The sequence below is a fragment of the Crotalus tigris genome, unplaced genomic scaffold, assembly GCF_016545835.1.
Source record: "Crotalus tigris isolate CLP2741 ecotype Arizona unplaced genomic scaffold, ASM1654583v1 scf7180000017611.44802233496:7321179, whole genome shotgun sequence".
NCBI classification, from domain to species: Eukaryota; Metazoa; Chordata; class Lepidosauria; order Squamata; family Viperidae; genus Crotalus; species Crotalus tigris.
Window position 1 is genome coordinate 3797156 of NW_024096511.1, and position 72089 is coordinate 3869244.

The following is a 72089-nucleotide window of genomic DNA, read 5'->3' on the forward strand; positions in this document are numbered from 1 at the left end:
GCCCCCCCCCCAAAGTCCAACTTTCACAGGCAAATTTTAAAGCCGAAGATATTGGCTCAGGGCAGAAGAAGCAAAGAAGGCTTATTAACATCTAAACAGGAGGTCCAAATTAACTTTTTTCCAGCTATCCACCCTGAAATGAACTCTGACTAGGTGCTCAATCCTAAGATTGTATTCAAGCAGACAGTACCAAGTTAAATTAGGCTGGCTGTATTGATTTTATCTGGAACTCTGAATTGTGTGGTTTTTGGTTTTTTTTCTAGATTTTCCTATAGTCCTATTTCCTTAATGAACTTTTTATAACTGGAGACTTAACTACATTGGTTTTAAAAAAAGAAGCGCCTCGTTTAATTTTACATGACTTGTAGAGCTATCCCTGGAACTTCAGAACTGGCAGAAGAGTTGTTAAATTCTGTATTTCTGGACAAGAAGATCCAAAGCATTTTTTTCTTTCCATTTTTTCCAGAGCTGGCCTGAAGGGAAAGATGTCTGGTAGAAGAACTATTCAGCTGGATAAATTATAATAATAATAGTAAAGTTGGAAGGGACCTTGGAGGTCATTTAGACCAACCCCCTGCTTAGGCAGGAAACCCTATACCATTTCAGACAAATGGCTGTCCAGTCTCTTCTTGAAAACTTCCAGTGTTGGCGCATTCACTGCTTCTGGAGGCAGGTTGTTCCACTGGTTAATTGTTCTTTCAGGAAGATTCTCCTTAGTTCTAGGTTGCTTCTCTCCTTGATTAGTTTCCACCCGTTGCTTCTTCTCCTGCCTTCAGGTGCCTTGGAAAATAGCTTGATTCCCTCTTCTTTATGGCAGCCCCTGAGACACTGGAATACTGCTATCATGTCCCCCCTTGTCCTTCTCTTCATTAAACTAGATATACCCAATTCCAGCAGCCGTTCCTTATATGCTTTAGCCTCCAGTCCCCTAATCATCTTTGTTGCTCTTCTCTGTACTCTTTCTAGAGTCTCAGCATCTTTTTTGCATCACGGTGACCAAAACTGGATGCAGTATTCCAAGTGTGGCCTTACCAAGGCATTGTAAAGTGGTATTAACACTTCATGTGATCTTGATTCTATCCCTCTGTTAATGCAGCCTAGCACTGTGTTGGCCTTTTTGGCAGCTGCAGCACACTGCTGGCTCATATTTAGGTAATTGTCACTAGGACTCCGAGGTCCCTCTCACAGTTATTGCTATTGAGCAAGGTACCCCCTATACTATACCTGTGCATTTGGTTTTTCTTGCCTAAATGTAGAACCATGCTTTTTTTTCACCATTGAATTTCATTTTGTTAGATAGCGCTCAGTGTTCAAATCTGTCCAGATCCTTCTGTATCTTAAGCTGTCTTCTGGAGTGTTGGCTATTCCTGCCAGCTTGGCGTCGTCTGCAAATTTGATGAGTTCCCCATCTATCCCCTCGTCCAAATCGTTGATATAGATGTTGAAGAGCACTGGGCCCATAACAGAGCCCTGGGGTACCCCACAACACACTTCCCTCCATGTAGATGCGGTTCCATTGAGGACCACACACTGTTTGGGATTTTCCAGCCAAGTCCACACTATTTAAGTTGCCAATGTTTGCTGTGGAATTCATAATTCAGATCTCAAACTTGGCAACTTTAAGGTGTCTGGACTTTCTCGGGTCCACACATCTTAAAAGCTGCCAAGTTTGAGAAATGCAGGATTAGAGAGAGTCAGGAGGTTCAGCCTGGCTAGCGGCAGTCTATCAAGAACCTTCTTCTGGAGCCCTTAAAGAATAGGTCTTTCAGGAAAGTTCTCCCATCTTTCCAGTTAGCTGGCGATTAGGATGCAATGTACAATTCAAAGCTTAAGCGCTTGAATACTTTTTGGTTACTTTAGATTTATGATACCATTGGGACTAAGAGCTAGAGTAAGAATTAGGATAGCTATCTGTACTAAGGGTCAAGTTTCAGTAAAGGATTGATTGATTGAAACATATGGTTAAATCTTTTCTTCTTTATGTCTTTCCTATTTGTTAAGCTTACTACAGTGTAAAGTTCTTTTCATCCTGGGAAAATGACCTTGAGAAATATTTTGACTACAAGAAAGTATGGTATTCAAAGTAGTCAGTTGGAGTGTAAAGCCACTTAGATTAATAAAAAAGGGGACAAATATATAACAACCAGATGTTATGTTTGGAAAAAAAATATATGTTCTAACTAATGAAACCTTTTTAAAGCCTAGATGCGGGATTAGATATCCAATTAAAGCATATGGGGTAACTATTATGTCTAACAGCAGTCTTAATGAACTTTGTGATAGTGACGGACACTTTATGTTTTCATAGTAATGATAGTTACTATTTATCTGATTTTTATGGCCCCATTAAAAACATTCCTGAAACTGTATATATGTTTCTCTCTCTCTCTCTCTCTCTCTCTCTCTCTCTCTCTCTCTCTCTCTCTCTCTCTCTCTCTCTCTGTGTGTGTGTGTGTGTGTGTATATGTATCTAATTAAATTTAGAGGCTCTGGGTAGTTTGTACTTTTCTCCCTCTCCCCCCTCCCCCCAAAAAACCAACCCACAACAACAACAGAGTTTCAACAACCATTTTGTTCCCAGGCACGGAAGCAGCAATAAGTTTTCAAACATCATTAGAATTGGAACCATATAGATTTATGGTTTCAGACATTCTGTCGCTGTTTTTTTAAACTATATTCTGTGAACTGTCAACATGTAATGTCTGCTAGACATTATAATGTCATTCAAGATTTTCAATTATGTAGAAGTGCTTAAAAATTAAGTTCCCTCCCTCAAACATATGTCGCATTCTTATCCTCCAAGAAATTATTAAAAACATAGCTGTTGTCTGAAATCTTGGAATAGGATGGATATGGAAGCTCCTTCAACTAACTTTGGTTTTGTGACTGGTTGTACTGTGCTTTCAGTTGGTTGTGATTTCTTTTTATATGGACAATTTTTGTTTTATTTGTAAGCAGCCCAGAGTTATTCAGGAATCAAGCAGCCTCAAAACTGGAAAATAAATAAATTGGAAGCTATCCCAAGCGTCTATATTAGAATTCAACTTAATATTATTATTCTGAGCTAAAATAAAGATGCTGTGACACCAGGTGCAAGGAAAGCAATCTGAATAGAGATCAAAATAAGAGTAGTGTATTATATATCTGTGGGTCGGCCAAATAATAAGTAAAGTGACATTCTGCATTCTTGTATGCAGAGAGTTGCTCTGTGCAATGAACTTGAGATTCCAGATGTTTAATTTGCTTCTACCAACAATATTGACTTAGTAATAGTAATAGTAGTAAAGTTGGAAGGGACCTTGGAGGTCATCTAGTCCAACCCCCTGCTCAGGCAGGAAACCCTACACCATTTCGGACAAATGGCTGTCCAGTCTCTTCTTAAAAACTTCCAGTGTTGGAGCATTTACTGCTTCTGGAGGCAGGCTGTTCCACTGATTAATTGTTCTCACTGTCAGGAAGTTTCTCCTTAGTTCTAGGTTGCTTCTCTCCTTGATTAGTTTCCACCCGTTGCTTCTTGTCCTGCCTTCAGGCGCTTTGGAAAATAGCTTGACTCCCTCTTCTTTGTGGCAGCCCCTGAGATATTGGAACACTGCTTTCATGTCCCCCCTCGTCCTTCTCTTCGTTAAACTATACATACCCAATTCTAGCAACCGTTCCTTATATGCTTTAGCCTCCAGTCCCATAATCATCTTTGTTGCTCTTCTCTGTACTCTTTCTAGAGTCTCAACATCTTTTTTACATCGTGGTGACCAAAACTAAATCGTAGTGATCAAAGCCCATTTCTAGGATGGGGAAGAGGGTTTGAGGTAATCCTGCAGTTTGTGCTCTGCCCATCTCATCACAACAGATTTCATAGTGGCTGAGCACAACTACCTTTTCTTAAACTTTCAAAGGGCAATATAAAAGGAAAATGTGGTTAAGGTTGGAATAATATTTGGGGGGGCCCAGTGACTCAAGAGGGCTTCATTTAAATATGTTGGAGTCTGTCTCTTGACTGAAGCTGAAACCAAAACCCTTAAACCAGGAGTCTTCAAACTTGGCCCTTTTATGACTTGTGGACTTCAACTCCCAGAAATCCTCAGCCAGGGGCTGAGGAATTCTGGGAGTTGAAGTCCACAAGTCATAAAAGGGCCAAGTTTGAAGACCCCTGCCTTAAACCTTTGAAATTCTTTCTAGGTCCAAGATTGCTATTTATGAATGCCGTAGACTTACTGTAGTTCACCCAATTGTTAGCCATGACGAATTAAATACCTTATGTCACTTACCAATTGCAGGTGTATTGCAAAAAGAAATAATAAATGGCATTTGGCATTCATCGTGGCATGCCATTCATTTCTTGTAAATGTTAATTTAATTTATCACATTTTCCCCTTCAGTACTATAGTTCTGCATCACAATGAGGCTCAGTTGTCTTCCTTGTTCATAATCTTTTCCCAACAGGAAAGCTCTATTTTAAGCTTCATCTTATTTTTCATCCTCAGAGTTTCACTATAACCTGATAATAAATGATAAACTTCAGTCTTGGTTTCTTTTGGAACCCCATTTGGATTGGGAGCTTAAGCTGAGTAAAACAGTAAATACTATGGGAAGACTTTTGCGCATCCTGTTATTTGCCAAAACATTATAAATAACAAAAGTAACAGAATAACAGGGACCTTGGAGATCTTCTAGTCCAGTGGTTCTCAACCTTTTTAATACTGCGACCCCCAACCGGTCGTACGTCGAGGACTACCCCACCGGTCATAAGTCGAAGACTACCCCCTGGTCATAAGTTGAGGACTTTCCCTGCCCGGGAGCGCCGCACATGTGTGGTGCCGCCCCCTGCACCGGCCGAGACGTAGTTGGCAAGGGGCAGTGATGGCGCAGGGCGACCACCGGCTGGGCCATCAGCTGGCCCAGCCCAAGGGAGGTAAGGCACCCGCCGGGCCCCATGTGTGCCAGCAACCCTCCCTGCGCCCGCCGGCCTCCCACCTCCCACCCCTGGCCCTCTTTTACTTACATTTTTAGTAGTTGCTCAGCAGCGAGGGTGGAAACTTCCAGACAGCTCGCCTTCGCTGCAGACAACTTGCAGCACCGTTTGCAGAATGGAACTTTTGGCGGGCTCAGCAGGGCAGAGACAGCCTGGACAATTCCTATTGGCTTTCAAAAGCCAATAGAATAAAAGGGAATAGCACAGCTAAGGGAAAAGGGAAAAAATGGCGGACTGCGTTGTTTGGCAACCCCCGTGAAATGGTCGTTCGACCCCAAATGGGGTCGCAACCCACAGGTTGAGAACCGCTGTTCTAGTCCAATCCTCTGCTCAAGCACATATCATCTCAGACAAGCCTCTTCTTAAAAGTCCCCAGTGAGGGAGCATCCACTTCCTCTGAAGGCAAGCCATTACGCTGGTTAAGTGTTCTCACTGTTAGGAAATTTCTCTTTAGTTCTAGGTTGCTTCTCTCCTTGATTAGTTTCCATCCATTGTTTCTTGTCTTGCCTTCTGGTGCTTTGGAAAATAGGTTGACCTCCTCTTCTTTGTGGCAGCCTCTCAAATATTGGAACACTGCTATCATGTCACCCCTGTCCTTCTTTTCATTAGATTAGACAAACCCAATTTCTGCAACCCGTCTTCAGATGTTTTAGCTTCCAGCCCCCTAACCATCTTTGTGGCTCTTTTCTGCACTCTTTCCAGAATCTCTACATCTTTTTTATATAATATGGTTACCAAAACTGGATGCAATATTCCAAGTGTGGTCTTATCATGGCATTGTAAAGCAGTATTAATGATCTTGATTCTGTCCCTCTGTTAATACAACCTAGGATTGCATTGGCTTTTTTGGCTGTTGCCACACACTGCTATCTCATATTTAAGTGATTGTCAGTTGGATTCAGATGAATGCATAGACATATTCGTAGGTACTATTCTAGCTTCCCAAATTGCTACTGTACTCAAGATCAGGAATCCTGCTGGGGAGCAGATAATAGTAACAGTGGATGGGGATTCTTGAAGATGGTCCTTCATCTAGTGGACTTCTTCTATGGTACATTTATAAGTCTCCAAATATTTTTATTACGACTGTTTTATTCACTTTTTATGCTTTATAATTTTAACTATATTTCAATCTACCACCATCATGACATATGTTAATTCATTCTATTTAATTATTAGTCAAATTCATATAACTACCCATCTCAGCAAAAGTAACTGGGAGGTGCACTATGCCACCAATTCCCAATCCTCTGAGAGGATCCAGAAGCATACCATGATCAATGGATCCAAAATATGGCAATTGGTATTGGATTGGATTTAAAAAACATTTGGTATACCCACAAACCAGTACAAGCAAAGAAGAAAAATTATGGAATAGATCAGTGTTTCCCAAACTTGACAATTTTAAGGCATGTGGACTTCAACTCCCAGAATTCCACAGCCAGCAATGCTGGCTGTGGAATTCTGGGAGTTGAAGTCCTCATGCCTTAAAATTGTCAAGTTTGGGAAACACTGGAATAGATCAGTTTTCCCAACAAGGTGTTCTTGGATGACAACTCCCATGTTTGTCTGTCATTGTGATCTTTGGCTAGAAATGAGGCAGGGAGGAAAGATGAGAGAAATATCCTCTTTGTCAAATTTTCTCTCATCCTCTTTCATTTGGCACCAAGTCAGAAGAGATGAGGGTAATTAATGCTGCCAGATCACATTTGCCTGAGCTCAGTTTCTCTGGGATTTTCCTCAGGGCTCTCCCACTCAGCCCTCACAATGCATGATCAAACTGCAGCCAACGTTTCTTCCACCCTCTCCCCACCCCCTGTGGCTACACCTTACCACTGGATCCCTCTTTAGGGCTTCTTCCCACATTATCTCACCACCCTCCATGGCAGCGTTAAATGTTACTAAACTAACTATTTCCACAAAGGGTTCGGAGAACACTTTCAAGTTAACAAGGGGCTCCAGCAAGTTTCTTTCCCATCCTTTTTGTCACGTTCTTGGAAGGAGGTAGTCGAAGTCCCGGATTGATAAAGGCTACACACAGAACAAGGCCAAGTTGGTCATTAAAAAAAAAAAAGGTTTTTAAATACTCCAGGAAATAGCAACAGCATTTCGTCTTATATTATGCTTCACAGTGCCTTACAGCCCTCTCTAAGCAGTTTACAGAGTCAGCATTTTGCCCCCAACAATCTGGGTCCTCATTTTACTGACCTCGGAAGGATGGAAGGTTGAGTCAACCTTGAGGCGGTGAGAATCGAACTGCAAACTGCTGGCAGCTGGCAGTCAGTAGAAGTAACCTGCAGTGCTGCATTCTAACCACTGGACCACCATGGCTCTTGCATTTTGAAATGGAATCAAAATGTAATTAAACGGGTAATGTTAATAATTATCTTCCAAAAGAGGGGCATTCTAAGAAGGGTGCTGGCAGATGTATTGGATTTAAACAAAAGCACAAGTGCCAACTGGTCATGCAACAAGGGATCAAACTGAAAACTGGTGATAAACATTTACTGCTAATAAAACAAGCTGGCTGTTGCTGCTACTGCTGCTACTATATAGGTCAGTGTCTGTCCTTCCTTGACCATGTGCTTTCAGATTTGCCCAGACAGTCAACATGCAGGCAGGTAGTGAAATAAGTTTAAATAAGCAAAGGTAGATAATGCTGGTACAGAAGGCACAAGGCAAGACGTGTCAAAGTCCAAATAGGGCCAGAGTCCAAAAAAGCTAGGCAGCAGTCCAAGACAGAATTAAGAACTAGGTAGTACAGGAATGTGTAAAGTACAGAGATTGCTTCTAATCAAAAATGGAAAGTTTTATACAAAGCCTTCAAGGATTTGCCTCCAGCTTAACCAGTGGTGAGATTCACCCAGTTTATATCACTTCGACAGAACTGGTAGCTAATTTTTTGTTGCCCAGGCCCAGAATAGACTTCCAGAAGCAGCATCCACACAGAGAACTGGTTACTCACATATTTGAATCCCACCACTGAGCACAACTGGTATGACTAGAACTTCACCCAGCATACAGGTGGGAGCAAGGGATCCCAAATAGACCATTACTTCCAAAAATATTTTTCTTTTATGAATTCACGCTTCTATGCTTCTCTTATTTTTGGCTACCCTGTGGCATTGCTGCCCTTATGGACGTGGAGGTCATTCTGAGGAACCCAAACCAATCTGGGGCTTTAGGCCCCCACTCTTAGAGGGACAAGTGTCACTGTTACCGTATGTTGGGCCTGATTCAGGGCATTCATTGGTTTCTCAGGTCTCCTTGGTCTTCTTTGTTTTCAGCTGTTATTTTCCTTTTAATGCAATGACCCATTTCATCTCTCATCTCTTTTGACCCTTGGTCCACCTACCATTAGTGTCAGCAGTTTAAAGAGCCCTGGACTAATATAAGGGCAGCTACAGATGCAATCAGTTCAGTTCTCCTATGAGTTATCTCAATATATGTTTGACTAACTTTAAAGGGTCACATTTAGCTCTCCTTTTTTATTTTTGCTGAACTTCCTAACATAGTTAAACTGATACGGCTGGGTAAAAATCCCTGTTTACTTCCACAGGCTTTGTGGCTAACCTCAGCTACAGCTGCTAAACAAATAGTATTTCCCTTAAGGCATCCCTAACAAGCCCTAGAATTCTGAAATGTCAAAATCTGGCACAAACAAGATATGACCAGGAACAAAAATAAATTAAGGAAGCCGGCACAGTCTGTCAAGATGAAGACAACATCCTGAGCATCTGTAAACAGCAGAGAAAGCAAAACTGTAAAAGCTTCAATGGCATTACTTTTCTATAAAGCAGTGGTTCTCAACATGTGGGTCGGGACCCCATTTGGGGTCAAACGACCATTTCACGGGGGTCACCAAACAACGCAGTCCGCCATTTTTTCCCCTTTTCTTTAGCTGTGCTACTCCCTTTTATTCTATTGGCTTTTGAAAGCCAATAGAATAGACTCTCTTGAATAGAGTCTAATTCTATTGGCTTTCAAAAGCCAATAGGAATTGTCCAGGCTGTCTCTGCCCTGCTGAGCCCGCCAAAAGTCCCATTCTGCAAACGGTGCTGCAAGTTGTCTGCAGCGAAGGCGAGCTGTCTGGAAGTTTCCACCCCTCCCTGCTGAGCAACTACTAAAAATGTAAGTAAAAGAGGGCCAGGGGTGGGAGGTGGGAGGCCAGCGGGCGCAGGGAGGGTTGCTGGCGCACGTGGGGCCCGGCGGGTGCCTTACCTCCCTTGGGCTGGGCCAGCTGGTGGCCCAGCCGGTGGTTGGCCTGCGCCATCTCTGCCGCTTGCTAGCTATGCCTTGGCCAGCGCAGAGGGAGGCACCACGCATGCATGGCACTCCCGGGCAGGGAAAGTTCTCGACTTACGACCGGTTGGGTAGTCCTCAACTTACGACCAGTTGAGTAGTCCTCGACTTATGACCGGTTGGGGTCGCGGCATTAAAAAGGTTGAGAACCACTGCTACAAAGAAAGGCGGGAGGGGGGATTGCAAATGACTTCCTTCCTCCTGAAGAAAAAGAGCAATAAAAAAGATCAGAATACAAATAGTCCTTGATTTAATAACCATTCCTTTAGCAACCATTCAAAGATACAAGGGACCTGATGGAGTCAGCAGGATGCGAGGAAGAAATTTGCCAAAGATGGACAAGATATTCCCCTACCAAGCTGTTTTATTACCTTGTGATTATATTTATATACCGCTTTGGGAAGCCAAAGACCAATTCCTGGCCATTTACACAGTATGCAATGTCAGATACACTATTTTGGCACGAAATATAAACTGAGCCATTTGCTGTATTTTCAAAATGTATCAAAACACAATTCTGAGTCAGATACTTCCCTATGCAAAAGACTGAACCAGATCTAATAGAGCACATCAAGAGCTTCATTCCAACATGGGGGAAATCCCTATTTTTAGAAGGAGAAGGTTTTTGGGGGGAAATTTGAAGAGATACAAGTTGTACCTTAGGCATTTATAAACCAAGGCATTATTTTTTATTCCCTTAAAGTCCCCAATTCTCAACTTTACACCAGACCACATATTTTGGCCCCCCTCACACTAAAGTATTCATAAAATTCATGCTCGTAGATGTCCGTTGAACTTTGACTTAATCCAAGGCTGGCCTACAATAGATAAATGTTGTTTCTGGGAATAATAGTGCATCACGAGTCAGCTGCAAGATGGGTTTTTTTTTTCAAGTCAAAATTCCTTAAGAGAGTTGCAAAATTACAATAAAAGTCTCCGGGCATATTCCCAGAGGTTCCACCGAGAACCTTCTTATGAGTCATCAGAACTCGGTAACAGGTGTGGTTTCTGGCAAAATTATGCTTTGGCTCTCTATTATAATAATAAATCACTAGAAGGAGTGCCAAAATCTGGTTCATTTTTCTATTGATTTTTAGTTTGCCCACAAATGCTGCTCCAATGTCATGACAAGAATGTGGAAGCCAGAGAATTCCTGGCTGCAGTCACACAAAAGAGAAAACCTTTGAAGAAAACACTTGTGTTTTCCAAAGCAAAGAGTCATTGCCACGGTCAGTGCAGTCTCAGCACACTTTATAAAGAGGAGTTCTAAATTAAGCCTCACAGCATTGCCCTTTCTGAGCTAATTAAGTTGCAATCTCCCCTGAGCAATATCTTCAACTTTTTAGTCTTTCTAATGAAGAATAAAAGATGCTCCATCAAAGGTCACACAGCTTTTGTCCTCCTCCTTCCAGTCAGCTCCTTGCATTAAAAGTGAGCTCAAAGAGTCCTCTTGAGATATTTTCCCAGTCCAGGTTGGCAAAGTAAGCGACCTGAAAACAGGCCAGAGGCTCACCAGTATTTCCTAAAGATTAACAATGCTGGGACGAGTGATATTTTTTTCTTGAAAGAAATACTGGAGTTTTTCAGCCATTCTGATAGGTGATAGGTGATAGATGGGTAGAAACACACTTGTTCTGTCTGAAAAACAAAACAAAAAAAGGTTGTTAGACAAAGGTGCAGTTCCACTTTAGCACAATATGAGTTTCCTGGTATTCAAATATTATGGCTAGAGGCTTACAATTGTATGAAATCCCAATATGTGCTCCTTGTTTAGAAGCACAAAGAACTGTTTTTCCCTTTGAAGCTAACAAGCCAATAAATAATAAGCAAAATGCACTGGCTCATCTCTTGGTGAAATTAAACAGAATTTTTTCTCTCTGTAGCAGAGAGAAAAAAACAGAAAACAGGCAGAGGCATCTGGCCAGTTGCTAACAAACTCTAGTCACTTCTATCCATGATCACTTGCAATTTCTGACACAGCCATTTTGTTTCACTGCAGAGATGGCTAGAAGCAGTTTCCAAAGCCGCTTGTGAGCCTTGTCAAAACATGGCTACTTTCACAATGAGAAAAGAGGAGCTTCCTTTTTATGCTTCCACTCAAAGGCAGCTACAAGTGTGACATCTGACAAAAGTAGCACCCCACTATCACAGCATAACCTCTACAACGTTTATACTGTATATGTGTTATAGCATCTCATCTACATACTACTAAAACTCTCGCCATGTCCTTTAAGTGGGCAAAATGGTGAATAATAGGGCAACAATTTTTCAACCATGTTTATGGACTAATTTACAAAATACATCCAAAATCCAGGACCCATGACTCTCGAGGAGATTTGGGGAAATTGTGGCTGCTTCAGTGCTATTGACCGCCGCTGCTGTGTTGGTCACACTATTTTTATTTTCAATGTTCCATGGTAGTTTCCCAGCCAGTTTCACAATCCCTTGCTCTCTCCCCTATTCAGCAGCAGCAACTTACCTTCCTGTTGGAATGGGAAGGGGAGGGAAGAAGAAAAGAAGGGAGGAAGGAAGATGGAGGAAGGTATCTATATGAACTCTTCCTGACCCATGTCACCCCAACATACTCCTCAGCCTTCCCAACCTTCATCACCTCCCCAACCCATGCAACACTTCTTGTGCACCCACACACACCATCCTCAACCTGCACTCCTCCTATACCCCCTCCATGCAGCACCCGTTGAGCAATCCCCCACATCCTTCCTGGCCTGTATTGCCATTCCACACACCACCAAGGCTTGCTTGATGCTTCTTGTGTATTCCCAAGCACCCCCAGGCATACTTTCCAAACCGTGCTATTCCCCTTGTGCCACAGGCTCCTTCTCAGCTCTGTGGCCCCATGTATTTGGAGGAGAAAGAAGGGGAGGAGAGGAGTGAGAGAAGAGGAGAGGAGAGGAAAGGAAAGGAAAGGAAAGGAAAGGAAAGGAAAGGAAAGGAAAGGAAGGGAAAGGAAAGGAAAAAAATTCTGATGCTTCTTGCCAAATTCCCAGAAGGAAACTGAATGGGGAAGCTGGCAGGAAATCAGAAGTTGCTCCCCACTGTTTTTTTTTTCCAGTGATGGTCATTCTATTTGTCTGTTTAGGTAAGGAAATATTTCTGAAATGATGAGCCAATAGAGCCTGGATTGTCTAGTACAGGGCTTTTCAACCAGTGGTATGGGTACCACCTGTGGTACATTGGCACCTGGCAGGTGGTACGTGACCATCCTAGAAAAGTAGTGGGGGAGGGGAATGAGCTGAACCGGTGGCAGCACTGGACAAGCCTGAGCGAGAGATGGCTGGAGCTGCAGGGCTGCCAGGGCTCAGCAGAAATGCCAGAATCAGCGCCAGGCTCCAGCTGGCGCTGGAGAGAACCAGAAGGGAAGCTCTTCGGCTCCGCTCAAGTGCATCGGCTGTGGAGGTCGCCACAGGAGAACCGACTGCAAGTTCCGCTCCGCTACCTGCCAGGCATGCGGCAAACAAGGGCACATTGCAGCTGTGTGTCTGGGCCGACGAAAGGCACAACCCCAGGAAGAACGCCTGAAGGGTACCAGATTCCCCAGCCAGAATAGGGTAGGTTTTTGCGCTTCGCGAAGAAGCATCTGTAGAACAGGCACACACAAGCCCATGAAGAAAAAGCTGTCACTCAACGTGAAGCTACAAGGGGTTCCATTATCTATGGAACTAGACACAGGGTCTGCCCTTTCTATTATTTCATTGCATACATTTAGGAAGATTTGTTCCAGTAGTGGGACTAAGGCCAAGTTAAGGCCTTCTGATATTGTATTAACAGATTTTCAGAACTCAAGAGTGTGTGTTAAGGGGGAGGCCACCCTTAACGTGCAATACAAGAGTTTTGAAGGTCCACTAGACTTATTAGTAGTAGGGGGTGAACGAACGAGTATCATAGGACTCGATTGGTTTGAGGCCCTGGGGATACACGTCACAGGACTCAACAGCTTACAAACACTCGACCTACAGGAAGTCTGCAAAGAATGTGCAGATGTTTTCAGCCCCCAGCTGGGCACATTCAAAGGACCACCTGTGTCCTTAAAGCTAGACCCCACTGTCACTCCCATTAGGATTAAAGCAAGAAGGGTCCCTTTTGCTTTAAAAAGTAAGATTGATACTGAATTAGACAAACTAATCCAACAGGGAATCCTAGAACCTGTTGATTCCAGCCCGTGGGAGACCCCCATTGTCAACGCCTCTAAAGGCAAATGGGGACATTCGCATTTGTGCTGATTACAAATGCACACTCAATAAGGCATTGCAGCAACATGCCTATCCTGTTCCTGTGGTCAGTCACATCCTGGCCTCTCTCAAGGGGGGGGCGTGTTTTTGCAAAGCTTGACCTAGCTCAAGCATATCAACAGCTGCCTGTTGATGATGATGCTGCCATAGCTCAGACCCTTGTGACCCACAGGGGAGCCTTTAAAGTAAAAAGGCTACAGTTTGGAGTAAATGTCGCTCCTGGGATTTTCCAAAGCGTAATGGAAAACACACTACGAGGTATACCAGGGGTCTGCCCCTATTTTGACGATGTCTTGATTGCAGGAGACTCCACACACATTCTAGCTGAAAGGCTTAGGGCTGTCCTGTTAAGATTCAGGAAATCAGGCCTCAAGCTCAGAAAAGACAAATGCAAGATTGGGGTGCCTTCTACTGAATTTTTGGGATTCAAAATTGATGCTGCTGGGATTCATCCTGCTGAATCCAAAACTAACTGCTATTTTAGAAGCACCCAGGCCAAAGTCCAAGGCCGAACTTCAGGCCTTCTTAGGCCTCCTGAATTTCTACAATTCTTTTCTTCCACATAAAGCTAGTGTAGCTGAGCCTCTTCACAGGCTACTAGACAAACATGCTGTGTGGCTGTGGTCACAAGCACATGAGGCTTGCTTTAAAGAAGTCAAGGCCTTGCTCACTTCTAACAGTGTTCTTGCACATTTCAACGAGTCTCTTCCTGTGTGCATCGCTTGTGATGCATCCCCCTACGGGGTTGGAGCTGTCCTGAGTCACCTCAGGTCTGATGGAACTCAGGTTCCTATTGCATACTACTCCAGAACACTGTCTTCTGCCGAGCGCAACTACGCTCAGATAGACAGGGAGGCTCTGGCTGTTGTTGCTGGAATTAAAAAATTCCACGATTTTCTATATGGCAGGCATTTCACGGTCTTCACTGACCATAAGCCTCTGCTGGGACTGTTTACCACACGTAAGCAGACTCCCCACATCATTTCCCCTAGAATGCTTAGGTGGTCTATTTTTTTGTCTGCATATGATTTTTCATTACTCCACAAGCCTGGGAAAGAAATGGGCCATGCTGATGGCCTCAGTAGGTTGCCTCTGCCAGTAGTAGAAGCTGACCCCGCGCCAGCTGTCAACATTCTATCAATCCAAGCCTTGCCTGAGCTCCCTCTTAGTGCCAGGGATGTTACTGCTGAAACAGGTACAGATCACACACTTTCACGTGTCCGCTCCTGGGTCCTGTCCGGGTGGCCTGAGCACTGCCCTAGTCCTGAGTTTCAGAGTTTCTGGTCCAAAAGGAACGAACTGTCCCTTTCTCAGGGTTGTCTGCTTTGGGGAAACAGAGTTGTCATTCCCACCTCAATGAGGACTAGGGTCTTAGAATCCCTCCACGAGGGTCATCCTGGCATTGTTCGTATGAAGGCTCTTGCACGCAGCCACTTGTGGTGGCCTGCTTTAGATAAAGATATTGAGGCTAAGGTACACGCATGCCACCTGTGCCAACGATCTCGCCCAGAGATGCCCCAAGCTCCTGTGCATAGATGGGAGGAAACACAGTCCCCATGGTCTAGGGTGCACATTGACTACGCTGGGCCCTTTCAGGGCCAGTTCTTCTTGGTCCTTGTTGACAGCCATTCAAAATGGCTTGAGGTTGTGCCTGTCTCATCCACCACCACTGCAAAGACTATTCAGGTACTGAGGGGGATTTTGCTGCACACGGGCTGCCAGATGTCATTGTGTCCGACAACGGCCCTCAATTCACCTCCTCCGAATTCCAAGCTTTCTTACAGGCAAACCTGATTCGTCATGCCACGTCTGCGCCTTTTCACCCGTCCACCAACGGTATGGCTGAACGCATGGTGCGCATCGCAAAGGACGCCTTGAAGAGACTCACCTACGGGGACTGGCATCACAGGTTGGCTGACTTTCTCCTTTCTTATCGCACCACACCGTCCACTTCTACAGGGAGAAGTCCAGCTGAACTTCGTTGGGGGGCGCCAACTTACTACTAGACTTGACCGGTTGCATCCGGACAGACTGCCTTCATCTACCTCACATCCTAGGGCACCTAGACAACTACTTGTGGGTGCCCCGGTTTGGGCTCGCAATTACGGGCCTGGTCATACATGGGTCCCCGCTTCTGTGTCCAGGATCACAGGTCCTCTCTCCTACGAGGTTGCCCTGGACAACGGTCGTGTCCTGCGTCGGCACATCGACCAACTTCGCTCTAGGCGAGACTTTTCTGCTGAGACTCCTGGGTCTTTTCCAGGGGGGGAGGGGGACCCTTTGGAGCAAAGGGAAGGGCAAGAGCTACTGCCCACCTCCACTGAGGGAGCCACAAACGGCCCATCTCAGGGTTCTGCAATTGCTCCGAAAAGAAAGTCATGGAGCTTACCCACACAACAGGCACTCACGCCTACTCCAGCCAGGGAGTCACCCCGGGGGCATACTCACTTTCCACACACATCACACAGCACTCCAGTAACGGAGGATACCCGGGGGCATCCCAACAAATCATTCCCCGCAAGAGAGCTGGCACACAATCCCAAGGTTGGCCTGACCTTACCCCAAATCCTACAGGGGGTCAAACATACACAGAGCTAGTCGAGGAACCAAGTCCCGACTACAACACCCCTAGCACAAATCAGGGAACACCTGAGTTTTGGGAAAGTACAGAAACCCACACGAGCCCGAGCACAGAATGGGGTTCAGGGAATGGACAGCCTCCTGACGGGTCTTGGACTGACCTAGGAGGTTCTACAGAGACGCCCAGCAGTGGCTATCACTTCAGGGGCCTGAGGGTCTACAGCTAGGTAGGACAACCAGGTCACAAAGCAACAGAAGCCCTGGCCTGACGAGCCCGGTGGGCAAGCAAGCAGGCCAGGCATCGGGGCACAGTCCTTGGAAGACACCAGGGCACAATAGAGAGAACAGGCTCACGCCTCCCTCCAGTCAGGGGACTTATGCCAGTAACCCAGAGCTAAGAAGGTCACAGAGAGCAAAGAAATCTCCTAAGTATCTAGAAGATTACATAACATTGCTGGCAAGGCAAAAGCCAGTAATCAGTGGGAGCACTGGGGAGCAAAATGTCATATAAAATAAATGTTGTATGTTGGTAGTAGTTTTAGCCCGGGGGAAAGGGGTGTTATGTCCCGAGCCTTTGCAAACGGCTCGGGCGTTTGCAGGCAGTCCCGGGCAGGTGCAAAGCTGCCCGGGACCAGACAGGCTGTTGCCAGCGCCGTGCGCATGCGCGGGTGCTGGCGCGGGAAAAGTAACCCATTTACCCGGGAGTTGCCTATATAAAAGGCTGCGAGGCGTTTGGGCGAGGCTGAAGCCATCTTCCTGTAAGCTGAACGCTGAATAAAAGAAACTGAGAACTCCAGCTGCTTCTCGTGTCTGTTTTCCCGCCACGGACTCAACACAACTTATGACCACAACTGAGCCAAATTCCTGTGGCTAAGCAAGACAGTTGCTAAGTGAGTTTTGCTCCATTGTACGACCTTTCCTGCCACTGTTGTTAAGTGAATCACTGTAGTTGTTAGCTTAGTAACACGGTTTTTAAGTGAATCTGGCTTCCCCTTGACTTTGCTTGTCAGAAGGTCACAAAAGGTGATCCCATGACCCCAGCGGCAACTGTCACAAATACGAGTCAGTTGCCAAGCATTTGAATGTTGATCACGTGACCATGGATATGCTGCAACAATCGTAAGTGTGGAAAAATGGTCATAAGTCACTTTTAATGACATTATAACTTCGAACGGTCACTAAACAAACTGTTATAAATCAAGGACTACATATAGAGAGTGAAACACTGAAGTTCTCAGCTTTGCTCTGCTCACATGAAGACAAGTCTCCTGCCATCTCTTTACTTCAGTTTGCCAACCTCTGTGGAGAACACTCTTGTAGTCCAGAAACATCTAATTGAGTGGAAGACAGGAGCAAGGAGAGGGCATGGGTGGGAACCCTGCCCATCTGCCATCATCTACCTCTCTCTCCAACTTCAGTATTTCTACTACTAAAGCTTATTTTAATCTCTGATTTGCTTACTTAATTACCGATGGCAATTGAACGAAAACTGTGTTGATGCAGTCTGAAAACAGTTGGTTATGAGCCAAATGCTCTGCAACTTCTTTTTAGTTGCTGTTTGTTCTGCGAAGCAACAAAGAACCTTTGGTGTACTGTACATATGGTAAGCATTAATGAGCACTTGAGGGGGGTTTTGTTGTTCCTTATTGTCATTGTGCTTTTGCCTTGTGTCGTTCCCTCAGACACACACTTTTTAATGATAGTTTTTACATTTGTATACCCCAGGTTCTCAATGAGTTGACAGAGAAAAGAGTATGGGAAGGATTCCAGCAAAGCTGCTGCCAAATTTTAGCTGCCTTAATGTGATGTGTAGAAGTAGGAAGAGTAAACAGGGCATCCAAGTGCTTGAGGAAAGCTTTCACAGAATTGTGGCTGAATGCTACTATCTGCTGTGCATGCATTTGCATCAGGTCTTCTTAGTATTTTTTACCTGGCTTGTCCAAAAATCAAGATGGTTAGGATTTTGATCATACCGTCATGGGTGCTATTTTGACTTTTCTGACCAAATCTTTCAGACACTTCTGATTCTTCCTATAACAAACCCCCAACACTGGAGGCGTCACAGAAAGTGTGGCAGCCATGTTTTGATGAACGTTGGTGCACTCTGAGGGGACATGATAAAACCAACGCAACCTGTGACAAGATGACTCATGGAAAAGAAATTCCAAAACTACTATAATCTTATCCTCTTTCCTCCCACCCACTACACACACTTCCCTTGGTCTCAGAGATCAGTTCAGTAAAATAAAAATAGCAATCGTCTGGAATTATATGCATGCACCAAAAGACTAATACAGATTATACAAACAAATAAACACATGTACACATGTCTGGAAGAAAAAAACAGAAATATTTAATGTTGGCATATTTAATGTTGAGACAGATGGGCAGTTCAGAAACATGATAAATAAATAAATAAATATATATTCTGCCACTTGATCTCTGGTGTCTCCCCTCTGGATTCTTAATTTTTTCTTCCAAACCCCCTCCAGAAGCTTACAATTATTTATTCTGAAGACTGACTGCAAAGGTTTATGAGTTATTTAGATTTTGGAGATTAAATATTTCTACTACATTAGATTTGGAATAGAACAACCAGCTTGTCTATATCCTTGGGCTACAAAAACTGAATACTATCTGTAATAACATTGCTAGACAGTCATTCTGGCTGCATCAATCTTTGACTTCATAAACGTTTTATCCAAGTTGGCATGGATGCAAAAAAAATTATCTATAAAATACGGTGCTAATTGCTCACAGTATGTTCTAAGACTTCCAGCAATTGTCTCTTTTGGCTTATATCTAAAGTATATTCCTTGTTGCTTAAATACATAAATAGTTTTGCTTTGCATTTCAAAGTAGTATCACAGAAGATAGTTTTCTGCACTGTTAGAGAAAACATTTACTTATTTTTTAATCACAGAGTGACAAGTAATAGAAAACAAAGAAAGGGCTTTGTTATTTGTGGTAGCCCTAACACAAAAACAGAGACTGGAAAACAAATTGGGACTGAAAGCAGATTTCAGAGCATTGGTTATACAACATTAGAAGTAACTCAAAAGTGCCGATACAGTAGATAGCATATTTATACCTGCAAACCACTACATGTGAGCCCTATAAATAGTAAATAGACTACCTCAACACAAACTCTGTTCAGTCCTTGGATCTCTCAGTGGACACTATTGATCTCTATTCAAGCTAAATGAAGCATGTTCTCCTTGCAGTACTACCCACTGCCCGTAGTAATGGGAGAAAAATTCCCCACCCTAGTTTTTTAAAAACTACTTTGAGTTGCAAGATATAAACCTTAGTGTTTTGTTTCTATAAAGCTGAACTTTTGCTACAAAGTTTGCATGGACCTCCAGAGGCACGCAAAAATAAAAGATCAACCTTTTCAGTATTGCGTATATTATTATAGTATCAGAGTTACAAAATGGGATGAGCGGGGAAGAAAGGGTCTTGGAAGATTGGTTCACATGGAAGCCAGTCAGCAAGTCAAAATGCAGACTGGACAGTCTTGTGGTGACCATAGTCTGGACTGAGGTTAAGTAACATCTGGGAGTAGCATGGGAGCCAAGCATTCAAGCTGCCATCCAGAAATGCCATAAGACACTCAACTTTGGTTACAAATTGAAATGAATGGTTTAAGCCTAACTAGGAAATACACCTAAATTATTTATCAAATTAAAGATTAATGAGTCATCCCAGAGCCAGTTTTTGACATGGAAAGACACTTTAAGGTGCCTTTTGATAGTCCGTTTCCCACCAGCTCTGCCTTCTATGCTTCACTATCATAACTGATGTCTCCAAAACAGATGGGTACCATCACAGATGGTAATACTCTCCAGATCCACAAAAGAAAGAAGTCCCTAGAATAGAATAGAATAGAATAGAATAGAATAGAATAGAATAGAATAGAATAGAAGTTGGAAGGGACCTTGGAGGTCTTCTAGTCCAGCCCCCTACTCAAGCAGGAGAACCTATAGTCCTATACCATCTCAGTCAAGTGGCTGTCTAGCCTCTTCTTTAAAATCTCCAGTGATGGAGTGCCCACGATTTCTGGAGGCAAGCTGTTCCACTGTCAGGAAATTTAATTGTCCTCACTGTCAGGAAATTTCTCCTTAATATCAGGTTGCTTCTTTCTATGATCAATTTCCAACTATTGTTTCTTGTTCTGCCTTCTGGTGCTTTGGTGGATAACGTGATCTCCTCTTCTTGGTGGCAGCTCCCCAAATACTGGAATACTGCTATCATGTCTTCCCTATTTCTTCTTTTCTCTAGACTAGTCAATCCCAAGCCCTGCAGCCGTTCTTCATATGTTTTAGTCTCCAGGCCTTTGATCATCTTTGTTGCTCCTCTCTGAATTTTTTCCAAACTCTCAACATCTTTTTTGTGATATGGTGATCAAAATTGGCTGCAGTATTCCAGATGTGGTCTTACTAGGGTTTTATAAAAGTTGGAACTAATACCTCATGTGATCTTGAGTCTATGCCTCTGTTTATACAACCCAGGATTGTATTAGCCTTTTTGGCTGCTGCTACACTCTGCTGGCTCATGATTAAGTGATCGTCCAGTAGAACTCCAAGGTCCTTCTCACAGTTACTGTTTTTAAGCCAGGTGTTGCCCAGTTTGTACTTGTACCTTTGTTTTTTTCCTGCCCAAATGTAAAACTTTGCTTTTCTCCACATTGAAACTCATTTTGTTGGAGAGGGCTCATTGTTCAAGTTTGTCAAGATCTTTTTGGACCCTGAGTTTGTCTTCTGGACTGTTGGCTACTCCTGCCAGTTTGGTGTCATCTGCAAATTTGATGAGTTCCCCTTCAATTCCCTCATCTAAGTCAGTGTTTCCCAAACTTGACAATTTTAAGGCATGTGGACTTCAACTCCCAGAATTCCACAGCCAGCGTTGCTGGTTGTGGAATTCTGGGAGTTGAAGTCCTCATGCCTTAAAATTGTCAAGTTTGGGAAACACTGATCTAAGTCATTGATGAAGATATTGAAGAGTACTGGGCCTAAGACGGAACCTTGTGGTCCCCCACTGCTTACTTCTCTCCATGTGGATGCAGTACCGTTGAGGACTAGCCGTTGAATATGGTTTGCCAGCCAGTTACAGATTCATCTGGTGGTGATGTTGTCTATTCCACCTTTTTCTAGCTTACCAAGGAGTAGGTTGTGGCCTACTTTATCAAATGCCCTACTGAAGTCTAAGTATATTATGTCCAAAGTATTTCACTGGTCTATTAGTTTGTCAAAGAATGAAATAAGATTGGTTTGGCATGATCTGTTTTTAACAAACCCATGCTAGTTACTGTTACAACTTTGTTTGCTTCTAGTTGTTCGCAGATCTGTTTTTTTGATTATCTTTTCTAGGATCTTTCCAGGTATTGATGTTAAACTGATTGGTCTGTAGTTTCCTGGACCTTTTTTTTTTTTTTCCCTTTCTTGAAGATGAGAACCACATCAGCCCTTTTCCAATCCTCAGGTACTTCCCTGGTGCTCCAGGATTTTTGAAAGATGTGGGCAAAGAGGTTCAAGTGGAGCTATTCTTGTTGGGTCTTCCAAAAATAAGAGAACTTCTGAATTAGTTATTTTTGTTGCCAAAATAATTGGGGCTAACTCCTTGGTAGTAATCTGGCAACTTTCTTTAATTAATGGGATTGTTATGAGGAAGCCTCAAGGAAAGAGAAATGGACAGGAGGAGGCTCATATGAGTTAACAATTATTGCCCTATCTGACTTTGACAATGTATGGAAATGTGGAAATTCTGGCAGTAAGACACCATTAATGACCATATTGCTCATGACGGATGATGATAATTGGAAATGAATCATGTGAAGATTTGCCTGCAGACATCTCCTATCCTTCCTTTGCCTTTACTGCACAGGACAACAGTGTTAGAGTTGCTTGAGAGTGAGATGGGCATCAATATAAAACTGAATGATTGAATGATTGATTTATTGATTGATTGAATGAATGAATGAGTCAGTCAGTCAGTCAGTCAAACAAGCAAACAAACAAACAAGCAAACAAACTAACAGTGGATGCCACTACATTGAAGACAGCCTCAAGTAGTCAATCAGAAAAATGCATCAGCAGTGAAGTTGTCAACAAGAGATTCTCATTTCTCTCAGCTCCCAAGGTTTATGATTTGGCTGACCTTTTCTGGTTAAAATTTCAGCTCTTGTGTCAGAATAATGTTGATGAAAAAAAGTGTATAATTTATGTGTCAACAGAGAATCAGTGCATCCAAATGCCTGTGAAAAAACAGGATCAGGGTCTTCAAAAGCAGTGTTCTTAAGGTCTCATTAGGTGCAGCCTGCATAATATACGTTGTTTAGTTCATTAAAGTGTCAACTGAGGAATAACATAGTGTTCCCTTAAATCTCATGAGTAAAGTAAATCTGTTGCTAAGCCTTTCCTTCCAAATTAATTTCTTGTCTCTGCAAAAGCAGCATTCTGCAAAATAAGTGAATTTGATTATATATTATGATTTTCTATATTCTGGGCAGCAAATTTATGTAATTAATTAATTAGAGTCTGGAATTTCTTTGCTTGTTTTGCAAGAGTCCTGAAACTTAGTCAATGAAGGCTGTTTTCCAATTAAATACTATCAATGTACCAGGGACTATAAGTTATGAATCATTTATTCATGGAATGAAGACCTGGACTTAGCTATGAATTCATGGATTTCTTTCCTTCTCTTATAAAATAAACACATATAATTCTATCCATTCCTTTTTATAAGGAATATGGATACTTGGTGAGAACCAAGCCCTTGTTCAGTTTCTACTTCTTATAAAAAGAGGTAGAAACTGAGCAAGGGCTTGGTTCTCACCAAGAACCCCTCAATAGTATAGATGACATCAGGGGTGGGACCTTAATTATGCAAATTCTCTTCTGATCTCATCAAGTCCTCTTTCCAGAAAACTTCAGCTAGTTTCTGTAACATAGTAAAACTGGGCCTCTGTTAGACCCGCCACAATCATAACAGAGAGATGGTTTGGGCTTCATAATTTCCTTTACTTGGACATTGGTGAGATAGATAAAGCAAATTATGAAACTTGCTTTGAATTATACTTCTATATCTTTGATATCCTTGACTTTGTTTGCATAAGGCATGTGGCCTATAGCTCCAAAACTAATAGAAGCATAACTTTGGATAAATTTTCCTTACCTGTAATTTTCTCCTGTAAATTGTAATTGTTTTTACTGATTTGTCCCACTGGTGGACATACATCTTTGGATACATCAGAGAATGTTCCATTAGTGGGAAGGGCAGGAAGGATTTTTCCTCTGTGTGCCCCCAATCTTCTCCAGAAGCTTGAGGTTCCTTCTGACTATCTATTCAAGTGTTGCAAGGATTCAGAAGAATGGAAAAACCACTGCACGCAGAAACATCTACTTCTGTAGCACTGGACAGAATGACTAGCACTTGGAATCTATGTATTGTACAATCATGTAATACTGGAGGAATGCATGGGGTTGATTACATTCTGCTCTGAATTTATCGTAAGAAAATATTTGTACTTTGCAGATTCCAATATTTGCAACAAAAAAGTTTAAATAAAGAGTTGATCTCAATGCTTTATTTTTCACAGGGCTATACATGGCAAACTAATTCATCAAAACATGGATTTTTTTAAAATAGAAAAAAATAGGATCATGGCTGCTATTATTCTTTGGGTTTCCCCTGCTCCATCTTCTTGAACTTCAATCACTATAAATGGGAATGGTGTCCGGTGGTACTGGGTCCTCAGGTGACAGTGCTTTCATCAAAATGACAAAAGCAGTGTTGCATGCAAATTCCTTTCTTTTGTTGTATGTGTACAGTTTTGTGATGCAAACAGAAAAGGAGCAGGAATAATTTTCATTATTTTGACCCCTCCCCTTGCAGTCCCATGAATATTCTTGGCCCAAGGCCTGGTTAGCTAGAAATTGGAAATGTTGCAGACCAGCATGTCTATAGAAATTACCAGGCCAGGGAAAGGTGACTTAAATTGATAAATGGTTGCCATAACCAATGACATCATTTTGCTCCACCCATTGAAGTATTAGCAACTGACTCTGAAGGTTGAAAACTGGATCTGTATTGCAGTAATTCTTCAATTATTCAATTACTATTTTCCTCTTTACTCATTGTCTTCACCAATAGAAATTATTTTCTTCTGGACAGAACCTTCTCTCTTTAGTACCTAAAGAGAAAACTGAATAATGAACAATTTATTATCATTTCATTAGCCCTGAGTTGCCTAAGATGACTGCTTCGTACTGTCTAACATTAGGACCAGCTCTGCTCCTTACTTTTTCATTCCTAGCCCAAATTTCATCCAAGTACTGTAACATTAAGAATGTCCAGAAACTGCTATTAGATTTAAAGGAATTAGTCACATAATAAAAAAGTATTTACCTCAGGCTGTTGGGTTTTGCTTTTCTAGTCTAACTTATTTTTTTTGTCAAATATTTCATTTCAAGCAAGCTTGTTTATATACAGTTACGTACAGCACTGCTGAAGTTAGCTTTACAAAGGGATTTCATGTAGTTAATACCTGAGGATTTAAGCTAAATATTTGCTTTATATATTTTCTGAGAACCAAGTGACAGAAGATCTAGCTACACACTACTTTCAGGAAAGCATAATGTCGATCACAAAATCTTTTGAGCTCCAACTGACTGAGGATTCTATTAAAAAATCTCTTCCAAATGATAGCTGCCAAAATCTATAAACTCGGGGATTTTGTAAATGCCATTTTAAAGTATATTTACTTGTTCATGAATGTTCTTATTCAAAAGACAAATTCCTTTGAGATTTTCCTTTAAAAAGAGCCTGTATGTTTGAGAGGTAGAACATCTATCTGTCTGTCTACCTACCTATTATCTATCTGTCTGTACGCAAGTTTGCATGTGTGTGTGAAAGTGGGATGGGGAGACAGAAATGCCTTTCTCTTTCTCAAAAAATAACTTTTCTCCTGAAAATAATCACCTCTTTTTGGTTCCATCATGAATGTCTGTTTTCCTTTCCTAGTGGACAAAGAAGAAAGAGAAAGCTTGGTAAGAAATATGTCTTGTGGCTGATGCATAATCCCACCTGCTTTAAATCAACTGTTATGTAGCTAGTTTTCCTAGCAAAAAATAATAACAGGTTGACAATCAATATACAGAACATTGGGACTGAAAAGCCCACAATGATTTAACATTTGTTTCTGATCATTAATTCTACAGTGTTGTTAGTTCTGATAGTGGCTGTAGAAAGATCTCAGCCAGTAACTATTTCATTTATCTATCAATTTGTAAAATTAAATAGACCAGTTTGTAAAGTTCCCAGATAATTTACCTGTAGCTATTGTACTTGGACAAATAGCATTCTCCCTCTTTCCCAAATTTTCCCCTCCCAAATGCTTAAACTGTGATTTTTTTTTTCATCCATTGGCACTCATGTTGTGGAAGAAAGATGAATACTGTCAGTCTGGAATCAGGAAAATTTATTCATTCTTCTGCAAAAAGCTGTTCGTTACTCAAAGGAACATTTTAAAATTTCTCTGATATGCTTTGAGCATCACTTATAAACCACTTTCATAGTCCATTATTCAAAATCTAAGCTTTTGACTGCAGGAAAGATTGGGTAAGTATAATACAGGGATTTCCACACAAACCCTAATTTCAAAATTCTGGTAGTTTATAAATTCAGAACATTGTCACATTGCTAAGTTTAATTATTTAAACAACTATCTCTTCATCTGGAAATCACAGTTTTAAGAGACAAGTATTCCTGCATTCTCATTTGTCATAAAAAAAAATTTCCTGACACCAAGCAGGCTAAAATCATATATTCTCTTGTTCCACTGAATTCATTGGAGTTTACTTCAGATATATATTGTACACATTTAAGACTGCCTTCTTTAACTTTCATAACATATAAACTATGGTGAATTTGTGGCATAGGCTTGCCTCTGTGACATTAAACTATCCACTAGTCCCAATTCTGAGCTAAAATAAGGCACTAATAAAAGCTGGAATGACCAAAAAAATTGACTGTCTCCATAGAAACCTATACATGAAAATGAGTACAGCATGTAGCAGTTTCTCTTGCCCTGTCACCATACCTTAAGGAAACAGTGCATTATAAATGAAGAATTGGGGTGGGTGGGTTTTTTTGCCAGAAATATGGTTATTTATAAAGAATTGCTATGCCTTTTGTTTAAACATGAATATGTAAGAACTATTATTTTGAAACAGATGTTTCTTTCTCTGGATTCAAACAAAAATGAAGTCCTGTTTTTTCCTTTGTCTAAATGCATCCTCTCTTGGCAACTTCTCAAGCAGTCTTTACTTACTTGGGGTAAGTATTTCAGGCCTGTGGTAAGACCTACCTTGCACACAGTTCACCTTGAAGCTGAACTGTTGAGTTCTTGGTGTTCTCTGAGCTTGGTTATTTTTTGCAGATATTGCATTACCTAGCTAGGTAACATCATCGGTAACAAAAGAGGAAACAAAAGGAGATACCATAGATATCTATGTTACGAGGGCAATTTGCAAATGAACCTCCATTTGGCTATCAATGACAGATACTCGCAGATACAGAACTTTTATTATACACATTAGAAAACTACAACATTACCACACCAACTTGATAAAATTCTAATAAGTAAGGAAGGAAAACTATTATCAAAAATTTATAAATACCTATTAGAGATAGAGTTAAAGGGAGAAATAGTGAAGGGGCCAATGATAGCGTGGGCATGAAATATGGGGCGAAATATAAATTTAGAGGAATGGGAAAGATTATGGAACATAAATTGCAAATTGGCGCTATCAACTGCATACAGAGAGTATCAATATAAAATGATTTACAGATGGCATTTAACACCGGCAAGATTGGCTAAAATGTATAAAAATATAGACCCGAAGTGTTGGAAATGTAAAATCAGAGAAGGAACATTTTATCACATGTGGTGGCTGTGCCCCAAAGCAAAAAAATTATTGGGAACGAATAAGAGATTGGATACAGGAGATAACGGAGATACAAATGGATTTTAAACCAGAATTATTTCTTTTGGGCATAATAAATTTAAAGATGGAAAAACAATTCCAACATATCATTATACACATATTGACTGCAGCTCGTATAGCATATGCTCAATGTTGGAAGAGTGAAAACATTCCCACAAATGAGATGATTATGTGCAAAATCTTGGAATGCGCAGAAATGAATAAACTTACGTTAGAATTAAAAGACAAGGAGGCGACAGAATTTTATGAAATTTGGAATAAATGTTATAATTGGCTAGAACAGAGAAAGGAAAAGACATAATTATTGATGTACATAAAATGTAAATAAGATGTAAAGAAGGCTTAAAATGTATAGTACTGTTCTGTTAAAAGAAAAGATTTATGTTTATGTATTTTAAGTTTGTTTGGGGGTATGGTGTATGGTGAAAAATAATAAAAAAATCAAAAAAAGAAAAAAAGAAAACTACAACATTACATAACTTTTTGACATAATCGCCATTCAAATTGAGGCACTTGTCATAACATCTTACAAGTTTTGAAATTCCTTATAGTAGTCACTCGGCACCAAATCTGGGCTGGGGGGGGAATGATCAAAAACATCCCAACGGAACTGCTTCAAAAGTTCTTGGGTGTGTCTAATGGTGTGTGGGTGAGCATTATCATGAACCAACACCACACTGGAAGTGATAGAAAATCCCGCCAAATATGAAGATGCTGGTGAAGTTCATGGAGCATGGTTCGACCATCAATTCAGAAGTCTACTGTGAAACGATGAGCCATCCATAACAAGCATCGGGGCATGCGGCTGGAGAGCAACATTCCTGCTTTAAAAAATGGAAACATGACTTCACACTTTGATGGATTTTTAAAATTTCTTAATTTACTTCTCAGCATAACAGAGCTTGTAAAGTTCACTCAATCTGGATTTTTAGACAACCTTTCAAGACAATTATATTCCACCAGAGATCTTCAACTCTAATTAGATTGATTGCTATCCATCTAAAGAGAAAGTTGATTTATTGTGTATAAATACTGGCCTTGCTAATAATTGATTTATTGCCACTATTATTGTGGCACTTTACATGTTGTAAAATAGCCCTTCAAGTCTTTTGATTAGGAAAGGCTATTAAAATTGTAAAATAACTAAATGATGTTTTTTTTGAGCTCAGTCATGTCCAGTTTTCAAACATTGCCTCAGCAACTTCTTGCAGTTCTCCTGGCAAGGTTTTTCAGAAATAGTTGCTTCCTTCCTAGGACTTAAAAAAAGTGTCTGGCCTATGGTCACCCACTGGCTTTGAGCTTAAGATAGTGTTAAAACTCATGGGCTTCCACTTTCTAGCCTAATGCCTTATCCACTATACCAGGGATGTCAAACTGCCGGCCTGTGGGCTGGACGCATCATCCGGAAGCCACACCCACCCAATTGCCGGCAATGGCAAAACCATCCCGATACGTTGCGTGATGTCATGTGACGTCGCAAGTTTGACATGTCTGCACTACATGATAACTTTGACCATATAACTATAAATTGAAAAACTGGATTTTTATTATGATATATTATGGTTATTTGTTATAAGTTACTGTAATTACCTTATTACTTCAAAAAAGCTCACAAATTTCTAAAGAAAGAAACCATCCATCTACATTCTTAAATGAATTATAACAAAAAGAGATGAATTCTTAAATATTATGCAGCTGGAAATTTCTTGTCTCAGAAATCTACCTGATCCTATCTCAAAACATAAGAGATTATTTTTAATTATCTTTCATTTTAAGTTTAAATGACAGAATTTCTGGCTTGTTGCAGAAACGTGTTCCAAAAATGTACAGAACAAGAACACAAATGTTACTTGCAAACTCTTTTTATGCAAATGGAACAGAACAAATCCTTATTAATTATCTCATCAGTCACTGAAAGAATATATTATTTTCCCATGGCAATGGAAACTGCGGCTTCAATTTTTTCCCTTGTTCTGGAAAGGCAAATCGTTATTCTATGGGCTAAATGGCCCAACCAACAGCACATCACCATCTTTTGGTACAAATCAATGAAATATAATAATATATTAGTGTAAATATCCCATGTTATTTCCAATAATTGAGCATGTCTGCCACAGAAAGCGTTCTTAAAAAGAAAATGATAACAGTGAAAAAGTTGATAAGCTTACAAAGATTTGACTTTGTTATCACTGCCCGCTTTAGAGAGAAAAATAATTTGTAAGGGCATGGATTATGGTAAATCTTATTAAAATAATTTATGAATAGCTTCAAAAGTACTAATTGTCTCCCTAATTTTAGCTTTTCCTTTATTGTTAGACATGAAACCAGAAGAGAACTCTATTACGTCATAAAGAAAACATATATTTCTTATTCTGCAGAGCATAATGGAACACTATTCTCAACATGCATTGTTTTGATCCTTTTGCTGTATTTAAAAATAGCATCTTTAAAAACCCAAACCACCTTATGGCTAAACAGCTTGGTGTGCAGGTGGCTCATGTCTTCTCTGTAGCTGATTTGATACAGCAAAATCCTTATATGTTATGAGAATTGAAGCTCAAGCTGCCTAAATGAAGAGAGGGAGCTGAAGAACTCGGATTAGAGAGAGTTGCATTGCAGCAAGAGCAATCTTGTGGCACTTTAAAGCCTAATAAATGTATTATCACGCAAGCATTTGTGACTCATTAGATGCATGGAGTGACTTGGACTGCCCCAAAATATATGCAGTAATTTGTTAAATAGTGTAAAAGTGCCATGAAACATTTTGTGGTGTCTACCTTGTCCAGTGATGGCTAGTCCAAAGTAACTATGTGTAGCACTTCAACCTAATGAATCATATCTCAGGTATATCCAGTGCCAGTGATGACGAACCCATGACATGGAGCTAGGCAGTTCTTGTGAGAATGGAGTGTGCTCTTATGCAGCCACCAGACTCTCCAGAAGTCTCACAAGAGGGCCATGCTCTCATGAGCCACACAAAAACAAGGTGTGCTTTTGCACCGTTTGTGGAAGTATAAAGGCCACCGAAGAGAATTCTCTGAAGCCACTTCAAGAAAGAAGACCTCGTGTGACTTGGAGAAGCTTCAGGTAGGCTGCAGCAGCCTAGCAACAGAAAGAGAACACCGTCTGAAGGTAAGTGGCATGTGGCAGATCTTGGGATTACACACACAATTGGACTGTTATTTTTTTAAAAAATAAATAAATGAATATGTAAAGAATTGTTTCTTTTTTATTTGCCATACCAGTAGTCAAGTTAGGCATTTTCTGAATTTTTGACACACCGAGCCCAAAAGTTTCCTCATAACTGCCCTATATACGTTTCTATTATCTTCATGTTCTACATGTATACAATAAATGGTTTAAAATAACAGTGCTTCTGTTTACCACTTGGTGTCACCCAAAGTATCAGAAAAATACAATGAAGCCAGGAGCATAAGCCACACTAAAACCTGGTTTGATCATTCTGCTTGCTTTCTGAAACACAATGGTAAGGTAATAAGTCGTTGGTTCATGGTTGCATCCTTCACAGCAGTACATTTTTAGTTCTTGTAGCTGTTAAACCACAATTTCTACAGCTGAATGCTTAGTAAGAGTTTGCATCTTCCTGAGGTGAGTTATTCGTATTTTGATCCCATTGAATTTGGTAGTATTGTACTGGATTTGGAGTGGCTAGGAGTCTTTCTTTACAAAACATGTTATGTTTGGGCTCAGAAAAACAAGTTATTTTCCTTATTTTAACTGTCTCTCAGAACAGGCAGAAATCCAAGAATGTTTTAATGCTAGCTAAAAGCAGCAAGTAAAGTTCATGTACATCTCTTGTCAGAGCTGTTCAAGGACGTAATAAAAAATAAATATAAATTAACTGGCATTTCCATTAACTCCATTACTTATTGTATCTGTTAGGAATTAAACCCACTGCATAATAGAGATGGGTGTTCGTTTTTTGTTTTTGCTCAAATCATCCTTTAATACTAATTAAAGCTCTTCACTGTGGGAGAATATTATAACCAGTTTGTTCTCTTATTTAATCTTTTGTATTTCAGCAGTAAATATAACTTACTTTCATGCCAATTACAGCCAAAAGGTACGGCCACCTAAAACCCCTTTTTGTGTTATGTACATGTTATTGTTTAATTGGACCAGAAAGAAGATGAACCCTTCAGAACCCACAGCATAAAATATAATACAAAACAAAATGTATTCTCTTATTTTGATTTTACTAAAGAACTCCATTAGGATATTTTCTATGAAATTGCTCACCAAAGAGTTCCCCCCAGTCTGTAAACATCTCCGGGATGTTACCTTTATTAGATAACCATCTGGATATAAACATAATTTATGCTTACTTTATAGCATTCAGAGGTATGAGTGAAGGAGATACATGGATTTAAAACTTAGCCAAGACAGTATGATAACCATGCTGGATTAACCCTGAAGGAGACAATCCATGAAGCTTGATAGGTGACTTTGGGCTGGTCACCATCTTTTAGCTTAACCCATTTTCCAGATTTGTGAACCTAGAATAGAAGAACTATGTATGAACCTTACACTTCTGGTCTAGGCAAAATAAAATTGTATCATAGAACAATTATACTGCTTGTAGGAATGGGGTAGGAAGACTGAATTATTTTCAAGCCCAATTCCTTCCCAACAATCCCCTGAAATTTGTCTATGTCTAAGTCTATATCTGTGTCTCGGAATGCTTTTAAATGGAGAAACTGGCTGTAGACAGTATTGGTGCTTCCTCCATCTTCCAATATAATTGTTGTTTAGGGTGCAAAGCTAGGAACTCATCCAGAATTTGGTGGGCAATTATCATTGAACAATTGTACCCCCATTGATAGGAGGAGTTCAAAAAAGCACCCTGAAAGAGATTGTGGATCCCATGGAAAGAAAGTCTTTATGCTCTGCAAACATAATTCTGATAAATGGGGAAGGCTTAAACAGTCTTTGGGAGCACTCTGTCAGTGGAAGTTATGGGAGAGCAAACAAGGAGAGGAAGGGAAAAAAATGAATATATACATGAGTGAATATCTATGCTCCAGTTTAAATAATTCTATAGGTAAAATATCACCCGTTACAGTATAGATAAATAAGTATGAAGAGGATTTGTGAATCAAATTAAAATTGGATTTAACCCATGGATGAAGAACTTTTTATAACATCTTTTAAAATCTTAGCTCAGTTAAGCTTAATTTAGACAAAGAGAAGTAATGCATGAGCTGATTGAAGTCAGTACTAAAAATGTGTGTCTTGAGCAAGATATTTAGGGAAAAAAACAGGTTTAATGATGGCATTTCGAGCAGAAAGTGATGATTTATTGAAGACTGCTGCAGTTTAACTGAACACATATTTGCAGAGTCAGGTCCTGAGGGCTGTAATTTTTCTCTATTTGTTATAATCTGTACTTCCAGATACTTTTTCATACCAGTGAAGCACTCCATTCATGCCCTTTTAGAAAATAGTTAAGACTATTTTAGCACTTAGAAGATCTTTGGATGATTTGCAAATACCTACCTGATACTATCAATCCAAATATTCAAGTTTTTGATTGGAAAAACAAAACAGTCAGGGCATTAAAACAGTTTTGTTTTTGTTGAATCTGTTTTTCTTCTCTATGTAATTCATCCTGCATGAGCCTGGAGGGATTGCAAAACAAGTTGACAAAACCTAATAAAATTGCGTAAAGACAGAGCAAGATTCAGGTTAACTCATTATGACATTATGTGAATTGAAGACAAGTTACATGCTGTAGATAAATACTCGATTAACCACTGTTTCAAAATATAAGCATCTATAAAATGCCCAAATAAAATACAATCTCTAGATTCCTGGGAAATAAATTTCCTGCAGCAGTTCACAAATGAAATATCCTTCTCTCATAAGTACTCTATCCTCTGGTCAAAGGATGATGGTAGAATGAAATATGGAGGAGATGAACAATGATTTCTTAATTTTGAAAGAAACTTGACACTTAGTGGACCAAACATATTTTGAATCCTTCCTCAGTAGCCTCAAATCTTAAAACATCACCAAAATCACAATTAATATATTGATGCTCTCAAGGTTAAGGCCTACTCGACGTCAAGTTTCCTTTGAAATTCTTCAGAACCATATGGATTCTTCAGGAATTGTTCTGCAGTTTATAATTTGCTTTATGTTGAAATGTACTGCAATATGCCCTGGGATTAGGAAATGGTTTCATGTTTTAATCTGGACTCATGGGTCAAACTATAATCCTCCTAAAGTACCATGAGATAGAATCAATCTCCTGGGTTCTGGCTGTTTTTAAAATCTAAACTGCAAATTTTTGAAGGAACGGCCACCACCTCTTCATTGTGATGTGGACCACAAAACATTATATAGGGTAGGACTTTAGCTCAGGGATACAGCACTTCTGGGCAATTTCAGTTTCAGCCCATGTCTTCAGACATAGAAGAAAAGAAGCACCTTAGACTAGCACTGCCTGAATATTCTTTCAGGCTAAAACTTTGCAAGAATACTGAGTGCATTTGCTTTTTTCAGTCATTTGGGAGCATCATGTAACTGATGATAAAAAAAGTAAAAAACAAAAACAATTTTAAAAGCATACTGGGGCATGTCTCCCCACTTTAAAACCTTCAGACAGAGGTGTGCAGCCTGAGTCCTCAATTATTTGCCCTCAAAACATTACCTGTCTGAAAAAAAATTATTACAGGTTGCATTTTTATATGATCAAAGAGTATTAAATATACAAACGGAGAGGGTTCTGCCACTATATTTTGGAATGTGGCCTTGATTTTGAAGCCAGAAATGCACAGTTTTTGCCATAAGTCAAACTGGAATCAGGAGTAAATAAAAGAATCTATATTTCAATCGGAAGAGGTGGTTATGTGTGAGCAAATGTTTGCACGTAAAATTAAAGTTATTAAGGTCAGTTCTGTCCAAGACTACTTAACACCACAGATGAAAGTTTGCTTGAAAGTAATACGTTTCAGGCAAACACACCATTCTTATATAAAAGCAGAAAACTAACCTTCTGCTATATTGTGTCTCCCAGAAGTGTTCAACAGCAACATCGATGATTCCAAGCCAAAATGGCCAAAGAAATCAACCATCAGAAGATCATTTGACTGAGAAACTTGCAGTATAGAAAATATCCATCATCAGGAAGTGTTTTGACAAAAGATGAACACATCTGGTTATTCTCACTTTCACATATTAGGTTGCATCAACATTTTGGAATACGTTCAAACTATAGTGAATAGAATTTTTTTCCCCCTAATCCGAGATAATGTGGAAGAAGGATTAGTTTTACAGTCAGCAAGACTGGTATTACAGATCCACTTAACCCTATGGTTTAGAACTTCTTGCACATGGCATTAATTGGTGAGAATTAAACTTGTCATATTAAATGTTATGCTTTAGAAACCAAACTTATGGTAAAATAAAGAATACTGCTGAGATGTGAGCACCTCTGATGGAAAATAGATATGAACTTTGGCTTTGTGTCAGTGTGTCTGGCATCTGAAAATGTTTAAGAGAATCAGATTGTGAAGTGCTGTCACTTTAGGTTAGAGTCGGTGATGAACAGCAAATCAGCCGAGCATTTCAAGATAAATGATGTCACTGAAACCAACAGGCAAAAGCAATACATATATCTTCTTCTCCCTCGGTTTTTTTTAAATTCCTAAGTAAAAGATGTAGAATATGTCTGTCAGCATATCTGAGACTAATTGGCACAGTTTTTTCTCTATGGATAAAGACTGAAGATATCTCTCAAGCTGGTGCTTGGGTCAAAGTCCTCGCTGACAAGAACATCCTTCAGTAGCAGATGTCTTCAATGTTGTGTTCTTTTCTTATTAAGCACTAATATCTAATATTGTCACATTTATCAAAGTTTTTAGATTTTAACAATGGCTTATGCTGGAAATAGTCCCTTATATTGCACTGTATTGCAGAGAAATGCAGAGACTCACAGTACTGTTGAAAAATATCTTATAGTTCTGTGTTGTAATTTTCCTGGAATGCCATTAACATAACTGGATGGTTATCGTCTTTGGCAGGATCCTACTATATTCATTGGAGTGATAAAAGAAAGCTCTGCCTTTTTTGGCACTTGTGAGGTGCCCTAACACAGAGTAAAAAGAGGTGGGGATTGTGATGTTACAATACCACTTTTGTCAATCCCACTTGTCCATATCCAGGAATACTGATCTTTGTATGTAGATATGAATGTATAAAAAAAAGACCATGGTGGGAGTTGCATAAATCAGATGTCTTCATGCAAGTATTTGAATTGCTTCTCTAATCTTTTAATATGTGTGTGTGTGTGTGTGTGTGTGTGTGTGTGTGTGTGTGTTTGTAGGCATTAATAAAATTGATAAACCACCTCAATCCTGAGGGCAGTAGTACATGTAGAGGAGACAAACTGACATGGCCATTCTACAAGAAAACCAGTCCTGCTCCAGAATAGATGGGCTTTAAACAACTAAGTCATGTATGCATATTTCAGTAAGTTATCAAAGCAAGAATGCATTTGTTGGAAATTATTCTGAGGTAATTTCTACTCTGCTCTGTGATTCCAAGTCAGCATTCTTCATCTGAATGACAAGAAGCTTGGGAGCATCAACTGTCTACACTAAATGGAACAATCCCTGTGATAATAAGGCACATTACCCTCTACTTGCCTCTCATTCACATTTAGCAAAGTAAGCCTACAAGAGAAACACATAGAGTTATATATATGTATCACATCAACATGTTCATATCATAAAGAGAGATGGAAAACACTATCCCTTCTGTCTCCATCTCCAGGGAAGATCTGCAAGGAAGCTGTAATTACATTCAGCTGGAAACTGTTGATTTTCTGCAAATATTTTGTATCAGTGTAGGGGTTTCAAGATGGAGAGGATGGCCTGAAAAATGCTTACTCCTTGATTTTTTATTTTTACACTCTTAAATGCAGATATGAATAGTCTGCTGGACAGAGGTAAGGAAAAATTAGAAGCCAATGCAGAAAAGCTAGCAAGGCTTCAGAAGGCCCAAATGTTTTCAATGTGAATAAAGAATGGATTGGATTTTTTTTTAAAGTTCTATTTTTAAAATATCTTAATTTGTATGGTATGTATTAAGTCTGAATCAGTTTGTTTTGAAATCATCGCTTTAACTTAGCAACAATGATGCGGCTTCAGTTATAATTAATTGAAATTATTTCACAGCTGAAACAAGTGTGATAGCAATTTTGAGTCTTTAGCACAGAGGAAGATATGTGCTGTTTAGTGTTAGCATAACAAAACTAACTGTAAGGCATGTTAAAAAGATATTGGCATGGGGATCAGAACCATCCAAGGAGAATGTTAATTTAAAAAATGGGGAAATTTTTTTTTCCTGAAAATCTGCTGATCACAGTAATTTACAGACTTACAACTTGCTTAATAAAAAGAAATCCCTAAAGTCCCTAAACCTATTATTGCAAGAAACAATAAAGACATCTGAACAAATCCTTTCCTCTGAATTGTTTCATTTGAGCTGGTGAATCGCTAAGCTATGAGATTGCTTTGTTTGGATTTAGTATAATGTATGGGCTGAACCACAGTGATTTTTTAAATTATGTTTCTTAGTCTTAGCATCATTCATGAACCAGATGGCTTGCTCAGTCATCATGGTTGCAACAAACTGTATCCTGCCATAATATGTGAAACCACTATGATATTGATGGAATCAAGTTTGAGGCTGTTTTACATGACACACTTCTCCATTGTTAATTAAGCAATGATATATTCAACTAGTGTGTCTGTGTGTATGTATGTTCACATAAGACCCTGAATCATAAAGGAACTACACAAGTCTAAAATGTGCTTGATTTGTTTTGGCTCAGAGTGCTGTGAGAATAGCCACAATCCTGGATTATTTCTCTTGAGTCTTTATAAAATTTACTACAAGGTAAGGTTCTCATCGTCTCATCTTTCCTTTGAATGACTCCAGATGCCATACATAATACTTCACCTCCTGTTTTATCCACAAAAAGCCTATGAGATGGGTTGGGTTAAGAGAGAAAAATTGGCCCTAAATCACCCAACTGGCTTTCATGCTTAAGGGAGGATAAAACTCATTGTCTGCCAGTTTCTAGTCTAGCATTTTAATCACTTTTTATTTTAATTTACTAGATATTTGAAAGCATAGGTTTTCTAAATACAGGTAGTCCTTGACTTACAACAGTTCATTTAGTAACTGTTTGAACTTACAACGGCACTGAAAAAAGTGATTTAGGATCAGTGTACACTGATCGGGGCACAAAGGGCAGGTATACACAGGGGTTGTTGTCTGCATGTCATCACAATCGCAAATAGCAGAAGCAACCAGGTACCCCCATTTGTTCAGAGTGTCTCTGGATCTGGTTGTACCGCAGTCTATTCAATGATTTCCATACTTCCCAGCTTTTGACAGACCCAGGTGGATGGAACTCTGTTGGTTCCATCCAGGATTAGTTCTTTGTAGCTTTCCATAGATCCACTCTGCTTTCAAATTCTTCAAAGTCTTCTGTTGACCTAAGGAAGCTTTCCCTGGATTTTAGCCTCTGCTGAGCTGATTGTAGGCCATAGAGAGAGTGTTATCTAGATATTGATGATTTGAGTCTCTCTCTCTCTCTCTCTCTCTCTCTCTCTCTCTCTCTCTCTCTCTCTCTCTCTCTCTCTCTCTGCTTTTCTGCAAACAACAGGTGGGGCAACACTGGCTAGGTGGTAGATATTATCTAGAGGGGTAGATTTAAGGCAGGGGTCCTCAAACTTGGCCACTTTAAGACTTGTGGATTTCAACTCCCAGAATTCCCCAGCCAGCCATGCTGGCTGGGGAATTCTGGGAGGTGAAGTCCAAAAATCTTAAAGTGGCCAAGTTTGAGGACCCCTGATTTAAGGCATCCGGCATCTCATTATACCAATCCTGTACAATGAGATGCAGTAGAAATGTGAGATGACCATATAAGATCTACAGTATTATCAGAGCTTAATTTACTTCTATCTAATTTTATACTGAGTAGACGTAATTTTCTGATCATACAACAAAATGTTTCTCTCTTCTTGTCCCTCAGCAGCATCTCTGCCAAAGACTATTCTGCAAATTCTTCCAACATTTTCAGCAGTTTTAAGAGAGGCGGGTTCAGAGATTGTAAGTGAAATCCTCCTCTCCTTTACTGGTAGAGATTCAGTGGATTTCATAGAGATCCAGTTTGGTCTAATGATTAGGATTTGAACTCAGCAGGAGACTGTGAGTTCAAGTCCTGCCTTAGCCATGAGAGTCAACTGGGTGGTCTTGGGTGAGTTACACTCTCTCTCAGCCCAACTGACCTCATAGGGGTGTTGTTGTTGAGAAAATAGGAGGAGAAATATGTGTTGGATGTATTAGTCGCCTTGAGCTACTGGTAAAAATAATAAAGGTGGGATATAAATGAATTGTTAATATTTCCATTAAATGATGCCAGTAATGCTTTACTATTAAATCACATTTTTCCTATCCATGCTTTTGCAGTTCATTTTTGTTGTTTTTACACACCTTTTTTGGATGGAATCTTGTAGGGTAGGCAAGGCGGGTTGTATGATGTTTGTGAGTTCCGGCACTTTTTTTTTTTTTTTTTTTAGAAAAAAACCAACACTTTGAAGCTAGCAATTCCCATCTCTGAAATGTGCATATAAAAATCTTGAAATAATGCAATATGCTTTAAGTGATCATAAAAATTACCATCTTCTTTGAAACGCAGATCCTGAAGACAATTCCCACCTCCAGTGATTAGACAGAAAAATTGTATCTACCATATTCCAGAGGATTTATAGCAATCCTTCCATTTTAAAGGTAAACTGTTGAGGAGAAATCAAAGGTCCCTTTCAGGGAATTAATACTAATAAACAGGGCTTTTTTTTCTCATAGAACGCCCAGAACGGAGTTCCGGCACCTTTTTGGGATGGACCCTTGTAGAGTAGGCAAGGCGGGTTGTATGACGTGTGTGAGTTCCCGCACTTTTTTTTTTTTTTAGAAAAAAAACACTGCTAATAAATAATTACTAGCAAAATGGAGGATGGAAACTTGTTGGTTAACTGACGAGCTCTTGAATAAAGATTATAACCTATATACAAATGGGATGCATTACATACCTATAAAAGCTTTAATGCCTTCTCTAGAATATATGAAGAGGAAACAAAACCATATTATATCATTATAACAGGTAGAGATGACTTAAAACCATGCTCAATTCCTGAAGATGCCTATGCAGTTTTCTTGAAATGATTCACTATTATCTCCTTTTAGCTTGTCCTTTTTAACCTAGTCCATCTTACAGCTGTGTTATTTCCTGATAGTCTTCCCCAGGAATGCTAATTGAGCCTAACCCTACTTAGCCTCCAAGTCATGTCAACTAACTATTGCCAGCTGTGATAAGTTTAATAAAGCTTACGAAGAAGAGTATGACTCTTATTGATTCAAGCTGACATCAACTAATTTAAATTTGCCTAGCTTATCCATTCTAATAAGTGTGTAGTACAGGGGTCTTCAAACTTGGCCCTTTTATGACTTGTGGACTTCAACTCCCAGAATTCCTCAGCCAGGCATGCTGATTTGGTCAATCAAAAGAAATTAAAGCTTCAGACCTTCCACTCAGATAGCCAATGGCTTGTTTTTTTTTTTTAAATTTATAAAATCCTAACTTGTATATCTAATAAAGGTCTTTTTTACTTCTTAAAAAAAGAGGCACATAATAATAATAATAATAATAATAATAATAATAATAATAATAATAATAGTAATACCATCAAACATCCACATCTGCCTATCCCAGGTCCTGGGTAAGGACTCGATAGGTAGACAAAATGCCAAATCCAGTCTGAACATCTGGCTGACTGTGCGATGATCCATAATAATAATAATAATAAAGTTGGAAGGGACCTTGGAGGTCATCGAGTCCAACCCCCTGCTCAGGCAGGAACCCTATACCATTTCAGACAAATGGCTGTCCAGTCTCTTCTTAAAAACTTCCAGTGTTGGAGCATTCACCACTTCTGGAGGCAGGTTGTTCAACTGGTTAATTGTTCTAACTGTCAGGAAGTTTCTCCTTAGTTCTAGGTTGCTTCTCTCCTGGATTAGTTTCCATCCGTTGCTTCTTGTCCTGCCTTCAGGCACTTTGGAAAATAGCTTGACTCCCTCTTCTTTGTGGCAGCCCCTGAGATATTGGAACACTGCTATCATGTCCCCACTCGTCCTTCTCTTCATTAAACTAGACATACCCAATTCCAGCAGCCTTTCCTTATATGCTTTAGCCTCCAGTCCCCTAATCATCTTTGTTGCTCTTCTCTGTACTCTTTCTAGAGTCTCAACATCTTTTTTACATCGTGGTGACCAAAACTGGATGCAGTATTCCAAGTGTGGCCTTACCAAGGCATTGAAGAGTGGTATTAATACTTCGCGTGATCTTGATTCTATCACTCTGTTAATGCAGCCTAGTACTGTGTTGGCCTTTTTGGCAGCTGCCGCACACTGCTGGCTCATATTTAAGTGATTGTCTACTAGGACTCCGAGGTCCATCTCACAGTTACTACTATTGAGCATGGTGCCACCTATGCTGTACTTGTGCATTTGGTTTTTCTTGCCTAAATGTAGAACCTTGCTTTTTTCACCATTGAATTTCATTTTGTTAGATAGCATCCAGTGTTCAAGTCTGTCCAGATCCTCCTGTATCCTAAGCCTGTCTTCTGGAGTGTTGGCTATTCCTGCCAGCTTGGTGTTGTCTGCAAATTTGATGATTTCCCCATCTATCCCCTTGTCCAAATCGTTGATGAAGATGTTGAAGAGCACTGGGCCCAGAACAGAGCCCTGGGGCACCCCACTACACACGTCCCTCCATGTAGATGTGGTTCCATTGAGGACCACACGCTACGGATCTATCTGGTGGTAATGCTGTCTAACCCACATTTTTCTATCTTATCAAGTAATAGGTTGTGATCTACTTTATCAAATGCCTTACTGAAGTCCAAGTAAATTATATCCACAGCATTCCTCTGATCCACTAATTTTGTCACTTGGTCAAAGAATGCAATAAGATTTGTCTGGAATGATCAGTTTTTGACAAACCTATATTGGCTTTTAGTAATGACTTTGTTTGCTTGTAGGTGTTTGCTGATTCATTGTTTGATTATCTTTTCCAGAATCTTCCCAGGTATTGAAGTCAGGCTGATAGGTCTATAATTTCCTTTTTTGAAGATGGGAACTACATCAGCTCTCTTCCAGTCCTCCGATAGTTTCGCAGTGCTCCAGGATCTTTGAAAAATATAGTTCAATGGTTCTGAGGTCACATCTGCCAGTTCCTTGAGAACCCTGGCGTGTAATCCATCTGGTCCTGAGAAACATAAAAGAAATAAAATAGTAAAAATCAAATCCATGTAAAACTTTTCAGCAGAAACAGCAGAAAAGCTGTAATAATAATAATAATGATGATGATGATGATGATGATGATGATGATGATGATGATGATGATATTGGAAGAGACCTTGGAGGTCATCTAGTCCAACCTCCTGCTCAGGCAGGAAGCCCTATACTATTTCGGACAAATGGCTGTCCAATCTCTTCTTAAAGACTTCCAGTGTTGGAGCATTCACAGCTTCTGGAGCAGTGGTTCTCAACCTGTGGGTCGGGACCCCATTTGGGGTCGAATGACCATTTCACGGGGGTCGCCAAACCATGCTGTCTGCCATTTTTTTCCCTTTTCCCTAGCTGTCCTACTCCCTCTTATTGGTGGCCACACTCACTTGGGGGTCACCACAACATGGGGAACTGTATTATGGGGTCACGGCATTAGAAGGGTTGAGAATCACTGTTCTGGAGGCAGGTTGTTCCACTGACTAATTGTTCTAACTGTCAGGAAGTTTCTCCTTAGTTCTAGATTGCTTCTCTCTTTGGTTAGTTTCTGTCTGTTGCTTCTTGTCCTGCCTTTGGGTGCTTTGGAGAATAGCCTGACTCCCTCTTCTTTGTGACAACCCCTGAGATATTGGAACACTGCTATCATGTCCCCACTTGTCCTTCTCTTCATTAAACTAGACATAATTATACAAACTACATTTCTGGGCAAAGAATATTAATCAGACTCAGAATTTCAAGAAAGAATTATCATGGAAATTATAATTATTGTAACAGCTGGACTCCGTTATGATTCTTGAGAGTGGTGTTAAATCCAACAGGAAAAAGAAAATCAAAATCTTAATTCAATAAACAGGTATGATTAGCAGTAAAGAAAAGGAGAAGAAGAGGATGAAGCTATAATGCTATCCCTGTGTTTTATTATAGTAAATGAAATAGAATAGAAAGAACAAAAACACTTCAAGGAAACACTCAGAACCTGTGGACATCCTAACTGGGCTTTCATCAAATCCACAAAAGGATCCACTAGGAGCTCCTTCATAACAGACAAAGAAGAGAACAACAAATGCAGCAACGTTGTCATTCCATACATTTCAGGAATATCTGAAAAGCGCAGGAGGATTTTCAACCAACATAACATACATGCACACTTTAAACCCAAGAATACATTAAGATAGAAGCTTGTCCACCCCCCAAAACTCCCAGACATAAACAAAGCAATGTGTTATATGCAGGGCTTTTTTTGGTCATAGAATGCTCAGAATGGAGTTCCGGCACCTTTTTTGGATGGAACCTTGTAGGGTAGGCAAGGCGGGTTGTATGACGTGTGTGAGTTCCGGCACCTTTTTTTTTTTAACAAAAAAAGCACTGGTTATATGCAGACCTTTATATTGAGGAAACAAAACAACCACTCCTACAAACACATGGCACAACACAGGAGAATAAACTCATCAGGATAGGATTCAGCAGTGCATCTGCATCCAAAAGACAAAGGTCACTCTGGGCAGAGAGGACCACTGGGTTTGAAAGAGAAATCAAAGAGGCCATCTACTGTATGTCAAAATTGAAAGCCCTCCCTCAACAGAGGGGGAGAAATATGACACCACCTATTTCTTGTTTACAATGCAGTCCTTTCAGCAGTCCCGAGAAGATTCCACATCCATTTGCACTCTGATTCAGGTGACTCTGAGGATAGACATAACCTCCCAAGTGGCTTCAACAACTCTCAGAGTGCTAATGACCAGATGACTGCAAAGAATATAAATCCTTCCATTCCCCATTAATCAGTTAGAACTGAAGTAGCTTCTTGGATGAAAAACAAAATGTTTTCAAAGAAAAAACAAACAAAGTCCAGTTACCTTTTGGAAAAAGCATTCTTGGGACAACCATGACCTGAATGATTGAGAATCTCCATAGACATAAGTAAAATTGTGTTCTTTTGGTTCCTGGAAAGGTAGAACAAGGGAAATATATGTTACCAAATAACATACTTTCTGCACTTAAAGGAATGCAATTTTCTGCATCCCTTCAAAACCAGATAATTGTCCAGCTTTAATCAAGACCCATGAAAATCATTTTGAAAGAGGAGAACTAGTTTTACATATAGACCAGTGGTTCTCAACCTGTGGGTTGGGACCCCATTTGGGGTCGAACGACCATTTCACGGGGGTCGCCAAACAACGCAGTCCGCCATTTTTTCCCCCTTTTCCTTAGCTGTGCTACTCCCTTTTATTCTATTGTCTTTTGAAAGCCAATAGAATAGACTCTCTTGAATAGAGTCTAATTCTATTGGCTTTCCAAAGCCAATAGGAATTGTCCAGGCTGTCTCTGCCCTGCTGAGCCCACCAAAAGTCCCATTCTGTAAACGGTGCTGCACCAGTTGAGTAGTCCTTGACTTACGACCGGTTGGGGGTCGCGGCATTAAAAAGGTTGAGAACCACTGATATAAACCAAATTTTAACTTTTACATAATAAAGGCCAATTTCCTCATACAATATACTAAGCCACAAAGAAAATTAAAAACAATGACTAGGTTCTCATGACAATAAACCCAAAGCAAACAACCAGCACATGGCTTATTGTAACATGTGAACTCAGTTGCAATATTTTGTTGGCAGGTAGAAGAGGAACTGGATCTACATTTTTAGATGCTGTCAGTTTTGGTGAGAAGAGAATTGATACCTTAGCACTGGTCTGCATCTTTTTCTTCCCATTGGTTACAATGGGAGGATATTTTTTTTCTGAGGTGGGGAATAAAGAACATGAAAACGTTAATTCGATTCAGTGATGGAGATAAGATGTTTACAGTGGAAAGTTAAAATGTAAGATCTGAGCTCGCCTTTGACCTGTTTTTCTATTTCGGCATTCCCAAAGGCAGCATGACAAATACTTTTAGAAGGGAGGGGAGATTTTAAAAACAAACCTCAATAGATTTTTCAGCTGTCCTTTTTCAAAAGAGGAATCTGCTCTTGAGATGTAACTTTAAATACCTCAATAAAGCCCATCCTCTGAAAAAAACTTAATCTCTAATGCAGGAGCTCGAAAATCAACTCAAAGTAGGCATGATGTGTATGGGAAGAAGTGGATACTCCACTCCTAATATGTCTTCAAATTTGGGATTGGGAGATGAAACGCACCAACCCTCAGTGGGCGGGAAAGGATTAAAAAAGATACAGCCTGATCCAAGGAATATAAAAGTAAGCCTAACGTGTCTGGACTGCAAAAACTAAAATAATAAAAATCACTAAACAGCAGAGATTTTTTTTCTCCATTTCTGCTTCCACCTATTGATAGTGATTCCACTGATTGATAGTGAGGTGTAAACCTGGCAAGGATTTGATTCAATGGAATCTCAGAGGCTTCATTGTGGCAACGATGTCCTCCAGGCTAGAAAGTGGTTGTCAGAAAGTCTACTCAATAAAGGGCCCTTGGCAGTGGTGGGATTCAGCCAGTTCGCACCACTTCGGCAGAACCGGTAGCTAATTTTTTGTTGCCCAGGCTCAGAATGGACTTCCGGAAGTGGCTCCACACAGAGAACTGGTTGTTCACATATTTGAATCCCATCACTGGTCCTTGGTACTCTCTGGGCTTGTTTGTTTTCTTGCAGATGTTTCATTACCCAAACTAGGTAACATCACCAGTGAAGGTGCTTGACTAATACCGATGATGTTACCTAGTTTGGGTAATGAAACATCTGCAAAAGGAAAAACAAGCTAACTCAGAGAGCACCAAGGACCCCTCATTTCAGCCCTCAGCTACAAATATTCTCCTTTATTAGTCTACTCAATAATAAATCCTACTGAGTTCCTCCCAGAAACTAGTTCTAGAGCTTCTGAATTGGGACCATTGTAAAGAAAAAGAAGAGAAATATATTAGTATATTAAATGTATAGGTAGTCCTTGACTTGGGACCACAACTGAGCCCAAAATTTCTATTCCTGAGTGTTAAGTAAGTTTTGCCCCATTTTACGACTTTTCTCACCACAGTTGTTAAGTGAAGCACTGCAATTAAGATAAGATAAGTTAACCTTTATTGTCATTTTTTTACTGTGGGCACAAGGGCACACATCAAAAATGAAATTTAGTTGCCCACTCTCAAAGTGAAACACACACATGACACAAATCTAAACATACTATGAACAACATATGTATAGACCCATATCCCTACATATACATTGTTGTTGTTGTTAATTGCGAAGTCGTATCTGACCCATCGCGACCCCATGGACAATGTTCCTCCAGGTCTTCCTGTCCTCTACCTTCTTCTGGAGTCCATTTAAGTTCACACCTACTGCTTCAGTGACTCCATCCAGCCATCTCATTCTCTGTCGTCCCCTTCTTCTATTGCCCCTCAATCTTTCCCAGCATTAGGCCCTTCTCCAGTGAGTCCTTCCTTCTCATTAGGTGGCCAAAGTATTTGAGTTTCAACTTTAGGATTTGACCTTCTAAAGAGCAGTCGGGGTTGATCTCTTCTAGGACTGACCAGTTTGAATGCCTTGCAGTCCAAGGGACTCGCAGGAGTCTTCTCCAGCACCATAGTTCGAAGGCCTCAATTCTTTGGCGCTCAGCCTTTCTTATGGTCCAACTTTCACAGCCATACATTGCAACTGGGAAAACCATGGCCTGGACTATACGCACGTTTGTTGGCAGGGTGATGTCTCTCCTTTTTAGTATGCTGTCTAGATTTGCCATAGCTTTCCTCCCCAGGACCAAGTGTCTTTTAATTTCTTGGCTGCAGTCCCCATCTGAGGTGATCTTGGAGCCCAGAAAAATAAAATCTGTCACTACCTCCTTTTCTTCCCCATCTATTTGTACATATACATAGCAAATAAATATTAAATATTGTCCATCTTGAATAGATAACGGAAGGAGGAAACTTGAGAGTTCGCAAGGTTAATGCTATATGGAATGAAACGCTGGCTGAATCTGGATGTTCTGAGTTTCATTCCATACAGCATTAGTAACATGATTGTTAAGTGAATCTGGCTTCCCTTGATCAGAAGGTCACAAACGGTGATCACAGGACCCAAGGACGCTGCCACCATCATAAATATGAGTCAGTTGCCAAGCATCTGAATTTTGATCATGGAACCATGGGAATGCTGCAATGGTCACAACAAGTGTAAAAAAACACTCATAAGTCACTTTTTTCAGTGCCGAACAGTGTGTAACTTCCAACAGTCACTAAATGAATAGTTGTAAGTCGAGGACTACCTGTGTTATATTTTTATATTAGATAACCTGTCAGTTTCTCCATCATTCACACGGCATAATGCAGAGTGTATCATGACAGATAGGAGGTGTTAAAGCAAAAACAAATGGCTGGCTCATTTTGCTGGTAATTTTTGGCATCAGCCAACAGCCTCCTGTAGAATTTTAGCTCACATCTGGTGCTGGAAGCAAGAAAGCTCATTGCAAGATACAGATCTAATATAAATCAGCACAAAGAAACACAGCCCAAACTGGGCTTGTCAGTTTATATCTGCCTTTAGATTTTAATTATCCCTTCCGTCACGCTTGACAAGTTGTAACCCGGAGAATCAAATAATATACATAAAGCCTTTGAAAGCTTTGAAAATGTCAAAACACAGCGAGTTAAAAAGCTAACATGCGAGTCAGTTTGCGTAATAACAAGGAGGAAGAAATATGTCTCCATCCCACAGACCGCTGTTCAATTATAATTTTTTTTTAATAATGGTGATGGTGGCAGTAGAAGGCAAGATTGGGGAAAAAAAGAACAGTTGAAAACAAGGCTGCTCTCTGAAAAGCTCACACCACTGAATGAAGTCACATTGCATCTGTAAACGACATTAGGATGCTGCTGTATCTCTAGAAATTTGATTAAACTCGGTGCAAACAATATGTGAATTATTGAAAAGGGTTTTGAAGAAATAAACAGGTTGTTCTTTCTTAAGTGAATATAGCAGCTCAGTAAGGTTCTTGTTTTCATCATATTGTATATTTATATATGTATTTATTTTATATCAGCAAATCCCAACATATCAGCCAGCCCGGCTTTTCCAGTCATACAGAGGAAATATGGGCTTTCATGGTCAGCATCAGTGAATTGGCAATGAGCTTTCAACTTTCATGATGTTTCTCTTCAGAGCTACTTTCCAACAGACTGTTTGAGAAACCAATCAGGACCCAGTTTTCTTGGACTCCTATCATATGGACCAATCAGAGATTAGCTTGTCAAGTATAAATGCAAGAGCCCAATTAGTTTCTGTTCAGTTCCATGTCAGCTGCCGAGAAGTACACTAGAAGGATGTCACTCCACCTCTGAAGATGCTAGTCACAGCTGTCACTGAAATGTCAGAACATCAGAAAACTAGACCACAGTCAAAACTCATTACTGCTTGATTTAAGTCTCATTCAATCTCTGGTATTATCAGCTGCCCACTTTAAAAACATATTTCCCATATGGGCAATTAAAATGGCTATGAAGAAGTATCATGTATATTACCCTTCCTACCTACACAATTTCACTTTTATTATTTTCTTTGTATTCATACCATGTTCTGCAAAAATGTAACCTAATGGATAGAATGTGCAACTGAAATTCAGAGAAAACTAGCCAGATGCCTCTGGAATTATATACTGTAACATATGATCTCCAAGTCCCAAAAAAGAGACTAATACAAGGTTCCATTGTAATGGAATGGAATGGAATGGAATGGAATGGAATGGAATAGAATAGAATAGAATAGAATAGAATAGAATAGAATAGAATAGAATAGAATAGAGCTGGAAGGGACCTTGGAGGTCTTCTAGTCCAGCCCCCTGCTCAAGCTCAAATGAGACTCTATAGAATACTGAATGCCAGTATCAGCAAATTGATGCTCTCTCCTGGGGAGTAATTAATGGATCAAATAGACCAGAAGTAGCTGCCAAAAGCAACTTGGTGTTCTGTATTCCAAAAATGATTACCCAGTGAGTAAATTTGACGTGACAGGTAACAGGTTCTGCAACTTTGCATCAATACAGTGATGTCAATTTTAACCATTTTGAATTCAAATTCCATAGTTGTGTTTTTTAAACAAGAGATCTAAGGAAAAAAAAACATAATTTACCATAGCAATACAGATCAGCAGATATTTCAGAGTCAGAAATAGAGAATGATTATTTTAAAATGTCTCAGAGAGCACAACATGCAGTTCTTTATAGTCTTCTCCCCCACCTCAAGGCATAAGCTCTAGTTAGTAAGATAGATTTACATAAGTCTAACCAAAAAAAGATATCCAAATAATTATTCCTTTGTTTTTCTTTGTATTCAATATGTTTGTATCAGAGGAAGGAAAATCTTGGTTAGCTTAATTCTCAGAAAAAGTGTGACCTATAAGACATATATTTTGATGAATACAGACCTCCATTGCCTGCCCAATACTTCTAAAATGATCATAAGCACTCCCTTGCATATATAACATAGAACAGGGGTCTTCAAACTTGGCCCTTTATGACTTGTGGACTTCAACTCCCAGAATTCCTCTGGCTGAGGAATTCTGGGAGTTGAAGTCCACAAGTCATAAAAGGGCCAAGTTTGAAGACCCCTGATATAGAATAACAGGGTTGGAAGGGACCATGGACAACCCTCTGCTTGAGCAGGAGATCCTCTACCATTCTGGACAAATGTTCATCCAATCTCTTCTTAAAAACCTCCAGTGATGAAGCACCCACAATTTCTGGAGGCAAGCTGTTCCACTGATTAAAATCAGTACACTCTGGGAAGTCATTGTTGCTCTGAATGTAGCTAGCAGAATTATTACCGGATGTCTTAAACCTACATTTTACATTGTATAGTATGCCTTATTTAACTGTGATGCTTCTGACACAAATAAACAAAATTGTTCTCACTATCAGGAAATTTCTCCTTAGTTCTCTTAGACTGGATCTCTTTAATGATTTTCCACCCATTACTTCTTGTCCTGCCCTCTGGTGCTTTGGAGAATAGGTTGACCTCCCTGTTCTCTGTGGCTCCTTAAAAGAAAGTAAAGCCATCAATTTAAAAACTTGAATCTCTGTTTGCCTCTTCAGAAATAAGTTTTGTTGGATTTGTTCCCAGGAAAGCATTTCTAAGATCTCGACCTCCTTATAAAGAATCAAACAATAAACTGGTCATACAGGTAACAAAAGAGCAAACTCTTCAACGTGACCCTCTTTATTTCAGGATCGGTTCCAAACTATTTATGCAAGCATAAAACATCTTTTTTTGGAAATCTTTTTTAGAATATTGGAATACACTGCTGTTCATACAGTGCAATCTGATACATATCTATTTAGAAACAAGTCCAACGGAATTCAGTTTTATTTCCAGGCCAAAGGAATGCACAGTCAACAGAACTAAATCATGTGAGCTGAAACAAGAAGTACTGATTGTATTTACAACTGTGTGATACCTCCTAAAAAAATCCCTAAATTCTTTTGCTTTCCCCTTTGTTAATCGCCAACTCAAAATAAAATACCAACTAGCATAAGATCAATACAAGTAATCCTTGTTTAGTAACTGCCTCCTTTTAGTGACTACTCACAGTTATGCCAGTGATAAAAAACTAAAGTCAACACAGTGCTAGGCTACATTAACAGAGGGATAGAATCAAGATCACGTGAAGTGTTAATACCACTTTACAATGCCTTGGTAAGGCCACATTTAGAATACTGCATCCAGTTTTGGTCACCGCGATGTAAAAAAGATGTTGAGACTCTAGAAAGAGTACAGAGAAGAGCAACAAAGATGATTAGGGGACTGGAGGCTAAAACATATAAGGAACGATTGCTGGAATTGGGTATGTCTAGTTTAATGAAGAGAAGGACGAGGGGGGACATGATAGCAGTGTTCCAATATCTCAGGGGCTGCCACATAGAAGAGGGAGTCAAGCTATTCTCCAAAGCAACTGAAGGCAGGACAAGAAGCAACAGATGGAAACTAACCAAAGAGAGAAACAACCAAAAAGTAAGGAGAAATTTCCTAACAGTTAGAACAATTAACCAGTGGAACAACCTGCCTCCAGAAGCGGTGAATGCACTAACACTGGAAGTTTTTAAGAAGAGACTGGACAGCCATTTGTCTGAAATGGTGTAGGGTTTCCTGCCTGAGCAGGGGGTTTGACTAGATGATCTCCAAGGTCTCTTCCAACTTTTTATTATTGTTGTTATTGTTATTATTAATCTTATGACCAATCAACACATTTACAAGGTCTGTAAAACAATAGAAAGCACAGTCATGGTTTCACTTTATGACTTCTTCATTTAACAACTGAGTTGGCAGTCCCAACTATGGTCGCTAAATGAGACTACCAGTATAATTTATACCTCATATAACATGCATCATCATTTTACCAAATATAGGTAGTCTCACTCATGAATCTCTGTTCTATATTCCTTGCAGTTATGTAAGCAAGTATATTCTTGGAATGGAAAACGAATAGCCAGCACTATGCTGCAGATGTGAGACAATTTACTGGGATTATTAATTTACTATAACCAAACTGCATTTGCCCCTAAGTAGATGGAAAATGATTTGGCTTCCTATAAGAGGGGAAAGATAAATCCTTCATTGATAAAACAGGCAACAAATGAATATGCACAGAAAAAGCCCCTTAACTTCTAGGGAAAAAAAGGAAAAGTAGGAATCCGGTAGGAATCATATGGAACTGTTCCTAGAGAATTTATTGATTTGGGGTTTCAATTTTTCTAGGCCAAGATTTTGATAGAAGACTATAGTTTGAAAAACATAGCAATCTCAGGAGATTTGTGACGGTTGCCTGTCTGTGTATGTAATAATTTACATATTCTTTGGTGGTTAAGAGAAAATGGGGGTAGTACTGTAGTAAAATCCAGTCCTGTATTTCTTTTTTTTAAAAAAATAACTTTTGCATTGCAGGTTGTGTTAATAGACAGTGTGATTTGGTCTGAATTGCACCAATAATTCCAAATTTAGTTGGAGATGTCTGTCTGTATAGATATAACCTACCTATATAACCTATAGATATAACCTACATTATTGGTTTAATGAGTGGTGAATTGGAAATTCACACATTCCATATTATATAGTGAGCTTTCTGAGAATTAATCCTTTATTACATACTTTATAGGTAGAATTTGTCACGTATTAATAAAATCAGTGGCTCCTCTATCAGTTGCTTTTTAAATTTTAAAAAGGATTAATGCAATTTAGAGGCATATAATGTATATAATGAATGTTTTGTAATCATTATTCATCTGTTTACTGGGTTAGCATACAGGGAGATTCTAACAGGATTTTGACAGCAGAATTAGATGGGTTTGTTCAAGAGCAAGTCCTAACATATTTTCCATCTAAGTCAACAGTACATTCTTGGAATATGTGAGAGCCCACAAAGGGACCAAGCAGAAATAAAAGCCTTCTACTATTAGTATCTTAACAAACAAAAGTGAATGGGCAGGACTTGGTAATAGTGACATAACATTCCTTGGGGCATAATTGTTTTCAGGCAAGAATGCAACCTGGAAAACAAGTGCAAGCTTATAGTGGTGCTTGAAGAAAAGGTATGAAAATTGAAGCAATGAGTAGCTATGCTTCAGGTCATAAAGGAGGAAATGTTAATGCATAAATAAAAGAGTTGTTGGATCAAGCAAAAGTGAAGTTACAAATAAATAAAGCAGCAAACTTCCATACTGTAAGAAGAGGAACAAAGGCACATAGTAGACAAGAGTGACAATCAGAAACAAGAGAAGGTAGGGATTAATGTTAGAATTCCAGAACAGGCTTGAGGTCCTTAGAGAAAAAGGGGTTGGACCTTTAAAAATGTGATACTTTTGGACAAGAGAAAAGAAGGTGCTTCATCTCAGAAATGCAGCTGGTATGCGACTTCTAGTTCTGGTTTGTGGCGACAGCGGTCGTGTAAAGAGAATTGTCTCTTCGCTGGCCAGTTCTTCTTCTCTGGTAGACCCTGAAGAGGGTTGAAAGTCGCCCTGGAGGGGCGACCATTGATGAGGAGGTTTTTTGGTGACTGCGGGAGGGCGGCAGCTTCTCCTGTGGCTCCAGCTAACTTGGACAGAGCAAAGATCGCCCAGCAAGATGGCCGATTATGCAGCTGCACCAGCCAAAAGTCACAAGAACATCTAAACGTAAAGAACCACCGTGGATGATCTGGGTGAGACCTTTCTTTTTCCTCCCTTCACTCTACCTTATTTTTTCCTGCAAAAAGCCTTTTGGGATTATTTCTCTGCCTTGAGAGAGCGGTGTTTGTTTGTGTGGGAAGAAAAGCGCTGAATAAAAGGACAGAATAACTAACTTTAATGATTATATTTTACTTGTATCTACTCTGGGGTCCAGAAAAAACCCTTACAGTGCTCTACTACCTGATCTAGTTTATATCTGGAGAATATTTTTTTTTCTATTTTCTTTCTAAAAAAGAAAAAAAAATCATTTTATTGGTGTCTAGGAAAAGCTTCTATAACCCACTGAGGACATCTTGTGGTGAAATTTAATATTGCAATTGCCTGCTTTTGTTTGAAACTGAGGTTGGTTTGACCTTTAAATTACTATAAAAGAGAAAAGATAAAGAAGTTGATGCAGCTGTTAGAAACTGTGGGGGTGGACATTGGTTAACTGTTATTAAATATAGCCTCCACTAAAAGATAAAAGGACTGCTTCCAACTACCATCAAAATGGAGAAACGCTATTTACAACTTAACCTTAAAATATACTGGAAAAAATTCATGAAGCCACTGAGCAAATATGCACTAAAATAAAAGAGATTACTAAAGAAATAAGAGTCAGAAACCCTACTTCAAACTTCCAAACTGACTTTCAGATTTCAACTATCTATAGGCCAAAATATACTAGAAGAGGAATTAACCAACACCAAAGAGGAATTCATATCACTTCATATGCAACCTATTGAGATTTTTGATGTTCAAAAGGTAACTTTAATTAAACTATATACAACTCCAAAAACAACAGGAATTGATGTACAAACACGATTTACTGAGAACTATGACAACTTTGATAACTAACTACTAACCACAAAACCGGACACAACTGAATGTCTTACTCAGCTGAACCAAACATTTGAGACTTGAATTTTTAAAGCAACAAGGGTCTAACCACAAAGGATTCAGGCTCCTAAAACAGAGGATGGGATGTCTTCCCTTGACCCAAATGATATCACAAGGAATAAAGGGAGATTTATTGTTGAAATAGAGGCTCTGTTATGGAAAACTGCTTGGCACAAAAAGAAAGCCAGAATAAGACTGAAAAAAGAGATCCAAAATTACATTTAATGGGTTAAAAAGGCCTTTTAAAGATATGGATTGATTTAAGACTCAGACTTAGAAGTGAGAGGAAAACTCGTGTTTAGTAGAATATATATGTGAAATAGAGTAAGAATGTATCTTTTGAAATAATATGTTTATTTTATGAATGAAAATTACCTTGTAATGGAATGAGAATAAGAAAATGGATTGTGATAATAGAGGCTTTAGAGATTTGGACTGATTTAACAATTAACTGAGTATTTGAAGTTAGCAAGATGATATTTTGTGTAACAATTTGTTTGTTTTAGATGAGATTTAAATCTTACCTAATGGACTAAAATGATTTTTTGTCTTGTTTTGTTATAGAAATAGATTGACTGATAGATTATATATATAAAATAGAGTAGAGTAATATTTTTTATCTTAACTAGGATAACTATTTTGTAGTGGAAAAAGAAATAAGAGAGATTTGTGATAAGAGAAAAATTGGTACTTATCAATGACTTATTAGACTAAGAAATAGAATATATCTGGAAATATTAGAATGTTTTTGTTGGAATATTATGTGTATTTTAGAAGGAGTATCTGAAGTGCTAATAATATGTTTATTCAAGATTAAATTGGATTATGATAATTCTAAATCAGTAAAGCTTAAAAACAGGATTTGGATCTATATAGATGTAATGTAGAAATGGATTAAACTAAATATGTTATACTATTTGAGGGAAACAGAGAAGGAACATTTAATGTATTAATTTGAGTTTTATTTATATATATATATATATATATATATATATATATATATATATATATATATATATATATTTGTTTTCTGAGGTTTTCGCGGGTATTTGTATGTAGGTCTTTGGTTGTTCGGGTTTTCTCCCGCGTAAAATTGGAAGTGTCTTGGCGACGTTTCGACGAAGTCCCATTCGTCATCTTCAGGCTGGTGTTTTCAGCTTCGTGCTTTGAGCAGCAAGATATATATATATATATATATATATATATATATATATATATATATATGACTTTGTCTTTGGATGATTGATTACCCCATCAGCACGGTGTTTCTCAAGCACTTTGATGTAAAAGTTAAAAAACCCAATAAAACTTGTTTATAAAAAAAAGAAAGAAATGCAGCTGGTATGCAGTGGTATTCTGCAAGAAAACAGACAGGAAGGTTTGAGAGGTGTGGTAATTGGCAATACAGTACTGAGTAATTGAAAGTAATAACTATTGCACATACTTATTACTTTGTAAAATATGCTACCTTCCAGGAGCATAGAGTAAGGGTGGGATATATATTAAAAAATCTAGAAGTCCTCTGACAATTATCCATGCTTGCCAATCATATTTGGATACATGCCACTATAGAGAGTAAGGAAGTTCACCATTGCTTAGACAAAAAGGGCTGAAGCATTTTTACAGAATACAGAATAACAGAGATCTTCTAATCCAACCCGCTGCTCAAGCAGGAGAACGTATAACATTCCAGATAAAAGGCTGTCCAATCTCTTCTTTAAAAACTCCTCCATTGGTGAAAGAAAAAGAAATAGAGAGATAGAGAGATAGAGAAATAGAGAGAGAGGAAGGAAGGAAGGAAGGAAGGAAGGAAGGAAGGAAGGAAGGAAGGAAGGAAGGAAGGAAGGAAGGAAGGAAGGAAGGAAGGTGTTATGATTCTGGCTAATGAAACACTTCAAAGAACTTCCAGGCATTGATTTTTCTAAAAGTCTTTTATTGTTACAAAATGTCGGCACAGACACAACGGAGGCTTTATGCTAAGGTCTAAGTTCTCTTCCTCTGAGCAGTTAAATTATCAGCATGTTCCCTCCCTAAATCTCTAAATTAGCCATCATATATCACATTATCCAATTAGTGTGAAGGTCAAAGGTTTTCTTCCTCTTTCTTTCCCGGGCTTTATCCCCACCCCCCTTCTGCTCTGTATTAACCCCATAAATACCAGACAGTTCTGCATATTGTCAAAAGCAAGAATATACAATATTTGCAGCATTGACAGAAGGAAGGAAGGAAGGAAGGAAGGAAGGAAGGAAGGAAGGAAGGAAGGAAGGAAGGAAGGAAGGAAGGAAGGAAGGAGAGGACAAAGGGGACACATGGCCCTCCCATCGCTAACTTGGAGCAGAAGTTTAAAAAGTGGTTAAGAAATTTGGGGGCTGAATTCAAAGGTTCAATATTTCACGAGTGCCTTTGACACCCACCAACATAGGTTCTCATTGACCAGCCACCAATGATGTGAGTAGCAGATGTGCCTTATGTGGGAGCTCTGCTTTGCAGTGCAATGCTTAATTTTTAAAGTCCAGAGCAATGAGATAACTTTCAGAAGTGGCTCAGACAGACCTTGCCTTAACTCAATGAAATATAAGAAGGAAGAGGAGGTACAGCACAATCAGACTTGTAAGATTCTATTACTATAGCCAATCTCAATTAAAGTAATTTTCGACATTCCTGGGTATAATTTGCAATCTAAGAACAAGCACTAAAACATATGCAGCAGTTAAAAAAAAACTATGCATTAATTATATAGAAGCCAAAACCAATCTAATTCTTACACGCTAAACTAAAAATCTGCCTTTAATACACTTAGAAATTGGTCATTTAAATGGAAATCAGTGATCTTCTAATCTTGAGGGAAATTAAACTTTGTAATAACTGTGCTTATAAGTTTTTAACCACCATTAGAATAAACTTTTTTAACAGAACAAAAGATACAGATTCAATCTCTGTATTTGAAGATATGCAAATACTGTTTTCATAAAAGAGGTTGAAATTGCTTTCAGTTTTCATCCTGCTGCATATGTGTAGTGGGGTGCCCCAGGGTTCTGTTCTGGGCCCAGTACTCTTCAACATCTTCATCAACGATTTGGATGAAGGGATAGATGGGAACTCATAAAATTTGCAGACGACACCAAGCTGGCAGGAATAGCCAACACTCCAGAAGACAGGATCTGGACAGACTTGAACACTGGGCACTAACTAACAAAATGAAATTCAATGGTGAAAAAAGCAAGGTTCTACATTTAGGCAAGAAAAACCAAATGCACAAGTACAGCATAGGTGGCACCATGCTCAATAGTAGTAACTGTGAGAGGGACCTCGGATTCCTAGTAGACAATCACTTAAATATGAGCCAGCAGTGTGCTGCAGCTGCCAAAAAGGCCAACACAGTGCTAGGCTGCATTAACAGAGGGATAGAATCAAGATCACGTGAAGTATTAATACCACTCTTCAATGCCTTGGTAAGGCCACACTTGGAATACTGCATCCAGTTTTGGTCACCACGATGTAAAAAAAGATGTTGAGACTCTATAAAGAGTACAGAGAAGAGCAACAAAGATGATTAGGGGGCTGGAGGCTAAAACATATAAGGAACGGTTGCTAGAATTGGGTATGTCTAGTTTAACGAAGAGAAGGACAAGGGGGGACATGATAGCAGTATTACAATATCTCAGGGGCTGCCATAAAGAAGAGGGAATTAAGCTATTTTCCAAAGCACCTGAAGGCAGGACAAGAAGCAACGGGTGGAAACTCATCAAGGAGAGAAGCAACCTAGAACTAAGGAGAAACTTCCTGACAGTGAGAACACTTAATCAGTGGAACAGCTTGCCTCCAGAAGCAGTAAATGCTCCAACACTGGAAGTTTTTAAGAAGAGACTGGACAGCCATTTGTCCGAAATGGTGTAGGGTTTCCTGCCTGAGCAGGGGGTTGGACTAGATGACCTCCCAGGTCCCTTCCAACTTTACTACTATTACAAGGAGATACACAAAAGGATTTGTTAGGGTCTTGTTTTGCCCAAGACTCTAAAGGTATCCCTCACTTGACCTATAATGCTCTAATGCTAATAGAATTGGGCTATTGTTTTTAGATATGTAGCTTGTCATAAACCGAGATCTTATAGACCCACACTTGGGTATCAAAGAGCAAAATATATAAAACTCTGCCTTCAATAGTTTAGTGGCAGCTAGGATAAAATTATTCCCGTGTTGGTTTGTACATTTTGTAATAATAGACCCGGACAGTTAGTTCCCTTACTTGGCTACCACAGTGGGTAGAAGTTGGAAGTAGATACCAAAATATTTGTAAAATCTCACCTGCTCAACAGTTCTTCCATTCATTGACCATCTAGCCAAGGGGTTTCTTGAAAACACCAGGACTTTTGTTTTTGAGTGATTTATTTTGAGACATTATCAATTGCTGTAGGTTGGTAATTATCTAAGCCACCTACACACCCCAGCATTTGATATACTATAGATAAACAGGCTGCATCGTCTGCCTGTTTATTGACTTATTTACAGGACTTATATAGCCATCTACACAGTGGTGGGATTCAAATATGCGAACAACCGGTTCTCTGTGTGGATGCCGCTTCCGGAAGTCCATTTTGGGCCTGGGCAACAAAAAATTAGCTACCGGTTCTGCCGAAGTGGTGCAAACTGGCTGAAACTCACCACTGCATCTACAGTACCTAATGATTGTAGGTGGCTCATAACACTCATTCAACTATAGGAGTGAGGCTGTTCTAAGGTCTGGGATGGCCACCAAGAAAAGGCTCTTCTGAGGTATCATCAGATGTCAACATCTAAGGGAGGGGACCTGGAACACATCTACTCTATCTAAGCAGTAGGATGGGCAGATACCAGTAGGGAAAAACAGTTCCACAAGTAATCTGGCCCTGTACCATATAAAACTTCAAACGTGATAACCAGCACCTTCAATTCCACCCAGAAAGCAGCTGGAAGTCAATGCTGCTCCCACAGCAGTGGTGTGTCTTTTTATTTGTGAGCCAGACAGAATTGTTCAGGAGTCGGTTGGCCTTAAAGTTGGATAAATACATAAATAAAATTAAAAATATATATCTGAAAGAATGTCTCACAGAAGAATGCCACAACCTGTAATAGATGAAGTCACTGAAAAATAGAATCATGATGAACGTTAGGAGACATTTCCAGTTTGACCATCAAAATCAGAGAGGTGTGAGATCGCCTTGACTGACCAAGTTCAAACAGAGGCTAAACAGCCATCTCTTGTGAGGATTTAATTTGGTTTCTTAAATAAAGCAAGGGCTTGGACTCAAAGACACCAGTGGCGATTCTGTGAAAATTAAAAAAAATTACTTTAGCATTTTTTTTAAAAAAATAATTTACATAGCACTACTTATTGCAAATCCCTTTAGTGAACTTTTTTAACTCGAACATTTTCTTTGGTGTTTTCATAATCGAAGAGATCAGACTCCCATACCTGGTGAAGAAATATATCATTTGAATATATTTTCTCTAAGTAGTGCTCATGCTCATTTTTGCCTTCATTAAGCAGCAGTCTCATGAGGGTAAATTCAGGTTCCAGTTCCACTTAAGGGCTCTCTTGATTATATACGTTTTGATTTATAAGAATTTATACTCTGAGATATGATGCTTCTCCAACTGCTCTGATCTTCTCTGTGTTTGACATGTGACACAAACATTGATTCTCTAAAGTCTTGATCTCTGAGATGTTGGATCTTATCTACATTAAAAGACAGATATAAATAAAGTATAGAATAATCTATGGAAAAATGTCAAAGTAAGGTTTAAAAACATTAGTGCCTTCTTTTCCTATATCTTTGTTGTAGGCCATACTGCCTAAGGGCATTTTTTTTTTCAAACTGGTGAAGGATATGCAGTGCGTGTTTTATAAAAAGACAGCTGATTTTTTTTTTTTTTTTTTTTTTTTTGCCTGTTCTCCATGTTCAGAGCAACTGAATTTGTGGAGAAAGAATTCAATAGAGCCATTCTTCTAAATTACTTTCACTGAGCCATTTAACATTTGGAGGCAGGGAAATCTGTAAGGTGGCTAACTGAAATTCACTGTATCCCAATACCTGCTATGATTTGCACTACCATTGCCAAAGGCAATATAACACTTGTCAAGGAAATGTAGCTGCAGAAAATGAATGAATGGTAATATGCAAAATGACCTTGGAAAAAAAAGCATCTATGGCTTAAATCCAAATGAAGTTTATAAACATTTAAATATAGAGATATCATAGGGACTCACTGCCTTACTATGAACAAAACTGAGCTTTTTCATGTTCCCTTAATTTCTACAAAGCTTTACAGAAATATTTTAGGAGAGAGTAGATACTAAAGCACTCCACACAGCTCCTTTGACTCCAAGATGGCTTCCTTGCTGGTCACTCGAGTATGTGTCCTTATACCACAGCCTTCATTTTAGAAGCAGCTTAGCTGGATTAATGTGATACAGGCCTGCCCCCACCTGTACCAGCAGAGGAGGCATACTGAAGATCCTTCAGTGAAGGAATTCTGGCTGGTGGGGCCCAAGAGAAAAATCTTCTCCTGGCACTTTGGATCATCTTGCCTCCTGTGGGGAGATTGGATACCACCTTCCTGAAGACGTGGCTCTGCCAGTTGACCTGGGCCCCCAATAGGGGAGTACCATGCTGGAGGTGGTTGATAGACTAATAATAGATCCTCCCTCACCCCTAAACATCTGGTTCTCTGTGTGGATGTCACTTCTAGAAGTCCATTCTGGGTCTGGGCAACAAAAAATTAGCTATCAGTTCTGCCGAAGTGGTGCAAACCAGCTGAATCCCACCACTGGCTGGAACATAAATCTGCAAAAACTATTTTGCAGTTCTGCGATTGGTACCATTACATTACTGGTCTAAATGTGATATTTTGTCACTGTTCTTCTGGAAGAAGAGCCATTGAAGGACTGTACTCAAGGGGTAGCTACTCATGATGTAGAAATTCCCTGGGAATGGGTGAAATCCAAGATCTGATTTTAAAGGCTCAGCAATTCTAATCAGATCTTCATGGTAGTGATGGTTCCTCTGGTTCAGATAAATTGATGTAAATATCTGCCTTGCATTGAACCAAAAGAAGAAACTCGGATATTGAATGAACTCAGGGTTGCAGATGGATGAAGATCAAGGTTATTATTGAACAGCTTGCCTGAGAAACAGAACTCTTGAAGAATAAAGGCTTTCTTGGGGAAATCGGGATCTATTTTTTTTGAGAGCCTGATGATGATCACCTAGTCTAGGAAGAAACTTTTGGAGGCTTAATTTTAATTATCAATTTTGGAACAATGCTTATGTTCCAGTTATTTAATCATAAACCATTGATTAAATCATTAATCGCATCTGTAGATCAAAAAGTGCTAGATCAAAAAGCTCCAAAGCCATGTGTGAATATAGTGATAGCAATAGCACTTAGAATTATATACCACTTCATAGTGCTTTATAGCCCTCTCTAAGCCAGGGGTAGTCAACCTTGGCTCTTGAGAGCCAAGGTTGACTACCCCTGCTCTAAGCAGTTTACAGAGTCAGCATATTGCCCCCAACAATCTGGGTCCTCATTTTACCAACCTCAAAAGGATGGAAGGATATAACTTGCTTCTGGCTGTATATGGATTATCGTCTTAACATCTTGCGTTACATTTTGTTTCAGATCTCTAGCCTATCTCCTGCCTGTGATGAGCTCATGGGTCAGTAAAATCACACGAACCAAGAAAATGAATTAAATTAACCATGATACATTTACTTAATCATATGTCATGAACACAAACGATATTTGCCTAAAAACCATCTGTCTTTATTTTTTTCAAGTGCAATCAATGCAAGGTTTAAAAAGTCTGTTTGGGCACGTGCTGTAAGAGAGTCAAGGTATAAGCTTTCTCCCATTTACAGATAACTAGTGAAAAAATATTACATAGCAACAGCAATCATGTATGACTAAGATTCCTGTCAACCACAAGACATACTTAAAGTGAAATTCCTGGGAGAAGCAAGAACCTTAATCAAAAGACGTCATCTGGGAATACTGATACCGATAAGGTAAAATTAGCAAGGAAAACATAAAGAATTGCACGTAAAAGTCTACTGGGAGCATTCTGGATCAACTAAAGCTTCTGGGTGATCCTCAAGGGCAAACCCATGTTGAGAGTGTAGAGTAGACTGAATTGTGAGTGACCATGAGCAAGGCCTCCTCGTCTAAGGAATAGATACAACTGTTCTACAAGCACTGCTGTACAGATGGGCCCCTGGCCACAGCTCTTTCAGCAGGAGCTGTGAATCAGAGGCCCTTCAGATTCTATATCTGCTCTGAACGAGGCAGTCCCACCCCATCCAGAACCAAAGATGGAAATATATTCAGTTTCTGAATCTAATATTCTGTTAATGTAACCTTACAATAAAGTAGAATTAGCTCATCTGGTTGTTATTTTCTATCTGGTTTACCTGGGAAAGCTGATGCCGATCTTGCAAGTCTGAAAGTGCAAATCTCCTTTGTAGGTCCATGCCAGTGGTGGCGAACCTATGGCACGGGTGCCAGAGGCGGCACTCAGAGCCCTCTCTGTGGGCACACGCGTTGTCGCCCCAGTCCTAGGCCTTCAGCTGGGTTTTATAAAACCTTTTTACTTTAGGCCTCCACCATGTATATATATAAAAAAAGCTTCAATCCATTAGTCAATTTCAACTTCTTGTGGGAAAAAAAAAGATCTTGCAAAGTTGGAATTGATTGATTGAACTTTTTAGTCCCACCCAGTCTGCTGTTACCACTGCAGCCACGCCCACCCAATGGGCCATGTCTATCCAATGGGCCATACCCACCCGGCATCTGACAATGCATAAGTGAGTTTTGGGTTGCAGTTTGGGCACTCAGTCTCTAAAAAGTTCGCCATCACTGGTCTATGCCTTCTCTTATCTCACCATTGTCTAGGCAGCCGTCCCTCCCTCTCTCCCATAGTTATTCTCACATACCATTATAACCACCCCCTTTTTCAAGGGGATATTTACCACTGTGTGCCGCTCCCTGGAGCTCCTAACCAAAAGAAAGCAAATGACAGAAGTCTTGCCTGGAAGTTCTTGAATTAAGAACTTCTGAAGGTTGTGATTTGGACAATTTTCAGATGAGTCTTTAATTACATTAGCATACTTGGTGCTTGACACTGTCATTCCTGTCTGGGAATTCGGCATTCACTGCCAGCTTCTTTCGAGATAAAAACCCGAAAAATTGTAACTATATAAATATTAAACATGTATAAATATTTTCACCCCAAAAAGAAGTACCAATTTCTTACTGCAATTTTCATGTACCGTTCTCCGCAAGCAACCAAATTTTCTTAGTGTCTCCACAGCTTAAATAAAGACTTGCAACTAAAAAGACAAATACTGTAGATTGCTCCACGGAGTCATCATTTATGGGGAGGAGCTGGGTTCAGAAAAGTGAAGAGAGTGGTTTTAATTGCATGGTCATGCCTGCTATCTTGACTTTTTTTTGACCTCTCATGAACATCATTGGGCCTGAACAGATCTCCTTTGGGGTTTAATTGGAGATTTTTAATGTTGTGGTTTTAGTTCTCTCTCCTTATGTATGTATACATGTAATTTTTCATTAAATAAAAACAGTATAAAAATAATGAGATGTTTTCACTTCATTTAAAAGCACATAACTGCAGCAGAATCTTCTGTTCTTTTTACAGTGAAAACTGGGAGCACCCAACTTAAAATGGCAATTAAGCCTCTGCTCATTCACAGGGATTTGTTTCAACCATGGGTTATAAGCCAATTTTGGGGCATCTCTCATAATAATCATAATAGTCATAATAGTTATAATAATCATAATAGTCATAATAATCATAATAATCATAATCATAAACAACGATAATCATAATAGTCATAATAATCATAATATTCATAATCATAAACAATGACGACAACAACAACAACAACAACAACAACAACAACAACAATAATAATAATAATAATAATAATAATAATAATAATAATAATAATGGAAGACAAAGCACTACATGGCCAATACGTGAAAAAAATAGCTGAGAAAGCAGATAATAACAAGACCTGCAATGGCTAAGAGCAGGAAAATTGAAGAAAGAGACCGAGGGACTAATTCTGGCTGCACAAAACCAAGCCTTAAGGACAAATGCATACGAAGTCAAAATTGAGAAGACAGCAACAGACAGTAAGTGCCGCCTATGCAAAGAAGCTGAAGAAACTGTGGATCACTTGGTAAGTTGTTTCAAGAAGATTGCACAGACTGACTACAAGCAGCGGCATGACAAAGTAGCAACAATGGTGCATTGGAAGATCTGAAAAAAATATCATTTGCCTGTAAGCAAAAACTGGTGGGATCATAAAATAGAGAAAGTCATAGAAAATGATAAAATTAAACTGCTCTGGGACTTCAGAATTCAAACAGACAAGCACCTGCAACATAACACCCAGACTTAACAATTGTCGATAAGAAAGACAAAAAAGTCTGGATAATGGACGTGGCAGTGCCTGGAGACAGCAGAATAGAAGAGAAAGAACTGGAGAAGATAACAAAATACAAAGACCTACAAATAGAAATAGAAAGACTGTGGCAAAAGCAAGCAAGGGTAGTACCAATAGTCATAGGCTCCTTGGGTGCAATCCCAAAACAACTGGAGCACCACTTGAACACCATTGGCATTGACAAATTCGCTATTAGTCAATTGCAAAAGGCGGCCTTACTAGGAACTGCTTCCATCCTGCGACGATATCTGTAATACCATCAAACATCCACATCTGCCTATCCCAGGTCCTGGGTAAGGATAGGTAGACAAAATGCCAAATCCAGTCTGAACATCTGGCTGACTGTGCGATGATCCATAATAATAATAATAATAATAATAATAATAATAATAATAATAATAATAATAATAATAATAATAATAATAAAGTTGGAAGGGACCTTAGAGGCAGGAAACCCTATACCGTTTCAGATAAATGGTTGTCCAGTCTCTTAAAAATTTCCAGTGTTAGAGCATTCACAGCCTCCAGAGACAGGTCATTCCACTGATTAATTGTTCTAACTATCAGGAAATTTCTCCTTAGTTCTAGGTTGCTTCTCTCTTTGGTTAGTTTCCATCCGTTGCTTCTTGTCCTGCCTTCAGGCGCTTTGGAGAATAGTGTGACTCCCTCTTCTATGTGGCAACCCCTGAGATATTGGAACACTGCTATATCATGTCACCCCTAGTCCTTCTCTTTATTAGACTAGACATACCCAATTCCAGCAACTGTTCCTTCATATGTCCCCTAGTCATCTTTGTTGCTGTTCTCTGCACTCTTTCTAGAGTCTCAACATCTTTTTTACATCGTGGTGACCAAAACTGGATGCAGTATTCCAAGTGTGGCCTTACCGAGGCATTGTAAAGTGGTATTAACACTTCACCCGGGAATGAGGTTCTGAAAAGTTGATAGCATTTATTTAATTTATTTGGTTATACACTACAGTCCATTTTTTAAACAAATGTACATAGAATAACAATAAACATACTGTAAATGAGCTTTGCCCTATTTTACGACCTTTCTTGCCACCGTTTTTAAGTGAATTACTGGAGCTGTTAAGTTAAGAGCATGGCTGTTAAGTAAATCTGGCTTCCCCATTGACTTTGCTCATCAAAAGATAGGAAAAGATATTCACATGACGCCATGACACTGCAGCTGTCATAAATATGCGTCAGTTGCCAAGCATCTGAATTTTGATCATGAGACCATGTGGATGCTGTAATGGTCTGAAGTGTGAAAAATGGTCGTAAGTCACTTTTTTCAGTGCCGTTGTAACTTCGAACTAAATGAATTATTATAAGTCGAGAACTACTTGTAAAGAAATGCTGGAAAATGTTGAATAATATAAAAATAGATAACTGATTCTATTAGACAAGGGTTTAGTGATGTAGAAGAACTTTCTTCATGGATTGAGCCAAGCAAATTGTTAACAACACAATGGTTAGTGGTCCTATGGACCTGCTAGTACAGGGTTAGTACAGAGCTCTAAATTTCCATCATTACCCAACCTCTGCCGTGCAATAGTTCACTTTATCATGTTCAAGCTGGTGATTACATTTTGTAAAACCTCCACAGATCATTAGAAAAGGCTGGGGAATGTTCTTAATGCTAGGATATTAATGGTTGGGTTAAAAAAAATGCTTTGTGCTAAATTCTCTAGCAAGGGTTCACTTGTGCTTCTTTTGTTGAAAGAAACATTTAGTTGGCAACATGCACAATAGGAAACCTTTCTTTTTTAAAAAGAAAAAGAAAAAAAGAAAGAACAAAGTTTCCCGCCTCTGTAGAAAGCATCATTTTTCTTCCTGTTTTCAATCAACAGTTCAGTGAGACCCTAAATCGGTGGACTGCAGAACGTCCGTGGCAAATCAAAGAAAATAATAATCACTTTCTACTGGCAGATGGGCACATCTGGTAGATAATGAAATGGACAGCATGTCAAAATGTCAGGATGGATTGGGAGATTATTTTTGTTATGTTAGGCTCCAGTCTCCATCCAAATCCCTTGATAGGAAAGCTGGAACAATCTGCATCCATAAAGGCCGCCAGACATTTCTTCCTCAGTGTGAATCTAGCATCCAATGGCTATTTCATTTTAATCAGCCCAGGTAGCTCTGGAGTGTTTGTAGCAACTATGCCTTGAAAGTATTAAGAAGGCGACATTCAGTTTGCACCCCCACAGTTTTCTCTTAAAGAAAAGCTGCAAATACCTCATGAAGTGAGGGAATAATGAGATTAGATTCAGATTTACAAATAAAGAAAATGCTAATTCAAACTGTACCCTCCTAACTCCCTTCCAAGTAAACATAGCAATGATGTTTAATCTCTTCGACGTAGAATTTTTGCCCTTCTCCAAATAAACAGACATCATTTCCAACAGAGGATACAAAAAGCTCAGGGCTGCTTCTTAAATTTAAAGAATAAACGCCGTTCCATAAAAGTATATTCTAAAAACATTTTAGTGGCTATGTTATTTAAAGAACCACCAACTGAAGGTACCACGACCTTCAAGCTGAGGGGCAAAGTGCAGAACAATTTATTTTACAAGAAGGATTTTTTTTAAAAAAAAAAAAAAAACAGTTAATCTGTTTTAGTGCTTGTACTGTAAATTGGATTGGAGGAGAATACATCTGCTACAAAATGGTATGAAATTTTACAGCTGTTTTGGCAGGAGTTATTATATGTGTCAAAAAAGGATTTAGAGATTCTGGGGCTTCAGACTGACAATCCTAATGTAAGGGCAAGAAAGGAGAATAAAAATAAAGCTAATTATTCATTTAAATTCCAAAGCTAATCTTAGCCTTACAACCTTAGTGATAGACTTATGATCACAATTGAACCCAAAATTTATGTTGCTAAGAGAGACAACTGATAAGTGAGTTTTGCCCCATTTTACGACCTTTCCTGCCATAGTTGTTAAGTGAATCACTGCAGTTGTTAAGTTAGTAACATGGTTGTTAAATGAATCTGCCTTCCCCATTGACTTTGTTTAGCAGAAGATCATAAGAGATGATCACATGGCCTCGGGACACTGCAACCGTCATAAACGTGAACCAATTGCAAAGCATCCAAATTTTGATCGTGTGACCAGGAGGGCGATGCAACGGTCGTAAGTGTGAAAAATGGCCATAAATCACTTTTTTCAGTGCCATTGTAACTTTTTTTATTTTTATAAATATTTTATTATTTTTTTTATTTTTACAATCAAGTGCCTAATAGACAATGTTATGACTGAGTCCATTACTGATTCCGTGGTACATGTAAGCTTCTTCAAACTAAATCCAATATTACACCCTCCAGTACATCCTCTCTTCTTCTGGTAATAAACATTTTTCCACACTAAGCAAATACAATTCTTATTGTTGTGAGTAAATATATAATTGCCTTTCAACATTTATTACATTTTTCTAATAATGTCAATAATATCAGTTTAGAATATCTTTTCTAACCAAAGCATATCCTAACTGCATTTGCACTCAATGTCCATTTATTCAATCTGTATCCTATCTTCACTGTTTTCCATTTTAATTCCCCACCCATGTTCAAAATATTTCAATCATTTATAATTTCAAAGCAAGTTATATTTGGGTAACCAAAAGCCTCCCTTATTCAAAATTCTTAACATATTCTTATTTCCCTATGCCATTGTAACTTTGAATGGTCACTAAATGAACTGTTGTAACTTGAAGACTACCTGTAGGTTCACCTAACAGCAGTGTTAATTAAGTTTCAGTCTCTTTGTCAGCAGGCCCATCCTACTCGAATGCTCAGAATCAAACTTAAGAGATATTTGAATATTCATTATATTTTTCAGCACAAACTAAAAATGCCAGTTCCTGTTATTTATTAGAAGACACAGGGGATTCTTGTAAAATTGTTGGAATGTAAGAGACAGATGTGCAAGATTTTTGTTTTACAAAACCTAGCAAATCAGCAGGCCTTTCCTGGCCTTAGGAGACCCTATATCCTGTTAGAAATTGCCAACTGTGACTTCCAGTTCCGGATCGCGGCATGTGCAGCCGTATAGAAAGACTCCTCTCTTCGCCGACTGCTTTCCCTCTGCTGGTAGACCCTTAATCGGATCGAAAAGTCGCCCTGGAGGGGCGACTACCATTGAGGAGGCCCTCATCAACTGTGGAAGAGTGGCAGCTCCTTCCGCAGTCTGAGATTGCTCCTTAGGGCCGACGGAGAAAAGACCGGCCAGTAAAATGGCCGATCACTTTGCTGCTGTAACCGAAAGTCAGAAGAACATCTAAGCATAAAGAACCACCATGGTTGATCCGGGTGAGACTTTTTTTTCCCCTCTCTTAGCCCTTTTCTCTTTTTTGTTTCCTGTAAAAAGCATTTTTGGAACTATTTCCGTTCTTTGAGAGAGCGGCGTTTGTTAGTGTGAGAAGAGAAGCTTTGAAAACAGAATGAAAATTAATTTTAATTGACTATTTTCTATTTCTATTTACTTTGGGGTCTTGAAAAAACTTTTATTATTGAATTTTATTACTGGATTTAGTTTATATGTGAAGGATATTATTTTTTCCTGATTTTGTCAACGTCATTTTTGGTGTCTGGGAAAAGATTTTATAGTCTACTAGGACACTCTGTGGAGAAATTTAAAATTGCAACTGTTTTTTTCTGTTTGATGCTGAGATTGGTTTTGACCTTCAGATCATCATAAAAGGGAAAAGACAAAGAAATTCAACAGCTGTTAAATCTGTGGGGGTGGACACTGGCTAAATATTATTAAATATAACCTCCACTAAAAGATAAGAGGACTGTCTCTAGTTACTATTGAAATGGAGAAACCCTATATACAACTCAACTGTAAACTTATATTGGAAAAAAAATCTATGAAGCCAGTGAGCAAATATGTCTACAAATAAAAGAGAGTACTACAGAAATAAAAAACAGAAACTCTACTTTGAACTTACAAATTGACCTTAGATTTCACTTGACTATACTACAGACAAAAAACAACAGAAGAGGAATTAATCAACATTAAAGAAGATTCTATGTCATTCTATATAGAACCTATTGAGACTCCTGATGATCAAAAGATGACTTTAATTAAACCATACACAATTTCAAAACTAACAGAAATGGATGTGCAAATACAATTGATTGAGAACTATGACAATTTTGATAGCCAACTACTAACCACAAAATTGGACATAACTGAGTATCTTACTCAGCAGTTTCAAATGTCGAGACTTGAAATTTTAAAACAACAAGGGATTATCTACAAAGGAGTCAGGTTCCTAAAACAGAGGAGGGGACGCTCTTTCTTGACTCAAATGATACCACGAGGAATAAAGAGAGATTTATTTGTTGATATAAAGGCTCTGTTATGGAAACCTGCTTGGCACAAAAAGAAAGCTAGAATAAGACTTAAGAGTGTGACCTAAAATTGTATGCAATGGGTTTAAAAGGCTTTTTAGACACGGATTGACTCAAAATTCAAGACTGGTTAATAAGACGTTAGAGATCCTGATTGAATAAACATTAATTAAATATGTGAACTTAGTGAGAAGATGTTTTTTCTATATTAATATGTTTGTTGTGGATATAACAATTATTCAGATCAGATTTAAATTTTACTGAGTGGGTTAAAAGAGTTTTACATAGATATTGATTGATTGATAGATTATAGATTTAAAATAGAGTAGAAATGTATTTTTTGGAGTAATAGTCTTGTTTTTAGGAAGGATAGCTATTTTGTAATGGAAGGAGAATAAGAGGGATTTTTGATAAAAAAAGAAATGATATTAATAAATGAGTTACTAGATTAAAAAATAGAATACTTGTAGAAAATATAGAATGTTATGGTTGAAATAATATGTGTATTTTAGAGATAAGGATTATGTTAAGGAAAAGGGAAAGGAGAGACACCTGAAGTGTTAATAATATGTTTATCTAAACCAAATTGGAATATGGTAATTGTAAATAGTAAAGCTTAAAACAGGATTTGGATTTATATAGATGAAATGTTATTGATGATTGTTTTGATTGATTGAACTTAATTGAAAAATAGATTAATTTGAATATATTATATTATTTGAGAGAAATAAAGGGAGTTTTTAATGATTTAATCTGAGTTGCATATGTATGATTTTGCTGTTGGATAATTGATTACCCCGTCACCACGTTGTTTCTCAAGCACCTTGTTGTAAAAATAAAAAATCAATAAAACTTGTTTAAAAGAAAAGAAAAGAAATTGCCAGCTGCTTCTGCGACCCAATTCTGAACGTGCCACAGTCTGGAGGGTTGAGGACCCCTGTCCTATTGTATTAAGAGTGTTTTTTTGTTTATTTTTAGCCCCCTTTATTATTTTTATAAATAACTCAAGGCAGTGAACATATATAATACTCTTTTATCCATTTTCTCCACAGTAGCAACCCTGTGAGGCAGGTTGGGTTAAAAGAGAGTGACCGGCCCAAAGTCATCCAGCCAGATTTCACGGCTAAAGTATTTGTCACTTGTGCAAATGGAGCTGTGCCCGTATGCTCACCCATCACCCACTCAGAACCATCCCTTCTCCCCACCCTGCCAGTACACAAAGTCAGAAAGATTGGAGACCGCTGCAATAGGATACTAAAGAATTTCTGGACATTTTATTCCAAAAAGTTGATTTTTGATAATAATGTGATTATGCTGTTAGAGCATAGGTAAGGATATTTGTCTAACTAATCTGATCAATCATTCAGAGCTCCCTTTTTCTGGTCCTTAATTCTGCAGCAGTTTGGTTCCAGAAAAGTCTTTAAGCTTCTTGGATCTCCTGGTTTTTTTTTTCTTCCTAGAATCTCAAGATGCAATAGCCATACCAAGGAGAATCTTAGAATTAAAATTTAAATTGGTGCAGTCATTGAACCGCATTAATATGTGTCGCGTGGATCATGTTCTTACCTGACAAATACTATAGGGAAGCTTATTAAAATTGCTCCGTGCAAGATGGATTTTTCCTTGCCAATGTGATCTTGATGCACAGTCAAAGCTGTTACTAGCATGTGCAAAATGCAACCACACTTGAAGAAGGGGGAATCATATGTTCCTGCACTATGTCTGAAAGTGTGGGATTTATTAAAAGTGATAACCATACATATAAATTTCTCCTCCCACTAGTTATCCAAATATAAGGCATGTGTAATCTGATGGTTATTTATACTTCTCCAACCTCATCTTGAAACAGTGCAAATAAATCTACACATGGCCGTATAAATAGTTTAATAGTATTAAACTGAAATGCAAGCCATCTGGTTTTACCTCAGGCTGCTCTGAATTCATACTAAAGCACAAAAATATCCATCCCCACATGAGATGTTAAACCAGACATGCCAAACAAGAGCACAGAATAATTCCCTGTAAAACTACTCTGCATAGATGCATCATCTTTCACAATTATGCACACATCATAATGCATAAATCCAATTATTTAATGTAATTATAAGTGAAAAGATCCATTTTATGGACTATTCTTGTGGAAAAATTTCAAATAAAATACCAGCAGTTATATATATATATATATATATATATATATATATATATATATATATATATATATATATATATATATATGGCAAAGAATAAAATGACCACCAGGGTAAAGATAAAACTATAAAAGTTTAATTAAAAAGCGCCAAGCTTTCGCCGTCACCTGCCGGCATCCTCAGGGCTAATGTGCCAGGAAGTGTGAGAATCTTTTATAGGTGTGTCAAAGCCTGCGCACGGCTCTTCGACCTCGTTACCAGGCCGGCTTGATTCAATTGCATAGGATTGGTTGGTTCTGGAGATACCTCATTGTAAACTGTCAGTGACCTCCTCCACTGCACTGCACCCTGAGGCACTCCACAATGCTGGATATCTTAATTGCCCAATTGCTAAAAATGTTTAATAAGTCCCTGATCTTTATCTACGGCACTTGTTAAGCAAACAAAAATAGTTTTAATTACAGATTCTGCAAATATCAAAAACTATTCAGATATGATTGCAGGGAGATGATTAACATAATATTATATACTACTACAAGCCTATAATAA

The 72089-nt window shown here is 39.0% G+C and overlaps 1 long non-coding RNA gene across 2 annotated transcripts; it reads right to left on the reverse strand.

Moving 5' to 3' along the window:
- Positions 1-23671: 23671 nt before the first annotated feature.
- Positions 23672-34256, reverse strand: LOC120299549. 2 transcript variants are annotated; one of them, XR_005554435.1, is made up of 4 exons: positions 34123-34256; positions 32625-32746; positions 25081-25118; positions 23672-24292 (listed from the first exon to the last, which is right to left on the reverse strand). It is a non-coding gene; the product is annotated as an uncharacterized LOC120299549 (long non-coding RNA). The 2 variants fall into 2 exon arrangements; XR_005554437.1 differs by lacking the exons at positions 23672-24292; positions 25081-25118 and adding exons at positions 27787-27931; positions 31454-31624.
- Positions 34257-72089: the final 37833 nt, after the last annotated feature.